Here is a 72,089-nt window from a genome sequence, read left to right on the forward strand (position 1 = left end):
AACTGAGTCATAGAAAAACTAATTAAATTATGTATAATCACATGCTAGTTAGTGACAGAACCAAAGGTAGAATCCAGGTTTCTTAGTTTTTAGTCTAGCAGTCTTCCTACTGTACTACAACAGACCAAACCTATTCTTGTATTAATAATTTTATAAGTAGAAGCTATTGATTGTTTTGTTCCTACAATATTCCCTTTATTTATTTTCACTGCATTCCTCATTTTGTCTTTATTACACTTTATGTTACAAATAATAGAAGTGGAGTAAAAGTGTAAACAGACATAAAGCCAAGGTTAGCATCTAGGTATTACTTCCCAAGCTCGTCTTTCTGCTATACAATGGTAATAGTGGGAATATGTTTATAGTTAGTAAAGATATGGTATAGTTAGTGCTACATTAGTATGCTGAATTTTATCATGACCAGCATTTTTTCTTACTACATCAGCTACATCAAAGTGCTATTTGAAAAGAGCAACAAGTGAACAGCTTTATCAACTTAAATTCATTCTTAGCAATGCGTACATGTTTTTATGAGTACAAGCAAGTTTCTGCTTGCTAATAACTCTTGCTTCACGAAAAAGAGAGGGTATACAGGAGATAAGAGGGATGCACATAGTGGGCTTTATTTTGTTGTGCTTCTTATTGTTTTGTGTTTCAGACAAAGTACAGTAGTAAAGAGTATTTACCATGTACTCTTATGACTAACTCATGACCAAGTCTTTTGCCAGCCTTTGTGGACATGTGTTTGCAGAGCTACCATCTTAACTTACAAAACTAAAGTAAGCAATGCTTATAAGTTGCTTCAGTGTTCTTTTTAAATTTAGGCACATTTTCCTCTTCAAATGATATGAGTGACATCTTCAAAGCTAATTTTGGCTCCTCAAATTACAAAAAAAAAAAAAAAAAGCTGAGTATACAGTAAGCACAAAATTTACATTTATATGCAGACATGAGAAAAGCAAGAGAATATGCTGTGAAAGGTGAATATTTCAGAAATACTGGGAGCATGCATATTTCAAAGTAAGTTATGCTGATAACCTGTCAATCTTGGAACATAGATCATCTGCAACTAAAGCACCTCACCTGAGTCATGTTTATTTTATAGAAAAAGGGATTCTTTTCTTAGTTTACTAGTCCTCTTTTATTGCTTTTACTACAAAGTGTTCCACAAGAAAAATAACATTGATGGCCAGACAACAGCATTTCATAAGTGTCTCTGGCATTAATCAATGTGTTTGAATCCAAGGAGCTATTATTTTAGCCACATTTAAATCCTGATTGCATTTTATTCTACTCTGAAATGCTCACAATGTGATCTTTATTAGGATGTATTTTAAGCTTTCACATGCTGGCATGGCCATTATTTGTATCCTGCACTGCGAGCAGTAAATCATGTGGAAGATGCCTAGATGCAGGGTTCCAGGCTCCAAAATTTGCCTTCTTTCTGTTTTCGTTTTGTTCTTAGTGTTTTTCAAGGACCGGAAGGGGATGTAGAATATAACTATCGCTGGGAACGAAGTGCATTTACTAGAGAATTTCAGATCCATACCATCTTCAAAGAAATTTAAAGACGTCTGTCCAGTTCCTCTAGTACCTTCACTCTCGTGAGTGAACATAAAATAGATTGCATGTGTCCAGAACTCTGCATACTTACTTCCAGTGCTCTGGGGTGCGGAAGCAAGTGCTAAAGACCCTGATTTCCTGAAGCTTCTCTTCTACCACCTGCACATTTGTGTCTCTGCTCTGGAAGCTCTTCTAACTCACTTCAGAAAGGGCTTCAAGGCCCCACACATATTACATTTCCCTTAGCAGTGGGAAGCCCTAACATAAGAAGCTGTTTATAATGAGTTTTGCAGTCATTGTGAGTTGGATTAAGTTTGGCCCCCCCTACACCTGACTTCTCATAACATGCATTCTTTTATTAGGCCTGGCCATTCAGGGCATATCTGTGTCACATTTTATAGGAACAGTTTCACATAATGTGAAAATCATGGGATTCTGAAACAGTAGAGTCAAGTTTGACTCTCAGCTTCCACATTACAAGCTTATGACCTAAGGTAGTGATTCTTAACAGGAGATAATTTTATAACCTGTCCTCAAATGCCCAGAATGTTTGGCAATGGGTAGAGACATTTTTTGGTTTTCACAGCTGGTAAGTGTAACTAGCATCTACTTTGTAAAGACTATGTATGATATTAAACATCCTATAGTGCACAAGATAGCTCCTTGAAAACAGAATTATCTGGGCCAAAATGTCAATAATGCCACACATAATAATGTCACACACCCTGATATAAGGCAAATTACTTAGCCTTTTTAAGCTTTCTCACATTTAAGATGGGAACAATACAGTCAACTCTCAGTTATTTGGTTCAAACTGACTATTTAGGCATTAACTTTGATTAGGGTTCAGGATCTAGGATGCATACATAAGAGGGAGGGAGACTGCTAATTTTGCCTTGAGGAGTGGAAGAGGCAAACAGCCCTGTGGTTGAAGCAGGGCTGGAAGCAGTGCACCACACCTCCTCTTGCTAGGCCTCTCCAACCTTTACCAGTCCCCAGTTTAATCAGATATATTTAAGTCTGGTTTAATGTCAGAGAACAAGAGAGTACACAGTTTCCTAGTAACTTGAGTTAGTTGCTGAGTCCTTCGGGAGATAGAGTCCCTCCTTCTCTTTGTATTTCCCATTAGTAACTAACAGAATTTCAGACCACATAAGAAGGAACCCCTGGAGAAGGAACTGGCAACCCACTCCAGTACTCTTGCCTGGAGAATCCCATGGACAGAGCAGCCTAGACGGTTAGACTCCATGGGGTCAAAAAGAGTCGGACACGACTGAGTGAACAGCACAAGAAGGAATACCATGAAAGTGCATCACAGAAGACAATTTTCTTCCAGTTGGTCCTTTCAGCATCTCACACAGCATAGCAGGCCACTAGCTATTCTGAAATGGAATGCACCCAATAAGTAAGCACACAGGACATTCACTGGAGAAGGAAATGGCAACCCACTCCAGTATTCTTGCCTGGAGAATCCCAGGGACAGAGGAGCCTGGTGGGCTGCCGTCTCTGGGATCGCACAGAGTCGGACACGACTGAAGCGACTTAGCAGCAGCAGCAGCAGGGCATTTATAATAACTAACACTTACAGAGTACTACATGCAAGCCACTATACCACCTAAGTGCTTTACTTTCAGTTCAGTCGCTCAGTCGTGTTGACTCTTTGCGACTCCATGGACTGAAGTGCTCCAGGCTTCCCTGTGCATCACCAACTCCCAGAGCTTACTCAGACTCATTGATGCTATCCAACCACCTCATCCTCTGTCATCCCCTTCTCCTCCTGCCTTCAATCTTTCTTAGCATCAGGGTCTTTATAAATGAGTCAGCTCTTCACATCAGGTGGCCAAAGTTTTGGAGTTTCAGCTTTAGCATCAGTCCTTCCAATGAACATTCAGGACTGATTTCCTTTAGGATGGACTGCTTGGATCTCCTTGCAGTCCAAGGGACTCTGAGGAGTCTTCTCCAACACCACAGTTCAAAAGCATCAATTCTTCAGCGCTCAGCTTTCTTTGTGGTCCAACTCTCACATCCATACATGACTATTGGAAAAACTATAGCTATGACTAGATGGACCTTTGTTAGCAAAGTAATGTCTCTGCTTTTTAATATGCTGTCTAGGTTGGTCATAACTTTTCTTCCAAGGAGCAGCCGTCTTTTAATTTCATGGTTGCAGTCACCATCTGCAGTGATTTTGGAGCCCCCCAAATAAAGTCTGTTACTATTTCCATTGTTTCCTCATTTATTTTTTACTTTCTTTTCCTCACTCATTTTAATCCTCACATGAACCCTAGTGAGGTAGCTACTAATATCTTATTTTTACGGATGAGCAAATTTGGGCACTGAGAAGCTAGATAACTTATCCAAGTTGACACTGCTAACCAAGTGGAAGGGTCAAGGTTCAAACCCAGGGTATCTGGCTCCAAAGTTTCTAGTCTATGCTATTAACCGCCATACAAATCTGAGTCTCAAATAAGGAATACAGAAGGGACTCGGAGGACAACAATTTGTATTGCAAAGAAATCTTGCTTGAAAGGCAACTGAAGTTTTGAAGAATTGGGTGGAAAGCAAAAGGCAGTTCAAATACATAAAAGCAAATCAGATTTTAAAGTGGAAGTGAATGCAGCATAGTGGAGTGTATACAGGCTCTGAAGTCAGAAAGACTTTGGGGCCTAAATTCAGGCTTCTTAGATAAAGGAACTTAGTGACCTTAGGTAGATTACTATAGTCTCTGATTCTCACTTCTTTTTGAAGGCCAAATTAAGCAAATTTGTAAAATATCTTCAACAGTGGCTGGTACATAATCGTCTCTTAATAAATGTCCAGTTGCATCCTGCCTCCAACATTCTGTTCACATCTCTCATTCTCCAAACGAGGCTGAACAGATAAATATTCTCCTTGGAATAACCTAATCTATAAAGAACCGTATCCTAGATCACACAGAGGAGATGGTGGCCTAGACAATATGGAGGACAATACATCCTTACTGTGCTTAGACTAGGAATATATATCTCTGCTACATTTGAGTATATATCTCCCTACTTCAAGACTAAGGATGATATAGTAAACCTACCATCATAAGAGAAATTTAGTGTCACTGAATTTTAAAAATTTAATAGATTAGACAAGCTTAGAAAACCCAGCAAAGAAGAGTAAATACTATATTGTGAAATATTTCTTTGGCATTATATACACATATATGCAGTATGATGATATATATGTATATATACTTATGTGCACACATTTTAACATATATTCATATACCCACACTCACACACACATATATATAATAGATATTGATGTAAAATGTCTATCTTCTGTGGTTAAAAAAATTGAAAAGGACTACATTAGAGTTTGGGATTTGGCTTCTGTTTCTGACAGGATGTGTTTACAATGTGCCATTCATAATCTCTCACAGCAAGTCTTCCTTGTGATCAGGGCAACAGGAATTGTAAGGTGATCAGCTAATATTGAGGTATACGGCAATCTGTGACCATAAAAATACAATGTGTTTCATTAAAAAGGATCATAGAATTATTTCTTGGTATCCTACTTGTCTATCAGAGTACTCTGAATAGAGTAAGTAGTCAATAAATGATGTTTGACTTGATTTCATAAGGTAATACAATTAACAGGTAAAGTGCCACCTTGATGCTTTCAGAACCACATCCTAGAGCAGCCACAGAAAAAGCTTCTGTTTTGCAAAAAAAAAAAAAATCCACTTCACTTTAATTTTAATTTTCTCTTCTGGAAGGGTAAATAATTGGTAGACCAAGGATACACCCCAGAGAATTCACTAATCAAATTATTAAACAGGCCAGAGACCAGAGAACTTCTTTGGCATATCGTTGATCTCCTTTTAGGTTAACAGTATTCCATTTTAGGTCAACGTTGTTTTGTTAAATTTCATCCTTGTTTTAATAATTTGATTAGTGAATTCTCTGAAAATATGAATGGCATATCTAGCAAATTGGTAGATGTCACAAATCTGCACGGAGGAGAAAATGCTTTTGTTGGTAAAAATCAGAATCACTTTGGATTATCACAGGTTTGGAAAATGACAGGTGGAATCTAACAAGATGAAAATTATAGAGATAAGTATAAGGTCCTGGATTTGGATTTAAAAAAAAAAAACAACTCTACAAATACAAAATGGAAAGACATGACTCAGCAACAATATATATTAATAAAATATAGTAAAGCTTTGGACATTTTAGTTAAAAAATAACACAAAATGAGTTAGCCTTCAAAAATTGGGTTATAATTTAGGTTATATTAATACAGCACATTATTTTAAAGATGGAAGTCAATAATCTTCTTCAGATCACACCTGAGTATGATGTTCAATTCTGTGAGCCACAATTTAAGAATCTGCTCATATGAAAGCAGTCAAACTGATGAAAGAATTCAAAGCCATTTTATATGATGAACAGGTAAAGGAATTATAATGTTTAATCTGAAAAAGATAAGTCAACAGAAAGATACTAGATTTACTTCTGTAAACTCCCCCAAAAAAGAAATTGGAACTGTTGAGAGAAAGTTGCCACATGTCAGCTTTCATCTTGGTATAAGGAAAAACCTTGCTTTCTCTAGAGGTTATAAATTCCTGGGTAGGATGTGGGAGTAAACTATTCACTTGGACACCTGGAAGCCAAATGACCACTTTGAGGAAAGTTGCAAATAGGACTGGAAAGTTCTGATGTCCAATGATCTTTAATGTCCTTTCCAACTTCCAAAGTAAATACTTTTAAAAATAAATATATATGCTATACATCCTTTTATGGACTTAGGGTCAGCCTTAACAGTAATTTTAAAAGACTATTAAAACTCCGTAAGTTTGCAAATCCTCATATTAAATCTTTTACATGGCATATATATGCTGACAATGGTTTGGCATAAAACAAATTTGAAACTTGTAGTAGAAACGTGTATTTTAAAGGAAAAAGAAAAATAAACTCCATGATCAACTTCAAGTATTTAGATGAAAATTCATATATCTCTCTGCTGACTAACAGATTAAAGGAAAGAAAATCTCACCTGAATATTTTCAAAATATCTGTGTAGTTGTACTAACACATATGAAAATAAAACTAAGGGTATAGCAGATTTCTTTTCACTTTTACTTTAGAATTGAATAAATGGAACCTGAATCCCCAGTTGCAGACTCATTTGCTGGGAGCAAATTTGAGTTTGCTACAGAAATTCAGACATTCTATTCCTTTGGTAACTGGTAAAAAGCACAATCACTTTGAATACTGACCATTTTGACAAACCAGTTTTTTTCATTGAAAAAAAAAAAAAAAAAAGCCCCTTAGGATCATTCCTAATAAGATAATAGTCTTTAAGCTACTCAATCATTAAAATAACAAACAATATGTTAATCACCAAAAAACTGGATCACCAGAGCATTGCTGAATTTCTATCATTTGTTTACAAATTCCCTTGAACAAGCTTTCTTTTAAGTTGTTTTGGCAGGCCACTTCTCAAAACAGTTTTAAAAAGCACGTCAAGTCGATGTATGGCAAAAACCATCACAATACTGTAAAGTAATTAGCCTCCAATTAAAATAAATAAATGAATTAAAAGAAAAAAAAAAGAAAATGACTGGTTCCAATAATCACGTCATTGATGCTATTAATCACTGTTCCATTCCTAACCATGTTTATCACTGCTTCTGGGAAAGCAGCTATATGGCCACTAGGCAGTAAGGTATCCTGTAATATATCATAGCATAGTTTGGCATACCTAAGCATGTCATAATATGTGATCATCATGAAACTTGGGTACTTAAAATATTAGGTGATCAAAACATAAATTGTAATCACACGAGTGTATATATTTATACATAAATGATTTCCAGGAATGATGTGTGTTGTGCAGTTCAAAGCCACAGCTATAAATATCAAAAGTCAACAGAAAATGGTAACAATAAATGAACACAAATACTCTAATATATATAGTTCTCTTTACTGGGTACATCTCATGCATGTTTCCACTTATTTTCTTAAAGGTAAAAACAAAAGTAGTCCTACAACATCATGTGTTGTCTCTCATTCTGTAGATGATAAACACATTTTCAAATATTCCTTCAGTCCCTTTCTCATATTATTATTAGACACTATTAATTTTATCTTGCCTTTTTAATGTCTCACAGAACATTACAAGTGCAAACAATAGGGATCAAAAGAAAACTGAATGTTATGTGCATTTGTTAAATGCCACAGCAAACAGTCATTTGTTTATCTGGTCACCTTTTCTCTGGCCAGGAGAAGTTATGACTTTAAGCTTCACAAAAAATACTCTCTCATATGAGATCACACACACACACAATTATAAAGTATTTTAATCAAACATATTCAACATGTAAAATCAAACTGCAGGCAGAAGAAAAGGTGAGTTCCTCCACTCTAAAAACGGATACTATACCTTTCTTTTAAAAGTGAGAAATATAACAAAGATCATGTTGTGAATATGTTTTCCAGAAAACAATGTTTTTCTTTTCATATTATCTTAGCTTCAAAATAGTTTTATAAAGCACTCAATTTTTCCTAGGGACAGAATGTAATTATATATGAATTATTCTTTGCTAGTGTTTTAGCTGGTCATGTAACTCATTATTACGAGGAAATCAAATCAATATGTTCACTTTGCTTTTCTTATAAAAGCACAGGTATGTCCAATTTGAATCATTGCCAAGTTGTCTTTTTTTTTTTTTTCAGAGAAACCTCAGAGCATATCCTTCACTTTCAGTGTTATGACAAATCTTCTTACTTATAACAAATCAGGGAAAAAATGGCTTTTCTTTAGTTGAAACTTACTTCTACATGTCTAAATATGGAACTATCCAGGGGCATGACAAACTCCATTAAAAATAGGTGAAGGTCTCAGACACACGTAAGACTTTTATGCATATGGTTTTAAAAAATAATCTTATTATTTCAAAGTTCCGTTGTTCTGTATCTCTCATAAGAGGTTAAGAGAGATTTCTATATTTTAACAATAAATTTTTAATTCATTCTAAGTCTTTTAATTATTTTCCAATGAAACCTATGACCCATTTATTCTGTAATAAAAGACAGTGTTGGGATATATGGTTCATGAATGCAGAATATAACTTGCTTTCAATGAAAATAAGCTTAAGAACCCAATGCACATATCAAGATTAGTATGAGGCCTTCATAAATGTGGAGAGTTTTATCTTTTAATTTTTCAAATAGTTTCATAAAATTTTAATTTTGATTATATATAAAACATGCTCATTGTAAAACTCAAAAAGAACATTTCAAAGGTCTTGAAATCCTTCCACCAGAGATCACAACATTTAATATTTCACTCATATTCTCTTCCTATTTCTGTATACCACATACATGCATATTTTAATGAAAATATAGCAGATGAGAAAGAAACTAAATAAAGTAAGAACAGTAAGCTTGCCGGAAGTCCAAGTGGTTTTAAACACGAAAATACTGTGAGTTTGTATCAGTACTTGGGGTAGGCAGCTTCTGACATAGTCCCTTGATCCCTGTCTCTCAGAGTCCACAATCTTATGTGATCCCCTCCCCTCCACTGTGGGCTGGACCTTATGACTGGTTTCTAACAAATGGAATACACCATAAGTGATGAGATGTCCCTTCTGTAACTAGGTTACAAAACACTGTGACTTCCATCTTTTAATTTCCCTCACTCTCTCTTGTTTTTGCTCTTTTCGAGAGGTTGCTCTGATGAATCAAGCTGAAGAGGTCCATATCACAAAGAACTGAGGATGGCCTCCAGCCAACCACCAGCAAGGAACTGAGGCCCTCACTCCAATAATACTTGAAGATAACTGAATTCTGCTGCATTAGTTTCTTACTGCTGCTATAACAAATTATCACCAACTTAGCAATTTAAGATAACAAGAATTTATCATCTTACAGTTCTGGAAATCAGAAGTTTGAATTGAATCTCACCGAGCTAACCTCAAGGCATCAGTAGTAGTGCATTCCCTTCTGGAGGTTCTAGAGAAGAATCCATTCCCTTGCCTATTCCAGTTTCTAGAGGCTAATTGAAATCAAGCAGAATCCTGTGGGACCCTCCCAAGTACAAAAGCCTTTCCTATTTTTAGGAAAAAGGTTTCTGCCTCCAAGAGCTTTCTTGAGTTCCAAAGGACAGATTAACTAATTAGAGGAGTGAGGGAATGCAGAAATAAAAGAAAGGCAGTCAAAACATGATGGTGCAGCGATGTAGCAAAGTCCTGGTTTCTCTTCAAGGGATATACATAACAATCTGGTACACATCTCTGAGTTCTTCTACAGGAATTAAGGCCCTCACCCAGGGCCTCATTAATTATTAATGAGAGAAATTAATTATTTCTCTCACTAATAAGAAAGTTTAAAATTACACATTTCCATCTGCTTGTATTTTATTTGGTAACTATTCAGAGAGACTGCCTTTTTAATACTATTCAGTTAGGTTTCATTGTTACTTCTGAGTAAGGAAAAAAATCATACAAATTATTTTATAAACTGAAGTACTGTTTTAAGTGCATTTTCATATATTATTTCATTTAATCCTCGTAACATTCTTATTCAATAGGTATTATTATTCCCATTTTCTAGATGGGAAAACTGAGGCACAGATAAGGAACTTGCTTAATATCACACAGCTAACAAGTGGAAAGGCTGAGATTCAAATCTAGTTTACACACTAGAAAAGAGTTCCAAGAGCTTTAAGAATTTTAATTGGTCTTAAATTCACATATCTAGGTAGAAAAAACTATATTTAGGATTCTTATGGGTTGAATTGTATCCCCTAAAATTTCACAGGATGAAGTACTAGACTCCAGTACCTCAAAATAGGTACTGACCTTGGAAATAGGATCACTGCATATGTTATTAAAGATGAGGTCATTAGGGTGGGCCCTAATACAATATGATTGGTATCTTTATAAAAAGCAGAAACATGTACACAGAAACAGAGATATACGTAGATGAAAGACGATTTGAAGAGGAACTGGTAGAAAATGGCCATTCATAAGCTAAGGAGAGAGGTCTGGAACAGATGCCTCCTGTTCACCCCTCATAGTCCAACTCTGCTGACACCTTGATTTTGAACTTCTAGCCTCCAGAACTATAAAAATCCAAGTTGCTTTTTGAAGACCACACCAAAACAACAGGGAGAAGGAAATGGCAACCCACTCCAGTATTCTTGCCTGGAGAATCCCAGGGACAGAGGAGCCTGGTGGGCTGCCGTCTATGGGGTCACACAGAGTCGGACACGACTGAAGTGACTTAGCAGCAGCAGCAACAGCCAAAACAACAGATATGAGCTTTGCAATATTAGAAAAATTCTACTGAGCCATGCTTCCTTTTACAAGTTCAGAAAAACTAATTTCACTTTAAAATGAGTAACAGAAAATGAGGGAAGTAAAATCCCAAACAAAGTTATTAAAAGAGAGAATACAGAGCAGAATGACATCTCTCTTCTCCATGTGCGTCTATCCTGGAAGGGAGCTTGGGCTGCGAGTTCTGCGAATTCATGACATCTAGATGCTTCAACCCCATCAACCTTACCAAGTATCACTTGCACCCATTTTTAGTTCCACTTGCTTTTCTCAAATTGGTCCACTGTGTTTTCTAGTAAATACCTGTAGAGCATTTTGGTTCACAGAGTATTTTAAGGTCTTCCTACTTTCTGGTCTGTGAAATGAGCCATTATTTCTCTATGCTCATTCCTTCACAGATTGCTCAGGTCTTGTAGCTGTAACTTGCCCCCAGCCTCTTCTATATAGGGCTCATGGGAATACCTTATCACATAATTTTTTTTGCAGATGTTGTTCACAGATTAATATTAAAATATTAATATGAATATATCACATGCACAGCTCACTCACCCATTCTGGCATCAGCGGTGATTCCCCTGCTCAACCTTCGGGGCTCCTGGGAACAGGCGCCACACAGTCACTCTGACTGGGGGAGTGGAGGGAGGGTGAGGCATATATGAGGATGGGGTTTGCTTGATAAATGGTGCAAGCCAAACTCTTTGTGGACGAGTTCAGAACTGGAGGCTTCCGGCACCCGCCACTGACCAGTGTTTCTCATCCTAGGGCTCCCCTGCCAGTCCCAGAACTCCCGAGATCCCGTGAGATCCCTCGAGACTTGGTTTCCTCTGGGGCGTGAGGTAGCGGTGGCTGCGCTATTAGATTACTTCCGCGGTCTTCTGGGCCACTTCACGTGATCAGTGCATCTAGCTCACTCTCTCCCTACCCCTCCCTCTGTATTCACATTTACACCTCCACACTCACCCGAAGCCACAAAGTGTATCCTGCACGCTCCAACTGCACCCTGTCTTTGCCTTCCTGGGAAACCCCACACTCCACGCGCTTGGACCAGGGTCTGGCCCTCGGCCCTGGCTGCAGGCGTCCCCTATGCTGTTGAAAAAAGAATGTTTCTAGATGGAGGGGCTTGGGTAAAGGGGCCAGCTTCCCCATCGCAGGATGCTCGCAGTTGGGCTGATTCCGAGAGAGCAGGGCCCTGTTCTTTGGCAGAGGGACTCCAAGTACAGGCAGCGATGGTCTTCTGGGACGAATTCTAGACATCTGGCTACTTCTGGGAGGAACAACTGGCCACAGCCACGTGCAGTGGAATGGGTGGGCTCGGGTTGTTTTGGTCTCAGACCTTGGGGCCCCACATCACTTCCCCAGGAGAAGACTTAACGCCCCTTGCATGTGCCGTTCACTGCCCCGTTCTGGCCTCAGGCAGTCCCATCCCTGAATCCCTCTAAGCCAGAGGTCTCTCTCAGACACCTGGCCACAGGCCCTGAGCCAAGGTGGAGCTGCACTGTGGCTCTGAATAGGAGGAAAGACATTGGAGAGGACTGGGGTTTGCTTAACAGGTGGCATGAACCAGACTCCTTCGGAGTCTGGAACAAGGGGCCTCCAACACTGGGGCACACAGGTGTAAAAGAAAAAAAATTAATATGTTAATTTAAAATAAGGCTATAAAATTTCAATTATGCAAGATAGAAAAATTCTAGAAACCTGCTTATACTTAACAATTAGACCTCATGTTGGTTTTTTAAAACCACAATAAAAAGGACTATAAAAGATGTACTGCTGCTGCTAAGTCGCTTCAGTCGTGTCCGACTCTGTGCGACCCCATAGACGGCAGACCACCAGGCTCCCCGTCCCTGGGATTCTCCAGGCAAGAATTCTGGAGTGGGTTGCCATTTCCTCCTCCAATGCATGAAAGTGAAAAGTCAAAGTGAAGTCGCTCAGTCGTGTCCGACTTGTAGCGACCCCATGGACTGCAGCCCACCAGGCTCCTCCTTCCATGGGATTTTCCAGGCAAGAGTACTGGAGTGGGGTGCCATTGCCTTCTCCGATAAAAGGTGTACAGTTGCATGTAAAGAATGTTTTAAAAAAATTGATCATGCCAATATAAGTGTGTATATATACAGATATGGAATTAAACACATAAAAATATAAACCGTGGTACCTCTAGTGGTGAAACTCTGGTTGAATTTTTTTTCTAATTTTCCTAAAGTGAAATTAAGCTACATTTATAGCTATTTTTATATTGCTGTGTTTATAATCAGACATGTACTCAGGAAATTGATCTCTTTTGTTTCAGACCTCCTTGGTTCTCTCTTACATTTCTGAAATCAAAGAGGACAACTAGCCCCATAAGAAGACAGAATGCCTGTCCGGGATTAGACATCTCCTTTATCTGAAGCATGGTTGCATCCCAGGAATCATTTCTTACCACTTTCATCATTCCAGTTCCTTGTCTTTACAAGGTAGAATTCTCTCATTCCTAAGGGATCTTAAGAAATGCTGAGCCTTTTGCTCCTGTCCATTCTGATACTGAAGCTGCTGCCACCTCTTATCTACCACAGGGACTTTTTCTGTAACCCACGCCTGCTGATAGGCTGTGCTAGTAGCAGATGCTCTCACAGGAAGTGCTCTTATTTGAGGCACTTATTTTGATTCTGCTTTTACTAGTGGGAATGAAAGGGGTTAAATGATAGATGGCATACTAACTGTGGAAATAGAAATAGGCATTTGAAGATGCTGCTCCTGTGTAGGGTCCAGTAGCAGGTATGAGATGATAGAATGGTGAGGAGGTGGTGTGAAGAATATTGTTATGATCCTTCACTTTCTCCACACAGATTGCATCTTCTCTTGCTCTGAAGCTTCCACAGCATCTAAAAGGCCTCTTTCCATCTCCTCTATACCCTCCTGCTCAGAGAAATACCCATATCCCTCCTCCAGCATCACCACCTTCATAAGTGCCTGTAAGGGAGCAGTACCAGGCCCACCCCTATCATCAATAATGGCAGTGGCTGCTGCCAGGCCTGATTCTTTCTTCTTTTCCTCCACCACCATTTGTACTCTTCCTCTATTGCACCAACACTGAATTTATATCCAGCAGGAAAAATACCAGCACATGCCCACCTTTCCAAGTGTACAGGGGACATTAGGACCCACAAAATATCATACTATCTTCTCCCCTCCCTCTTAAATAATTTTGTTTATTCACCCTCATAACCCTCTTCTTTTCCTACATTCCTATCCCTAGCCAAGGCTCTTACCATTAGTCATCTCTGAGAAAGGAGAGTTCTCATATGACAGGGTCATTTTTCTCTTCTAACCCCTCATCTCACCATACTCGTTCCAAGAAGATATTCAGATCTTGGCACCTCTTATCCCAGCCAGCCTGTATCTGGTTTTCTATAATCCACTGCATTTGGACCAAATTATGATATGAAAGGAATGGCCTAGAGAAAGAATACTGCTTTATAATGCCTACGTACTCCTTACTCCATACCAGGACCCCAGGGAGAAAGCAGAGCCCCAGAAGGAAATGGTGATTGTAGAGAGACTATGGTACATGTAGAGAGACTAGGGCATCAGGGCTTTCAGCACTGGCAGACACCTTCAACCCCCATTGGCTATAGAGAAGCAGAAATGCCCACCCTCAAGAGACCATGTGGACTTGGACAGGGAGAGTACCAGGGACAGTAACAATGGACTGAAGGCCCCCATAGAAGGCCCTCCCCCTCCCATTCTTGGTAACTCACAGGAAGAAGAGGGGCCCTTCAATAGTGAATGACATTTAACTTTCAGTCTTCTCAGTGGGATGGAGGGAAGCTTCAGATTTAAATGGTAACTTCTGGGGACTACCTGGAGGTCCAGTGGTTAGGACTCAGTGCTTTCACTGCCATGGGCCTGGGTTCATTCCCTGGTTGCAGAACTAAGTTCCTACAAGCCTCATGGCTCAACCAAAAAAAAATTAATTTAAAATAATTAAATCAACTGCTACTTCTGAGCAAACCTGTCCCCGAGGTACACACTACACAGAAGACACAGCAATAAGTGAACACTCTTTATTACTAGTTAGAAACAGAAAACTTCTGACAGAGCCTGAGCCTGGTGAGCTGGAATCTCCTGGGAGAACTCCAGGATACCTCTTGTTCAGACTGGAGGCTGATCTGACTTCCAGCCCCTGGGCTCCACCCTGGCTCCCCCTGGCTTGCAGCAGCTGCTTCAGGGGAGCAGAGCGCCTGCAGAGAACACACAAAGTGGAAGAGAAGGGCCCAAGGGCACTCTCAAGAGTACTTGTCCCAGTCCAGTTCTACTTTTAATCCAATTAGCCCTCCCAAGAGAAGCACCATCCATAGCACGATGTCTGTCCTTAGAACACATTTTGTTCTTCATCCACTGGCTGGAAAGGGGCTTGGGATGGTGGCTGCCTGAAGCTGTGTTGCCAGCACTCCCCGAAGCACTTCTTTAAGGCAGTCACTCAGTGGTCTTTCAGGCAACCAGGGAACTAGCTGTCCCTCTCGAGGGAGGAAATCAGGAGAGTATCAGAAAAGTCCTGCCTGAACTTTCCTGCTCTTTGCCACTACTCATTTGTGACATCTGGGACCAACGAGATGAACAGTTGGGAAATCAAGTCCATCCACAAAAATCTCTTTGATCTTGCCCCTGGAACTACAAAAATATCTGGATGCTATTTCAACTGGGTTTACCCAAAGGCCACACAACATGCAAAATAAAGTCACCTCTAATCTATAATGTATCTCAAATTATGCTGTCCCCTGTCATCTAACCAAACTCACCAAAAAGATTTGTGTACACTAGATAATACAATATAATTCTACCTCCTATCATATACTAGACAATCAATAACTAGTTGTTTAATTAAATGAAATCTATCAAATTTGCTATCATCTATAGAATTTAACACTGCAAACCCACCCCCTAGCACTTCTGAAATAATTCCATATCAACAGAGAAATTAAATCATAACAAAATTATTTTGTATCCCTTTTCCCTCTAATAAGTCCCAAAGTATCTCTTCTTCCCTGACTTCTTAGCTTCAGCCAGCCGGGAGGGTCTCACTGAGGTGCAGGTCAGTCAGAAATGAAGTGTGATTTCTTCAGGATCTTGGAAGATCTTCTAAATGGGATAGGTTCAGATTCTTCAGCAACAGGCAAATTCCATGGGGCTCAGAGACAAAAATGAGCCCCTACCTATAAAACTTAAATACAAGAAGCAAACATGAACACTGCAGTAGTTTACAAAAGAACAATAGCATTTTCAAGGAAAAACAGTACTCCTAAAATTCAATGTAGCATATAACTCTAAAAGCATATGGCTATTCTGAGGCAAAGACAGGAAAAGGTAGCATTTTCAGGAAAAGGTGGTTAATAAGAAAACAGAAATTAGTGAAAAAAAAAATTCTTCATGACTTCGGTGCCTCCAGGGTATCAGCCAATTAGCATCAGCCATCCAGAATCCAGCACCTACAAACTTAAAAGGAATTAGAAGTCCTCTATTTTAAACACGTAATACTCAAAGTAGTCTTTGTTAAAATAAGTGTACAAATAAGGATATAATTATGTGTGTGCATGCATGTGTGTATATATTTGTATGTGTGCTCAGATGATAAAAAGTGCTTAATTTGGGTAATAAAATAATGGATTGTTTTATTTAATTTTTGAATTATGAATATTTCAAATATTATGAATTTTTAATATATGAATATTCAAATAAATTTGAATTTATTTAAATTTTGAATTATGAAATTAAATTTCATAATTTTGATTTTCAAATTTTCTGTGAAGTAAATGAGTTACTTTTTGATCAAAAGAGGAGAGGTTGTTAGGAAATTGGTTTTTCCTTGGAGTGTTTCCATTCTTACTTACCTTCCTGAAATCAGTGAGCTTGTCCTGGATCCAGGCCTCCACTCTCAAATGCCCTGCACACATTCTTGCATTTATAGCAGGACTTGCGCCATGGAAAATTCACTGCTTTACAGCGCAGGCACTCCCAACAATTTTGATTGGGATGTATAGTAGGTTTCTGCTGATGCTGGGTATCTGAGGAATTTTTCTCTTTTGGTTGCTTGGCATTTTGCTCCTGTTTCCTGGAGCTTTTTCTCACAATATAACATTTGCTGTACCATGAGGGACATGTCCCCTGGGGCCTCTCTGGACCTTCTTGTTTGGGGAACTTGCTGCTGCTCATGGAGTACTTCTCCTGGGGCATCACTGGACATTCCTTCTGGCTGTGGCTCCTGCTGTCTCCATGGGGCGCTGTCCCCTGGGAACAAACAGGGCCTCCTTCTTGGCTGTGGTTCCTACTGTCTCCCTGGGGCACTGTCCCCTGGGGACACACAGCACCTTCCTCTCGGCTCTGGCTTCTGCTGTCGCACAGGGAGGACATCCCCTGGGGACACACAGCACCTTTCTCTCGGCTGTGGCTTCTGCTGCCCCCCAGGGAGAACATCCCCTGGGGACACACAGCATCTTCTTCTTGGCTGTGACTTCTGCTGGCCCCCACAGAGGACATCCCCTGGGGACACACAGCACCTTCCTCTTGGCTCTGGCTTCTGCTGCCCCCCACAGAGGACATCCCCTGGGGACACACAGCACCTTCCTCTAGGCTCTGGCTTCTGCTGTCCTGCAGGGAGGACATCTCCTGGGGACACACAGCACCTTCCTCTCGGCTGTGGCTTCTGCGGCCCCCCACAGAGGACATCCCCTGGGGACACACAGCACCTTCCTCTTGGCTCTGGCTTCTGCTGCCCCCCACAGAGGACATCTGGGGACACACAGCACCTTCCGCTAGGCTCTGGCTTCTGCTGTCCTGCAGGGAGGACATCTCCTGGGGACACACAGCACCTTCCTCTTGGCTGTGGCTTCTGCGGCCCCCCACAGAGGACATCCCCTGGGGACACACAGCACCTTCCTCTTGGCTCTGGCTTCTGCAGCCCCCCACAGAGGACATCTCCTGGGGACACACAGCACCTTCCTCTTGGCTCTGACTTCTGCTGTCCCGCAGGGAGGACATCTCCTGGGGACACACAGCACCTTCCTCTTGGCTCTGGCTTCTGCAGCCCCCCACAGAGGACATCTCCTGGGGACACACAGCACCTTCCTCTTGGCTCTGACTTCTGCTGTCCCGCAGGGAGGACATCCCCTGGGGACACACAGCACCTTCCTCTTGGCTGTGGCTTCTGCTGTCCCGCAGGGAGGACATCCCCTGGGGACACACAGCACCTTCCTCTCGGCTGTGGCTTCTGCAGGCCTCCTGTGCATATTCCCCCTGGAGGTTCTCAGAATATTCCTCCTGGGCATAGAAACTCGGGTCATATGGTGGGGCCATCTCTTCCTGGGCCCCCACTGCAGCCCACTGACCAAGTGGGTATATCCCCAGAGGAGGCACCTGGGGTGCAACTGCTACTGGCACTGCTGCTGCCATGACTGCTCCCTCTTCCATAACTGCTACAGGCGGTAAAGGTGTCACATATGGGTATCCCGATGGGAATGACTCATGGCATGGGAATGGATGTGGCACCAGCATTGGTGGAAGGGGTTGCACTGCCTGGGCAAAGGAGCTCTGAGGTCCGGGGACATAAACCACAGCTGCTGGGGCTGCCATCTGACTCTCTGAATGTGGCATACCCTGTGCTCCCAGAGCCACCATCTTGCCGTGCTCCGGTACATTCAGGGGCCATGCTGTAGCCCCAAGCTGCTCAGCTCCAGGCCCAGGCAGCATTTCATGTGCCACAGGTGCTAACTGGGCCGCTCTCTCAAACTGGAGCAGTCGCCCACGCAACATATCTCGCTCGTACATCACCTGCTTCAGGGCGAACAATGCGTTTCCATGTGCTGCCGCCTCCTCACGCTCCTCATGGAGGCGCTTCAGCTCATTGGCCAGGGCCCAGGAAGCTGCCTTATGCTCCCTGACCTGCTGCTGGAGCTGCCTGATATGGTGCGCCTGCTGCTCCCGCTGCCTTGCGCCCACACGCACGCTCAATGCCAGTGCGCTCCAGGCACAGGCCCTCTTAATGGCGTGCGGCACCCGTGGGTCAGCAACCACGATTTGCAGCTGATCCTCTACCTCGTTCCAGGGTCGCGAGCGTAAGGCCATGTAAAAATCGGGGCCACCCCCGTTCTCGAGGACCTCGTTGTTGATGAACCGGATTACATCGACGTGGCGAAAGCCACTGGCATTGTCCCCAAAGTCCACAGCCATGGCTGCTGAGGCCTAGTCAACCAACCACCTCACTGAGGAAGACGCTGCCTTCCGACAGTCGCGGCAGCTAAAAGCTGCAGCTGCTACCAAGTCCGCCCTTCACTTCCCAGCTCAGTCCTGGCCTCCTCACCCGCCTTTTTTGTCCCTCACACGGTCCCGCTTTCCTCACCGAGAGTAGAACACGTCCACTCACCACCATGCCAACCGCCAAAGTGCAGAGAACGTGATTCGTCACAGGCGTGCTGAGTCACACGCACGCAAGGCTGCTAGACCTGCCACCCAGCTAGAGCCCCCTCTACAGGATGAGCGGACCAGAAGCTGCACTGGGTGCCGCAATGAGACCAGACGTGGCAGAGGGGAGGGGGGAGCTGGTGCAGGCAGCAGGATGCAAGCACGCTGCGGCAGCGGGCTCTGTGGATCCCTTCCAGATGCTAATAGTTGCCAATCATGCACCTAGGGCAGAGAAGGCAATGGCACCCCACTCCAGTACTCTTGCCTGGAAAATCCCATGGACAGAGGAGCCTGGTGGGCTGCAGTCCATGGGGTCGTGAAGAGTCGGACACAACTGAGGGACTTCACTTTCACTTTTCACTTTCATGCATTGGAGAAGGAAATGGCAACCCACTCCAGTGTTCTTGCCTGGAGAATCCTAGGGACAGGGGAGCCTGGTAGGCTGCTGTCTATGGGGTTGCACAGAGTTGGACACGACTGAAGTGACTTAGCAGCAACAGCAGCAGCAGCAGCATGCACCTAGGGGCTGCAACCACACACATACACACATGCACACACATATACTCTCTCAATCCTGTTGTAAAAGGAAGGATGAATCAATGGAGATCAGAGAACTTGAGTGGGGGGGGTGGATTTGGGGGGTAAGGAGTTGAGGTTAAGGAGACTGGGGCTTCAAGACCCCTAGTTTAGGAGTGCAAACTTGGGGTCTATCAAAACCCCAAAAAGGAGTTGGACAGTGTTGGGAGAGACTTGAGAGAGAAAGTTGTGCTTGCACTACTGATGTGAAGAAAGTGATGAGGTTGCATGGTGGGGAAGCAGTGGAAACCAGGTAAATATGCCACTTTGGCATATTTATTAGTTTGAATTAAATTTACTTAAGAAACAGCCAGTGTAAGGACACCCTGACCCTCATCCCCCTAAAATCAGGAAGTAAATATCCCATATGAAAGGTACCCTCCCTATACAAGATGCTGTAAGGCATCCTGATTACCAGTTTCAACCTAAAACAAAAACAAAAACAAAAACAAACAGGTAAATAATTCAGTCAGCAAAATTGAGTTTATTTTGGAAAACCAGAAGAATTAAATTCAGTACATATAAAGTGTGGCAAACTGTAAGCAACTCCAATGAACAAAGAAGAGGAGTGATCTTTAAAGAGGAAAGGAGGAAGTTTGGAGGGACTGTTCTGAATTAAAGTTTTTGAATGGGAGCAAGAGTTTAGGGTTGTGGCAGCTTCTCATTGGCAGAGTTATGGCAGTTTCCCATTGGCTGTGTGTTGCTGTGCAAAGAGAAAATCTTCCTTATAATTGCTGGGGTGTGTAAAGTAAACTTCTTCCTGCTGGAATATGTAAAATAAGATGTAAGAATGGTACGTTTCCTTTTTTGATTTTTACATTTCCCCCTTTTGATCAAAATCTTTCCTTGAAAGTATTGCTGATCAAGAGTCAGTTTTTCTATATTTGGTGATTTTGTTCCTCAGAGCCAGGAAGGACCTTTCCTGATCATTGTCATGTGCCATGTCAGAGGGAAAGTATACACATTAGAAACTGTTGAGGTCACATTTGAGTAAGAAGGAAGGATAGGAAGAACTCTTAAGCATTTTCCACCTAAATTCTTTATTTTATCAAAGTCATAAGTGTTAGAGATTATCTTGAAGCATTAATCTAGCATCACTTTATTGTACATCATTTCTAAAAGAATTTAACAAGCAATAGCTACAAAACTTACAAATAATTATACAAAGTAGAATTGAAAGTAATATGAAAAATTCAGTTTGTATGATGGTTCTAAATCACGACCTTAGACTTGAAGGTAGCCAACTGAACAAATAAGAGGATCATGTCAGATTAAATTTATTGCAACCAGTGTGCTTATTCTCTGATTTTGTGTAATCAAGTTTTGACCTCTTCAGAGAGACTTATCCATGTGCAACATCTCACAAATGCCTCATTGTTCAACAAGTAGGTTATAAAGGGCTATGTAAATGTCTAGAACTACTTTAGCCACTAAGTCAAGTGATTGTTGTTTGGCTGCTACTACTTTGGCTGCAGAATTGGCTAGCTTTCCTAATGTTAGGGAGATATTTCTGATAATGCAATCAATGGCACTTACTCTGATGCAAGGTAGAAAGTCTCACCCTATGGAGACAAACCTGAAGTCATGTATGTATCCTGGAAGCTCCTATTTAATATAGATATGGAGGCTTAATGGGGTGTACTAGTGAGAGGTTTCTGGCTTGTTATTGATATTAACAGGGACAGTTAAATATAATGATAAGTATTAACCTCCGATTTGTCAGCTATCTAAATATTCATATGTCCATGGGAAATGTCATCCACCACAGACAAAGATGAAGCCAGATGGAGCACAAGCAACTCCAGCTGAGGTCTGGAAATGGATAAATCCATTAGCTTAAAGTTTCTGATTTAAAATCTGATCCCTTTTCAAACTAGGGATCAGACTAATTGGGATGACATTCTTTGAAATACCATTTCATGCCAAAAATAACATTTCTAAAAGCCTTGCAAACAAGAGTAAGCTCATTTGTATTTCCCTTGAGTGCAGGAGACCATATTTGGATGAGGAAAATAACATGGAAAGTGAAGAACATATGATCAGCAAAAGTAGAGTGTTTAGTTACAGTGGTATGGTTATGATTGGCGAAAGATTGAGATAAGGTATGGGAACATTCAGTCATAACAACTTAACCTGATAGGTAACATCTGTAGGCTTGTGGATAAAATCAGCCTTGGCATTTGGGATTACAGAGAAAATGGTTACAGACAAGACCAACAGGTCTCCTACATGGTTTCCAACATGGTTATCCAACATAGAGTTTCTGGTGACATATCCATCAGAAAAGTTTACCCCTTTTTCAATAGAGTGGGAAATGTGGATAAGAGCATTGTCTTTCTAAGAAGGAAATGGAAAATAAAGTGAGAAATTACAGCCATCTGGTCTAGTCATCTCAGGAAAACTGTCTCGTTCACCTGTTGTCTGCTTCAGTTCCTGGAAACCTTTGTTTTCAAGTCACTAGTTAGTGTATAGGTCTAGTCAGGGTTTGGTGCTTTCTTTATACGACACATGAATCCAAGAGTCTATCTATAATTTGGAGTTTGGCAGCACAAGAGTTGGTTAATATTACCTTATTAGGACCTTTCCCATGGGGTTGAAGAGAGTCATTCTAGAGATGTCTTTTCCAAAAAACAAAATCTCCAGGCTGCAAAGTATGGTGTTTGAGGTCTTCATCTCTCAGGATCATGCTGTGAAAATATTGCTGTACTGAAGCATGACTATTTTCAATGGATGTAATCAGAACTTTTCAATATTGAAGTATATCTCCTTTTATTAATTGTAGAGCTACATGCCTGAGGTGCCCAGCAATTATGAGTTCCAAAGGGATGGATCTGAGATTTAGAAGGACCAACAAGCAAAGCTTTTGGCGAAGGTACTTGGAGGGTCTCCACAAATTTTGCCAAATGAGTTTTTTTCTTTTAGTTTTTATTATTTATTTTTGGCTGTGCTGGGTCTTTGATGCTGCATGCAGGCTTTCTCTAGTTGTGGTAAGCTACTCTTCGTTGCTATGCACAGGCTTCTGACTGCTTCTCATTGTAGTGGCTTCTCTTACTGTAGAGCACTGACTCTAGGCATGGTCTCAGTAGTTGTAACACATGGACTTAGTTGCCCCAAGCTATGTAGAATCTTCCCATACCAAGGATCAAATCTGTATCCCCTGCATTGGCAGGTGGGTTCTTAACCACTGGACCACCAGGGAAGTCTGCCAATTGTGTTTTGATAGTGCTGTTAGTTCATTCAACTAGTCCTAAAGACTGAGCATGATAAGCATAATGAAAATGCTGTAGATCTAGGCAAACAGCACAAATATAGTATTTGGCCAGTAAAATGGGTTCCCCAGTCATGATGGAGCTCAAGAAGTTACCCAGGTAGGGATAATCTTTTCTATTAATATTGTAGATACTGAAGAGGCAGTAGCTTATCTACATCGAAAAACTTTGACCCAGTGGGAAAACGTACGAACCATGACTAAAACATATTTATATCCATGAGATGGAGAAAGCTGAATATAATCCATTTGCCAAACCTTGAATAGTCCATTGGGCAAGTTAAAGTGCATGCCAACTATCAGTATAAAGTCTGCAAATTTACCCTTGGCTAGAGTACAACCTGAGTAAGAACATATAATTCAGCCTGGTGGACTGAGGTAACCAAAGGCAAAGATGCTGTCTCAATGACTTCAAAAGGAGTTGCAGTTGTGTACCTAGCCCAGTATTTACATTTTTCATCCTTTAAATAAGAACCATCAGTAAACTATGAAAATTCAGCATTGGTTAGGGGATTTTTCTATAAATCTTTGCAAAGGGTCAAAAGATGATCTGTTAGAGTCGAACAATCATGAGGAGTATCACCCACAGATGAGGGAAGAAGGGTAATACAGTTAAAGTTATTAGGTGAAAAAGAGTTATATAAGGAGCAGTTAGCAAGAGGATTTTCTAGGAAGTGAGACAACTGGCCTAAAGGTGTTGAGTGTGATAAGAATTTAGGAAGACTTCTGCATGGACTACACAGATAGTTTGAAAAGATTTGATGATTATTTCTTTGGTGGCCTTAACTAAAAAGACAGGAACAGGAATGGCTCTGAGGCAAGGAGGGTATTCTTATGCCATAGGGTCTAGCTGCTGACTTTAGTACCCAGCAAGACAAGGATGATCCCCATTTCCAAGAGTGTTTCCCTCCTCATATGTGAAGAAGAACAAGGAAAAATGATAATCATGTATCCAAGAGTAGGGGGATTTATCAGTTTTTCCTTTAACATTTTAAAAGCTAGGTCACTCTGATCTTCACAGGTAACAAGATCAGGTTTCATGTTCCTCAGTAAGGCATATAGAGCTTGGGCCATGAGATAAAAGTTTGGAATCAAGTTCTGACTATTGCCAGCCAACCCGAGAAAACCTTGTAGCTGGTGTTTGATTTGGGGTTGGAGGAAATTCAGAATGCCATGAAACCCATCTGGATCTAGGTACACCCTTTGTTCTGAGATCAGATGCCCCAAATAGTAAACTTTAGTTTGAATAAGCTGCAGTTTCTCCATAGAAACTTTATGTCCCTTTGAGTATAAAAGCTTTAACAGGTGGATGCTCTTAAATATCTTCCCGTGAGGAGACCTGGGAAGTGAAACAGAGAAGCAAGTCATCTACATATTGTAATAAAGTAGAGCCTCCAGGAAATTTTATATCATCTAAATCAACTTTTAATTTTTTTAAGAAATAGGAAGAACTTTTGGTAAAACCATGGGGTTTTACTGTCCAGGTATATTATTGTACTTCCCAAATAAAGGCAAAGAGAAATTGACTAGCTTTATCTACTGGGATGCTAAAGAAAGCACTACATAAGTCAATTGCAATTAAAATTTTGCATTAAGTGGGGATGGAGGCTAATAAAATATGGGGATTGGGAACAATAGAGTAATGAGGGATAAAATATTATTTGTGGCTCAGAGGTCTTGGTCAAATCTCCATCCTCAGCCACTGAGTTTCTTTACAGGTAAAATAGGGGTGTTACAGGGACTAGTGCAGGAGATAAGGAGGCCCTGGGCCAAACGGTTTTCTATTATCAGCTTAATGCCCTGGAGGTCCTCTTTACTTATAGGGTATTGATCAATTCTTGGAGAGGCTTTAAGGGATCTACTTCAATCTTGATAGGAGGTGTACCATGGATTCTGGTGATATCTGTTGAAGATTTCATCCATAAGGAGAGTGATAGTTGATCCAATAGGAACAAATTATTAGTATCCTTACACTTAGCTCTAATGCTGTCAGAGACAGAACAAATAAAATACATTGAAGGGTCATTTGATTTATTTAGTTGGCTATTTTGGTTGCTGTTATCAAATTCTAGAACTATTTCTCCCTTTTGGGAGAGAGAAATTCCAGCATGTTATTTTATGAAGAAATCTCAGCCCAATAAATGAATGGGGTGGAGGAACTAAGGAGGAAAGGACAGGTATCTTTTAGAGGTCTTAAACAAAAGGAGATAGGTTTAGAAATAGAAACCTGTTGAGTTTAATTTGTAGCCCACATTATTTTATCCAAGTATTCCAAGGCAAGGACAATTTAATAACAGTGAGGTTGAATACCAAGAGCGTACCTCCAGTGTCAATAAGTACAGAGAGACGTTTATTCCCAATCTGGAGAGTGGTTTTGCAAAGTTGGCTAAGGGGAAGGACTGGGGGAAAACCCTGTAATTCCTCAGAGTCCCATCATTAGAGATTAGAAGGGCATTGGAAAGGCTGGTTAGAGGGCTAAAGGCAGCTGGAGTGCTCAAGCTCATAAGTCTTTGTTCCAATTTCCTGGATTTTTGTAATAACAGCAGAGATAAGGAGGATTTTTATTTTGCTTAAGAGCTTCCACTTCTTGGAGTTGAAAATTGAAGACTTTTGTAGTCTTCTTCTTCATTGGATCATCTAGGGTGCAGGTCAGCTAGTTTGCTAAATTAACTAAATCTGAGGTGGACATAGTTTCCCATTCCATTCTAGTCTTTTTAACCAGAAGAGAAAGATTCCAGTTCAGTTGATTAATGAACACAAAGTTAAAGGCTACCCAAGTGCCGTTGCCTCCTTAGCACAGTAGGCAGCACATCAGTCTCACAATGCCTACCCAAGTGTATTCAACGTTCAAAAGAAGAGTTTTCTTTAAAGACAATTTGGAATACTCTACAGCAATCATACATGGGTTCTTTGGACTTCTAGGTACAAGCTTGAATTTTATTCCCATCAACTGGTTTTGGAAAAACCCTAGAAATTGCCAACTGTAGTTGCTGGTGATTCCCCAATCCTCATGGTATAGCACAACAGCAGGGATTACTTTGTCCCCAGGATATAACTCTAAAGACTTCCAAGGGTTATCCCGATTAGTTTTTATCCAGTGTTGGGTCTGAACTTCATCAGCAAGCATATGAACTAGCTGATATAAGTCTACAGCAAATCTGTGAGGATTCTGTTATTTGGGGGAAGTCTTTGACTATGGCTTATAGTTCAGCTTTAATCCAGAGGAGATAAGAAAGTAGGGGTTTAGAATTTAGATCCCCAGAGGGTCTGATGTTAAGAGGTTCAGGGGAAGAGGAATCAGAGAGAGGTTGGGAGAAAAAAAGAAGTTCAATGGGAGGATTGTAATGAGGAAACAGAGAGTATAGAGGTGGCAGAATGATACAGAAGGGTAAGAGGAAGATGGCAACAGAGACAAAGAGGAAAAGGAAGGGCAAGAGTGAACATTTTAGGAATCAGTGAACTAAAATGGATGGGAATGGGCAAATTTAATTGTTTTCTTCCAATTGTTTGTTCTCCTCAGTTTATTTAGAAATGGTATTTTATAAAGAGGCAATTTTAGAGTCTTGAATGTGTTTGAAATCTTCCAGGTACCTATTAAAATAACATTGCATTCAGTCTGTTTAATTTTAGAGCCATAGTCTTCTAACAGTTCTGAGAAAAAACAAGTTTGGGGAGGTCTAAAATTCCCCATAATGGCCATTGGAGTTTTAAATTATCTTCGCTCAAGTTGATCCATTTAGTTTAAAATGTGCATGAGGAAGGACCACAGTTTTTAACATAAAACCAGACAGACTCCCAGAAGGAGGACCCTCCTGAGAGATTTTTTATAGGCTTAGGATCACATACTTTAAAACCAGAGATTAAGAAAACAAGTCAGTACTCACCAAAAGGGCAATGGCACCACACACACACACACACACACACACACACACACACCAGCAGATCTCAAAAAAAGTTACAGAGTTCAGTCAAAAGGAAAGAGATCAAATCTAAGAGACTTGCCAGACCAGAAAGAAGAAGACAACTCATAGAAGTTAAGAGCACAAGGGGCTCAAGTGGGTTCAGCATAGTTTTCCAGGTGTACTGCATACTGTTCCAGTTCTTCAAGGGTCATCACCTTCTATTTTTCTGACACCAAGTAATACTAACCTTTAAAACAAAAAGTTAAGTGGTTTAACTGGTGAAATCAAGTTTATTTAAGAGTGGCAACAGAATTGTAATTCCGGACATGCAAGCTATGGCAAACCATGAACTGCAGCACGTCAGGCTTCCCTCTTCATCACCAACTCCCGCAGCTTGCTCAAACTCATGTCCACCAAGTCCGTGATGCTATCTAACAGTCTCATCCTCTGTCGTTCCCTCCTCCTCCTGCCTTCAATCTTTCCCAACATCAGGGTCTTTTCCAATTAGTCAGTTCTTCACATCAGGTGGCCAAAGTATTGGAGTTGCAGCTTCAGCATCAATCCTTCCAATGAATATTCAGGACTGATTTCCTTTAGGATGGACTGGTTGGATCTCCTTACAGTCCAAAGGACTCTCAAGAGTCTCCTTCAACACCACAGTTCAAAAGTACCATGAGGGGCACTGGAATTATTAAAGAGTAATGGGAAGCCAGACCAAGATGCTCTGGGAAAATAGACCCAGATATAGAGAACAGACTTGTGGACAGAGTGGGGGACAGAGAGCGTGGGATGAATAGAGAGAGTAGCAGTGAAATGTATACATTAACATATGTAAAATAGATAGCCAGTGGGAATTTGCTGTATGATGCAGGGAGCTCAGCCCAGTCCTCTATGACAACCTGGAGGGATAGGATGGAGGTGGGAGGAAGTTTCAAGAGGGCAGGGACATATGTATGCCTGTGGCTGATTCATGTTGATGTATAGCAGAAACCAACACAATATTGTAAAGCAATTATCCTCCAATTAGAAATAAATAAGATTGCTGGGAGAAATATCAATAACCTCAGATATGCAGCTGACACCACCCTTATGGCAGAAAGTGAAGAGGAACTAAAAGCCTCTTGATGAAAGTGAAAGTGGAGAGTGAAAAAGTTGGCTTAAAGCTCAACATTCAGAAAATGAAGATCATGGCATCCGGTCCCATCACTTCATGGGAAATAGATGGGGAAACAGTGGAAAGTGTCAGACTTTATTTTTTTGGACTCCAAAATCACTGCTGATGGTGACTGCAGCCATGAAATTAAAAAACGCTTACTCCTTGGAAGGAAAGTTATGTCCAATCTAGATAGCATATTGAAAATCGGAGACATCACTTTGCCAACAAAGGTCCGTCTAGTCAAGGCTATGGTTTTTCCTGTGGTCATGTATGGATGTGAGAGTTGGACTGTGAAGAAGGCTGAGCACCAAAGAATTGATGCTTTTGAACTGTGGTGTTGGAGAAGACTCTTGAGAGTCCCTTGGACTGCAAGGAGATCCAGCCAATCCATTCTGAAGGAGATCAGCCCTGGGATTTCTTTGGAGGGAATGATGCTGAAGCTGAAACTCCAGTACTTTGGCCACCTCATGCGAAGAGTTGACTCATTGGAAAAGACTCTGATGCTGGGAGGGATTGGGGGCAGGAGGAGAAGGGGGCAACAGAGGATGAGATGGCTGGATGGCATCACTGACTCGATGGACGTGAGTCTGAGTGAATTCCGGGAGTTGGTGATGGACAAGGAAGCCTGGCGTGCTGAGATTCATGGGGTTGGGAAGAGTCAGACACGACTGAGCGACTGAACTGAACTGAGAAATAAATTAATTTTTTTTAAAAAAGAAATAGGAAGCCACACTGAGATAAGTAACCTGATTCAATGAAGAAGAGGGAAGAACATTTCAAATTTTAGCATTAAGCACTCTAATGAATGATCAGACAGTGTTTGTGAGCAAGTACGGTAAAAGTGAATCACAGTGAATATGTGGAGAAGGCAATGGCACCCCACTCCAGTACTCTTGCCTGGAAAATCCCATGGACGGAGGAGCCTGGTAGGCTGCAGTCCATGGGGTCGCTAAGAGTCAGATACAACTGAGTGACTTCACTTTCATGTATTGGAGACAGAAATGGCAACCACTCCAGTGCTGTTGCCTGGAGAATCCCAGGGACGGGGAAGCCTAGTGGACTGCTCTCTATGGGGTCGCACAGAGTCGGACACGATTGAAGCGACTTAGCAGCAGCAGTGAATATGTTGCCTCTAAAATATTTCTAAGGGCTTCTGGAGGCACCACAAGCTATGTAGAGGGGTTTTCCATTCTGGATTGTGTGGAAGGGAGTTATCTTTGCTTAGCTCCTTCTCTTATACTTCTTAGTTGCCATTCTCTCCTCAAGTCTCCTGCATTATTTCCCACCTTACTTGTTCTCACAGAAGAATTTTCTCTCCTCAATCTTATTTTTTAAAAGATTTATTTATTTATTTATGGCTGTGCTGGGTCTTCATTGCTGTGTGGCTTTTTTCTCTAATTGTAGCGAGTGAGGGCTACACTTCATTGCAGTATACGAGCTTCTCATTGCAGCAGCTTCTCTCGTTGCGGAGCACAGACTCAGTGGGCATGTGGGCTTGGTAGTTGTGGCTCCTGGCCTCTAGAGCACACGAACAGTAGTTATGGCACACAGGCTTAGTTGCTCCGCAGCATGTGGGATCTTCCTGAATCAAGAATTGAACCCATGTCCCTTGCATTACAAGGTGGATTCTCAACCACTGGACCATCAAGGAAGCCTCTGTCCTCAGTTTTATACCTACATCCTTCCCCTGTGATTTGGATCTTGGCCTCTTCCATCTCCTCAGGAAGCTAAATCCACTTATAATCTCTCCACTCTCCTATATTTCAGCCTCTTCTTCTCTATTAGCTCTTCCCCATCATGGTATAAGCATGTCCAAGCTTCTTCTATCCTGTAAAATGTTCTTATATACATTTCCTGTACTTTAATTTATACCCATAAAACTACAGAAAATATTCTAAGGGGAACACATGTGGCCCTCTCCCCTCTGTTAATCAAGTTGCTTATAACTTTTCTGTAGCCTTTAAGTCTATTGACCACTTCCTTTTGATATTCAATCTTCCCTTTTTTTTTGGTGACATCAAACTCTACTGATCTGTTTCCTGTTTTTCTGGCTACTCCTTCTTAGTTTCCTTTTGCTGTCTGCTATGCTTCCATTCAGCCCTTAAATACTGATGTCTCTCCAAGTTTGGTTCTTAGACCCTTATTTATTTTAGGCACCCTTCTTCTAAACAGACTTTCTGTGTCATCATATCTATTCTCTTGTTCTTAACTGCCATCATTAATTGCTAAAGGCTCCAAAACTTTATATCCAGTTCTGCTCTGTTTCCCAAACTTGAGATTTATCTAATCAACTAACTAGAAACCTTTTCTTAGATCCTCGATGGGCACCTTATTTTCTACAAGTTCTCAATTCATCAACACTATGTTGGACAAATGGCTTGCCAAATTTCTTACCATTTTTGAGGATCCACTTCCTCAAAGAGTTGTTGCAAAGATGCAATAAAAACACACACATATACAAGCTAATTTTCACTTTCATCATATCCTTATTAAATAAGTCTTCATGCAGAAGGTAGGACTTTATCTGGAATTTGAAAAATGGGTAGACTTTAGATGAGAATAGTGAGGGAGAAAATGAAACTGAAACTGACAAAAGATGTGTGTTTGTTATTTACCAATCAGCTGCTTGGCCAAGATTTGCACTAGGTCATCCTGTTCTCACATATTCAGTTGAACTACTTTGCTCAATTCATACAACTGCCTCTTGTATTTTTGTTCCGCTATGTTTTTAGAAGCTGACATCTGGTCTCCCACCTAGCTGCCTTCAACATTGCAGCTATTTCCATGGATGCTCTTTGCTATAGCTACACACCTGACACCACCAAGGAGGTACCATGTGTGTAATGGCATTGGTGGTATTTCCAGGATCTATGTAGCCTTCTGGGTGCTGAGGCATCATCTGCCTCTGATCAGAAACAAAACATATTCTGTATATGAAAGTAGAAAATAAAGTGGTTGGAGGGTAGAAATAAGAAAATTGGAATATAAAGAAAAAGTGAAAACACATATTAAGAGGATATAATTATGAGGGTAAATGATTTTATATACAATAATAATCATATCTTTTCAGGTCAGTAATAGACAAATGAAAATAAAATGAAAAACCCAGGTATGACCCTGAAATATTAAGAAGCTACATTCAGTGTGTGTATCTACTTTTCTATGTAGATAACCAGATAACAGTTTTCCCTGAAAATGAAAACATTTTCATGCTTGGACCTGTTCAAATTGCCAAGTATTGAATAGATATTATAAGTAAGAGCATTGTTTTGCTAGCTATATAAAAAAGCATTCAGGCATAATGAGCAATTATCAATATTACCAGATCTAATTTCCAAATTGGCACTAATCATTGTTGCTATTATGTGAAGATAGAAATGATTCCATTTAAACTAAAACTAAAGTTGTTCACTGATAATCTTTTCAATAGTATTTTGCATATTATATTATAAACAATAATGATGATGCTAATAAAAATTTTCTCTGCTGGGCTTTTTATATAGTAATAAATAATAGTTAGCTTTTTAGTACTTACCATGTGCTAGGTGCTGTGCATAGTTTGTAAGCTTTATTTTATGAAATCATCACAACTATGTGCATCAAGTAACAGTATTACCTTCATTTTTTAAATAAGGAAATTGGGGCTTAAGAAAGCTAAATAATTTTTACAAGGACCCATAGCTAGTGTATGGTAAAGCTAGAACTAATATGGTGATTGGTGTGAGTACAAAACCCATGTTCCTAAAATTACACTTTACTGCCTGCCAGGACACATTTCCCCAGAATGCTGAGACCCAAACTAATAAAGTCAATACATGATAGATGTGATAATACATGTGCAAAAGTCATACTAAAAGAAAATCTTTCAATCCAAAAGCAAAAACAAATCTTGCCTATAACCTATTAGGTAGCCTAAACACATTTTAAAAATGAATCAAATGAAGAGGAATGACAATTTGAAACATAGGAAAGCAGGAGTCAGAGGGTGCAAATTGAAATTGCCATTAAAACCCATACAGTGTTCTAACCAATGGATGGTAATATTCTGGTCCTCTGCTCAGATCTGTCTCTATACTGGAGACAGAGGCATCAGGCTATAGAATTCCATGACAAAATTCTATGAAAATCTTCCAACCTATTCCAGTTGTTCTCAGTACAGGTTCATCTATTGTTTCCTAATAATATTTGGACTTCAGTTTAACTTAAAGATATGGAAGGAACACCCTCATCATCAACTTAAGTGTTGCAGTTTGCTTGAGAGTTATGCTTATAGCTGTAAACAAATAAATCAGCACTCAATTTTAAACACTGATCCCTTTTGAATTAAGCTAATATAAGCTAGTCTGTGATCAATTGGAAATGTTTGGGCACCTGATCAAATTGAGCATCTGATCTACAGAGGTGAGAAGCATACCCTGGATACGGTATCCGCACAAAGATATATCCATCCCAGGTAACAACTTTATGTCATGATTCATGCAGCCACAGGTTCACCTACTTGACTTAGACTAATCAAGATAATCATTATAATTTTAGAGAGAATCAGATATATAGTGCCATTTATAATGTTTCATTGTCTGAAAGGCCTACAAATAGTTAAAATTACAAATCATAGCATTTGTTTAAAAACAAACTTTGGTTATATGCTAGAATAACTACCAGTATTCCACAAAAGCAATACTCCTTTCTGATGTTCTACTTTGAGTACTGACCCTCCATAACTAATAAGAATTAGCAATTAACTTTAAATGGCTGTAATAGAATACTATTGCTTTTGATCCAACAATTTAGGATATCAATGTTAATATTTCTAGTGGCAAGCTTAGTGTGTTTTACTTTCCAGGTGAGTTATTTCCTACTCTACCCCTGTGGTCTTGCTTCTGTTGTTTTCCTCTCAATAGTCTTTGTTAGAGAGCTAAAAATATTACATTACCCTTCTGAGACTGCATTCTAAGTTGGCAGGAAAATTAGGATGCAGTCATGTGTTCCTATCCCTGCTCTTACAGTGTGTCAATAGACTAAATAAACCCATGAGTTATCATCCATTTGGTATCAATTCAGACAACACTACAAATGGTCCTTTGGTAAGTGTTATGATAAAAACATAAGAAATGACTTATGTTTATGCATGTCACAGTTTAACGATGCTACTGCAAGCAACCTTTCTTTTATTAATAAATACCGTGGATCTTCAAATCACGAAATCATCTAGAAAAAATTAAGAGTTTTTTTTCAATCTGTATCATACCTTGGAAGTTAGAAACTCCAGTGTTCTTCTACCTGATCTATGTAAAAGAAATGAAGGTAACATCCAGTTACCTGGTAAATGAAGGTAACTCTAAGTATTACCCTCTAAGTTTTCGACTCAATCCTCGATTTCCTGTGCTCTGGATTCTATACTCACTATCATAGCTGATGTTGCAAAACTTCTTAATTGTAAGCTCCACAAAAGATTTTTTAACCCTTACTTTTCTGGGCCTCTCTACCATATTTTGGTAACAATAATCATTCTCTATTTCCTGAAATCCTTCACTCTTGATCCCCAGGACCCCAAACGCCTTCAGTTAATTTAGTATATCTTTAACCATTCTTTTTCTTTTGTGGCTTCCTATTCTTGCATTTTCTCAGTAAATACTGATGTTTCCCAGAGTCCCTATAATTCTTCTCATCTTCTCACTTTATACATTTCTTCAGATGATCAAATTCAACACAAGTTCTTAAATATTACCTACATACACAGAACTCCTACATCTATATTTCTAGTCTATACCATTCATTCAGGCTTAAGACTTGTACTAAATTGTATACTAAATGTTTTATAGAAACTGTAATACCACAACTGAAATCATCTCTAAATCCCATTTCACATCCTCTCCTCCCTCTGTATTTATTTGGTATGTATTATCATTATCTACTCAGTCACCAAAACTAGACATTTTAAAGCCATCTATACTCCCCCCTCTCCTTCCTTCCTCCTTTATCCAATTGGTGGTTATATCCTCCTTAGTATTCCTTGAGTTTGTCATCACCTTAATATCCATACTACCATTTGTTTTTGTTGTTTAGTCACTAAGTCACGTCTGACTCTTTTGCAACCCCATGGAGTATAGCCCACCAGGCTTCTCTGTCCATGAGATTTCCCAGACAAGAATACTGGAGTGGGTTGCCATTTCCTTCTCCAGGGCATCTTCCTGACCAAGGGATCGAACTTGCCTCTCTTGTTTGGCAGGCAGATTCTTTACCATTGAGACATTACCCAAAGCAACTGTCATCATTTGCCTAGACTAGTACAACATCTTCCTAACTGTTCTCCCAACCTGTTACACATTCCCCTTTAAATTTATCTTCTAAAAATTTTCCAGGCCAGTGAGGATGAGATGGTTGGATGGCATCACCGACTCAATGGACATGAGTTTGGGTAAACTCTGGAGTTGGTGATGGACAGGGAGGCCTAGCATGCTGCGGTTCATGGGATCGCAAAGAGTCAGACATGACTGAGTGACTGAACTGAACTGAACTATGTTTAAAAGGGGCTTTCCTGTGGCTCAGAAGGTAAAGAATCTGCGTGCAATGTGGGAGACCTGGGTTTGATCTCTGGGTCAGGAAGATCCCCTGGAGAAGGGAATGGCAACTCACTTCAGTATTCTTGCCTGGAGAATTCCATGGACAGAGGAGACTGGTGGGCTACAAAGAGTCGGACACAACTGAGCGAGTAACATACATATATACACCATGTTTAAACATAATTATATGCTCATATTTCCTATACAATAATGCCCAAATTCCTTATATGTTGTTTAAGCTCTTCATGATTATCCCTATTGGCCTTGCCAGTCTCATTTTTCATCCATTCCCCTACCAAATGCTTCATTCAAGCAATGTTGAACTGCTTATAGTCTCTTACACAGGCCTTCCTGTTTTTCTCTCTCTCTCTTTCTTTCTCTTTTTACTTTTATTTTTTGGACCAAGTCCAAAAGGCATTTGCAAACCTGGTTTCTGGCCAGGTATCAAACTCCTGCCCCCTGCAGTGAAAGTGCAGAGTCCTAACCACTGGACCACTGGGAATTCCCCCTGGCTCTTTCTCTTATATTTCCCTTGTTTCTGCTGTCTTCTCTGCCTAGTTCCAAATACTCTTCACCTGGCTAACTTCTAATCATATTTTAATACTCAAAATAAGTATCACCTTGTCCATAAAGCATTTCCTAAAATCCCCACATCAGGCTTTTATGTACTGCTGCTGCTGCTGCTAAGTTGCTTCAGTCATGTCCAACTCTGTGCGACCCCATAGACGGCAGCCCACCAGGCTCCTCTGTCCATGGGATCCTCCAGGCAAGAACACTGGAGTGGGTTGCCATTTCCTCCTCCAATGCATGAAAGTGAAAAGTCAAAGTGAAGTCACTCAGTCGTGTCCAACTCTTAGCGACCCCATGGACTGCAGCCCACCAGGCTCCTCCGTCCATGGGATTTTCCAGGCAAGAGTACTGGAGTGGGGTGCCATTGCCTTCTCCAATCCTATGAATTATTCTATTTTATTCATTTTCATGTCGCCAGCATCTAGTACATGACTTTTTACACAATGCATAACTATAGAATGAAGGAATTCCAAAGGGCAAGCCCTAGTTGTTAAATATGGAGATACAATAAACAGTTCTAAACTCATCTTTTCCCTTACAGTGTCTAACCTTCAGCTTCTGTCTTATCAGACTAAAGCAGCTACTTTTCAACATTATTTAATACTCATAGTCGACTCTTGAAGCTTTGTTCCTCAATCATCCCAATTAATTATATTTAGAATTTCCCCAGTTCAAGCACATCTTCTAGATATGGGGATAAATTTTTAATTTTTTAAACAAAGTGTTGTATTTTTTATGTTTGACTTCCACCACGGTTATACTTTTTATATTCTTGACCTTTTGGCTACAGTAGCATGCTAAATTGGTGTCTTCAGGACATTCATGCATTCAGCAAATAGTTAATGTGTCTTTTTTTTTTTTTGGCTAGGAGCTGATGATTCAGCACAACAGACAATAATAACTAAAACCAAAGTCTGTACTCTCATGGAACTTGCATCTTGTTTTGGGGTTGGGAGAAATTGACATAGACAACAAACAAATAAGCAATAAATGAAATATGAATGGCAAGTGCTATAAAGAAAATAAAACAGGTGAATGTGACAGTGTCCTTGGATGCGTGAGTGGCTACCTTAGACAGATTCTCAGCTCCATTCTATAGAAGTAACTGATAAACTGGGAATCCATTAGCTATGAGTATAATTTGGATTGGGCTTCCTTGATGGCTCAGATGGTAGTCTGCCTGCAATGCAGGAGCTACAGGAGACTCGGGTTTGATCCCTGGGTTGGAAAAGATCTCCTGGAGGAGGGCATGCCAATCCATTCAAGTTTTCATGCCTGGAGAATCCCATGGACAGAGGAGCCTGGTGGGCTACAGCCTATAGGCTTGCAACGAGTCAGACACGTCTGAAATGACAGCACAGCACTAGACATAATTTGGATTATTACCCTCGTGCTGTGTACCATCGGAACTTTCACACACCACTTTCCTGCCCTCTCTCTTTTAAAAGTCATGAATGACACATCTAATTCATTTCAGTCAGAGAAATGTTAAAAAGTGGTCTTTCAGAGTCCCTGATTGAATTCTGTAATTTTCACATTACAGAAAGTTAGCATGATCTCACAGAGAATGCCTTTTCCTTGTTTTACAACCTCCAACTTAGCATTTCACTAACCTAAAAGATTATGATGTTAACTGACAACTTGACAGATGTACTATGGACTCACTCTTCCACAGAGTTTTATTTAACACACATTTGGAAACAGCATATTATAAATTCACGAAAAATAAGATTGAATCATAGCATGTATACCTGTGAGACATCGCAGTTTCCACTTGTCTATCTAGAGAAGTATACGCCTAGCACCAGTGTGTCTTTGTAGCTCTCTTCTGTTCATGTTGTCGGTAACTCCCTTTGAAGTGATAAAACTTTTGTTTCTTTGTGAAAAATACCCCCAAATAGCCAATGGCTGGTGTTGGTGATAGAAATGAAGAAAAAGAGAAAATGAGAAGCTCTAAAAGACTGATGGATCTGAGCCAGCAAAGTAGAACTTTTATGTGGGAAATTACAATGATTATAGTGGTATTTGCAATATTGAGAATTTCCAAAAGTCTCTTGATATGTCCTTTGTTAACACTGAGTCTGCAGAAGTATTTTCTAAAATTGCCTTATCATAAGAATCACCTGGAAAATCCCATGGACGGAGGAGCCTGGTGGGCTGCAGTCCATGGGGTCGCTAGGAGTCGGACCTGACTGAGCGGCTTCACTTTCATTTTTCACTTTCACGCATTGGAGAAGGAAATGGCAACCCACTCCAGCGCTCTTGCATGGAGAATCCCAGGGACGGCAGAGCCTGGTGGGCTGCTGTCTATGGGGTCGCACAGAGTCGGACACGACTGAAGCGACTTAGCAGCAGCAGCAGCAGCAAAATCACCTGGGTTGCATTATATTAGGCCCCTCCTCCTGATTATCATTCAGGAGGTAAGTTGAGGGCAAGGAATCTGTATTTTTAACAATCGTACCAGATAAATATAATGATCTGACAGGACTGGGAAACACTGATCTATATTACTTTCCTCATAGGATAAAGATTGCATGAAAACAGAAAAAGTTTTCACAAATATAAGTACTTGATAAATGTTTTTATCCCTTTCCCTTTCTTCCTATTTTTATGGCCCCTTTACAAAAATGTGATATTCAAGAATGTTTGTATATCTCATTTCTGGAGCTCTGCTTCTGATGTGAAAGGAGAATCAAGTACTTGCATATTATTGTGGTCTTCTCCCAGAATTTTGCCATATCATCTTAATACTTTACTCACCCAAGTGCCATATTACCTATCATGACAAACATTCCTGTTAGCTGAATTCTATTTAAGTGTTTTGTTTAGGCCATTCAACAGTGTTATTGTATATTTATTATGTTTTCCATTTAAGTGGCCTTCAAGTCTCAATATTTTTCTTAGAGTAATGATAATTTTAGCCAATTTGTTATCCCTTAGAAAGAATAGCTTGGTATTACTATAACAATATTTTAATCAAAACAATCATAGAACTAATCGGGGCAGAAGTAAAGCTGGAATAAAATGTGTTAATTATCAGTCCAATACTCTTTCCACCACACTACACTATCTCTCAGCATACATTAATGTAAACAATTATAAATGCTTGTTTCAGAACAATAAATAAATTGCTAGCCATTATTTATTCTGCTGCTGCTGCTAAGTCGATTCAGTCTTGTCTGACTCTGTGCTACCCCAGAGACCGCAGCCCACCAGGCTCCCCCATCCCTGGGATTCTCCAGGCAAGAACACTGGAGTGGGTTGCCATTTCCTTCTCCGATGCAGGAAAGTGAAAAGTGAAAGTGAAGTCGCTCAGTCGTGTCCGACTCCTAGTGACCCCATGGACTGCAGCCCACCAGGCCCCTCCATCCATGGGATTTTCCAGACAAGAGTACTGGAGTGGGGTGCCATTGCCTTCTCACATCTTTATTGTGCTGAATCTATAAACCATTTGTACTCAAACTGAATAATATTTAGAGTAAATGTTAATTTAATTCTTAAATTATCAAATAGAATTAGCAGTGTTGTTATTCATTTCTAAACTTTTTACCCTTTTACATAGCAGAACTAGATATGTCAGGTTTACCTGTGAGAGGGAAAAACATTCTAAAATGCATTCATTTCTGTTGACCTGAGTTTCTCAGGAACAATATAATTAGGGAAACTAGCAGTAACACATAGATTTTTATATATGGTACATCACCAAGTTTATGGGCTATTGGTAAGTTATCTTTGCACTTCCTGCATATTATTACTTTCCCACACATATGTACTATTTTCTCAAACTAGATGACCAGCTCCTTAAGAGCAGAAATTGCATGGTAAATGCTTGTTTTTAATCCAGAACCTAGTAAATTGTCATTAAGTGCATGCTATTTCATTGATCACCTTCTCAGAATATTATAAGGCACCAATGGACATGCTGCAAGACTCTAACTGGTCTAATTCCTAAAACTGGGTGAGTGACTAAACCATAACTCACGCAAACTGGCAGCCCTCAAGTTGAGTCTAATCTGCATCTAATAATTGTCACTAAATTTTTTAAACAAGCAACTTCAATAGTCTCACATCCACACATTTCTGACATTTGCTATCTGCCTATCATGTCAGTCACTAATGCCATCCTCTTCATGAAAATTTCTAGAGATAAAGAATTTAAATATATAAATCATCAGCCAGATGATCAAGAAAGTTTGCTCGGTAACCAACTGAAACTTCCCCTCTCTTATCATTTTTTTTTTTCTTTTTCCACTTCATAGTAATCAGACACTAGACAAAAATCTTTCACATTGTAAATCTTATATGGGAAGACTGGTGACCAAGTCATCCCTTAGCCATCCATTCTCCAGAAGTATGCCTAATTCACTTCACTAATCTCCATAAATCCATTTTCTGTATCTTTCATTCTATCTCCCTGCCTCTAATCTTGCCCTTTTTAATCCCTACCACCGCCAATGATTTGAACTACATGTAAACAGAATCATGTTAATTCCCTACCTTAAACCCTTGCCCAGCTCCCCATTGACACTGAGAATCCAACTTCTATCAAATTCTTTCACACAAACTCTAGTTACTTCCTGTTTTTACGTTCTATTCTCCAGAAACTCTATTCTTGTGTTTTCCCACTGTTCAAGATGTCCTCCCTATATATGATATCCTCCCAAGCTGTTTCCACCACTTTCTTATTCATCCTTTAAGGTTCCAGGTTTCCACTGTTATTCTCATTCTCCGTTGATTTCCACAGTGAGGTGTGCATTCTTGAGAGAGTACAAAAGATGATGCTTTGGAGTATGGAAAATATTAGAATGCTTAATATTAGGATACGCATATATATTCTAACCTCATCTTTCTAATATTGACATTTTGGTGGGATCTGTAATAAATGTATTTATAAAATATACACATATTCAGCTAAACTGATATACCCATATATTCCACGATACACATGCACAGAAGCCAAACTTTTATTGATGAAATACATTGCCAATAAAATTTGGAATGTATTGTTTTTCTCTTTTCACTTTTCATGATTTCTCTAAATGACAATATTCACTTCTGTAGCATCAGTTAACATATAAATACAGATGACTCTAAATTTCGAGCCCAAACTACCCTCCTGAACTTCACATTTAAAGTTCCAACCAGTTTGTTCTGGAGTTATCTCAAAGTCTATCTAAGTTTGAACCAATTATTTGTTCCTCTTTATTTCTGATGCTGAAGCTGAAGCTCCAGTATTTTGGCCACCTAATTTGAAGAACCAACTCATTGGAAAAGACCCTGATGCTGGGAAAGATTGAGGGCAGGAGGAGGAGAAGGGAGCAACAGGAGATGAGATGGTTGGATGGCATCACCGACTCAATGGATATGAGTTTGAGCAAACTCCAGGGGATAAGTGAAGGACAGGGAAACCTGGCGTGCTGCAGTCCATGGGGTCACAGTCAGACACAACTGAGCGACTGAACAGCAATTTCCTCAAACTGTTTTTCCACAAAGGTTTCCTACTTTTGTTAAATACAGTTTTCTAAAATAGAATGCTGTCTATTTCCCAGAAGCCTTTTTCACGCTTTATTTCTTTCAAATACATTTCTTATTCTATATGCCTATAGTCATGTCTTTATTTGATGCCCTCAGATGATTACAACTGAAATGTTGCAAATCTCCTAATAATAGTTTCCCTACCTCCTGTTTCATTTCCCTTCAATTCTTTCTTCAGTCTACTATCTGTCAAAGGATTCATATAAATTGCAAATGAGACTATGGCACTTTTCTGGGCTTCCCAGGTGGTCTGGTGGTTAAGACTCCACACTTCCACTGCAGTGGGTATGGGTGCCCTCCCTGATCACGGAAGTAGGATCCCACATGGTATATGGATGGTAAAAAAAAAAAAGAAAGATATTATGTCACTTTTCCTTTTTAAAACTTTGTCAGTCACCACCAATGTCAGGATATAATGCATGATCTCTTACCATAGCCTGGTAGACACAGAAGGGCCTTAATGTTGTCCAGAGTCATTTTCTGAACCTCCCACAAAATACAGACAGTGACTTGCCGTTTTCCAAGTGCACCATGCTCTTATTGCTCAGTGCTCTGGCAAGACTCAATTCAAATGGTCAATTCAATTCAAATCCAAATTCCTCCTCTAGGCATCCTTCGCTGATAACAATTTGTTCCAAGATTGATTATGTCCATCTGTTGTTCACAAAAAAATAGCTATTTAATCATTAATTAATGGTTAATCTTGTTGATCTCAAAGAGTAGATAATCTGCCTGTAATGTGGGAGACTCTGGTTCGATCCCTGGCTTGGGAAGATCCCCTGGAGAAGGAAATGGCAACCCATTCCAGTATTCTTGCCTGGAGAATCCCATGGACAGAGGAATTTATCAGGCTACAATCCATGGGGTTGCAAAGAGTCGGACACAAGTGAACAATTAACACTTTCACTTTCTTGTTAATCTTGTTGATCTTCTTAGGTGCTTCCAAACTCCAAATGCACAGTTTTATTGTGTGTGGAGTGTGAGTTTTTGTTGTTGTTCAGTCACTAAGGTGTCTCTGACTCTTTGTGACTCCATGGACTGTATCGTGCCAGGCTTCCCTGTCCTTCACTATCTCCTGAAGTTTGCTCAAACTCATGTCCATTATGTGGGTAATGCCATCCAACCATTTCATCGTCTGTCATCCCCTTCTCCTCCTGCATTCAATCTCTCCCAGCATTAGGTTCTTTTCCAATGAGTTGGCTCTTTGCATCAGGTGGCCAAAATATTGGAGCATCAGCTTTAGCATCACTCTTTCCAATGAATATTCAGGGTTGACTTCCTTCAGGATTGACTGGTTTGATCTCCTTGCAGTCCAAGGGACTCTCTAGAGTCTTCTCCAGCATCACTCCAGTTGAAAAGCATCAGTTGTTTGGCGCTCATCCTTCTTTATGGACCAACTCTCACATCCATACATGAGTACTGGAAAAACCATGGCTTTGACTAGGACCTTTGTCAGCAAAGTAATGTCTCCACTTTTTAACCCACTATCTAGGTTTGTCATAGCCTTCCTTCCAAAGAACAAGTGTCTTTTAATTTCATGGCTGCAGTCATTGTCCACAGTGATTTTGGAGTCCAAGAAAATAAAATCTGTCACTGTTTCTACTTTCTCCCCACCTATTTGCCATGAAGTGATATTTTTGAATGAATGAATGGTCTCAAGCTATTTTCTGAAAAATCTCCAAGTTATCCATGTATCATTAGACATTCAAAGGAAAAAGTTTATAAGATCTGAACTAGTTCAGAAAAATGATGGAAAGATTATTTACTTCCTTTTGTGTAAATAGATTCTGTGAGATTTAGAGCTATAAGGAAACAAAAGCAATCTATTAGACTCACTTTAATTTTACTGGTTCAGGATACTAAGGTTCTGTATTTACATACTTGTCTAAGGTATGTAGGTAATAAGCAGCAGAGCTGGAAATGAAAACAACCTCTTCTGTCTCTCTTTTCAGTGTGTTTTTTCTCCCAACAAGAGAAGTTCTTAACCCTTTTTGTGCCATAGTCCTCTTTGACAATCTGGTGAAGTTTATGAGCCTCCTCTCAAAATAATACTTTTAAATAAATGAAATGCACAGGATCACAAAGAAACTAAATATACTGAAATAAAACTATCAAACTACTTAAAAATTTCTATATAGTAAAATAAATGTTCATTAAAGCATTGTAAGTAACAAGATCTATTGGCAGGTTTAACAGCTTTCCTAACTGTGAAGTCATGATGAACATGAGTGATATTTTGAGATATCTACAAAAACCATATGTGATTTCCATTGATGAAAAAGTCACATGCACAGCTAATATGATTGTTTTTTTTTTTTTTAACCTACATTGATAATTGAAGAAAATTTTAGATTTAAGTAGCACACGGTAGTGGAAATAAAAAAATAATAATTTCCCCATAAAAATTCACTAGATACTTTAACCTACACAGGTAATAAAATTGTATAAAAGTAGACACATACACACACGCATGCATGCACATGCACACGACTATAAGACTGAGGAAATCTGAATAGGGTCAGTAGATTGTATAAATGTTGATATCCTGGCTATGATATTGTCCTATAGCTTTGTAAGATATTATCATTGGGAGAAATTGGATAAAGGGTACACAGGCCCTCTCTGTATCTTAAAATTGCATGTGAATCTATACCTTAATAAAAATTCCAGTTAAAAAATCCATACTCTAGGTTAAGAATCTATGAGGGAGCAAAATTTGCTACCCCACAATATTTGGCATATTAATTATTTTAAGCTGGTTATTTTCTATGAAACAGCAGACAAAGGAAAAGCTCTGAAAACCAAGTAGGAGTTACCTCTTTGTAAGAAATATTTACATTTATAAGGGAAACCTCCATTTGTAAGAGTGTTTCCCTCCCTGTACCAGGAAGAGGAGGATAAATAAATCTCTAGAAACTCATCAATGAAGTGAAGGCAATGACTTAGATCTGTTAACAACTTTACCCTTATTTTCTGTGATGTTCCTAGTAACCTCTCATAATCAACTCTTACCATCCTCAATATCCTCTTTTTCTTTAACTAAGTATGGTATTTAAGTGAGGGCTTAAGTCATTTTGTACTCAGTTTTCCTGGGTCTCTCTCATGTATACATGTTATTAAACTTTTGTTTAATTTTCTCCTGTTAATCTGTCTCATGTCAATTTAATTCTTAGACCAGTCATAAGAACCTAGAAGGGTAAAGGAAAATTTCTTCCTCCCCAACAAACACTCCTAATATCAAAATCTTGATGTAGTGTTTTCCAAAGTGTTCTTGAAGATGTGTTCCAAGGCATTTGAAAGGTACTGAGAAGTCAGAAATATTTTTTAAAAAAGCTCTAACTCAGACTTGTCCAAGACTACTTGCCCCCCAAAGCCTTATTTTTGTGGACTACTTACTAGTGTCTCAAACAGACTTGCATTCTGGACTCCACTTTGAAAGTGCTGCCTTGTTCATCACAGGATCATGTCAGCTCTTATCTGAAGAGCCCAAGAAAAGCATTTAAGAAAGCATTGGAATAAGGATATTGCATCAGACTGTTACCACTTTGCTTTCATCATTGTTTTTGAGCAACACGGTTTGCTTTGGGGTGATGTCTGGTTAGAATGATAAGGCAACCAGGTGGAAGGGCTATGTGGGTGAACTGTAATACTTTCACACTCATTATTTTCCTTTGCAATTCAGTGAGCTGTTCTGAATTGAAAATAAATCTGTCAACAACCAAAGCAAAAGAAAAAATAAAAATGTTCTGAGGAAAAGAAGAATCAATTTAAGGGAACATAGCGCTATATATATATATATATATATATATATATATTTATATATGTAGGGAGATATACACTCACAAAGGTCACCATGAGATATGTACAGAAAACTCTTCACAAATTTATGCACATAAACTCACGTTTAAAGAAATTTAGGCATTTACCTGCTCTTTGGAATATTCTTAGAGAAGGAACTTCTAGGTTGAGTTTTGTTCAGCATTATCACCCTTTTTGAATCTTTCATTTTCAAGATTTCTGAGGCAATACTACTGATTGTAAGTTGCATTCAACTTACTGTACTACAGTGTGGTGAAAAGAGCTTGGAAACATGTAAGGGGGATTCCAGTCACAACTATGCTACTCATTATGTGACCGTAAACAAGTCATTTTACCTCCCTTGGACTTCTATATGTGGTTTGCTGCCTATATTTATACTGAAAGAGAGTAAAGTTTAGGCCAACTGCTCTCAAAGGAATCTTCAGTTCAGTTGAGTCACTCAGTCATGTCCAACTGTTTGCGACCCCATGAATCGCAGCACGCCAGGCCTCCCTGTCCATCACCAACTCCCGGAGTTCACTCAGACTCACGTCCATCGAGTCAGTGATGCCATCCAGCCATCTCATCCTCTGTCGTCCCCTTCTCCTCCTGCCCCCAATCCCTCCCAGCATCAGAGTCCTTTCCAATGAGTCAACTCTTCGCATGAGGTGGCCAAAGTACTGGAGTTTCAGCTTTAGCATCATTCCTTCCAAAGAAATCCCAGGGCTGATCTCCTTCAGAATGGACTGGTTGGATCTCCTTGCAGGCCAAGGGACTCTCAAGAGTCTTCTCCAACACCACAGTTCAAAAGCATCAATTCTTCGGCGCTCAGCCTTCTTCACAGTCCAATTCTCACATCCATACATGACCACAGGAAAAACCATAGCCTTGACTAGACGAACCTTTGTTGGCAAAGTAATGTCTCTGCTTTTGAATATGCTATCTAGGTTGGTCATAACTTTCCTTCCAAGGAGTAAGCGTCTTTTAATTTCATGGCTGCAGTCACCATCTGCAGTGATTTTGGGGCCTCAAAAAATAAAGTCTGACACTGTTTCCACTGTTTCCCCATCTATTTCCCATGAAGTGATGGGACCAGATGCCATGATCTTCGTTTTCTGAATGTTGAGCTTTAAGCCAACTTTTTCACTCTCCACTTTCACTTTCATCAAGAGGCTTTTTAGCTCCTCTTCACTTTCTGCCGTAAGGGTGGGGTCATCTGCATATCTGAGGTTATTGATATTTCTCCCGGCAATCTTGATTCCAGCTTTTGTTTCTTCCGGTTCAGCATTTCTCATGATGTACTCTGCATATAAGTTAAATAAGCAGGGTGACAATATACAGCCTTGACGTACTCCTTTTCCTATTTGGAACCAGTCTTTTTTTTTTTTTTTGGAACCAGTCTGTTGTTCCATGTCCAGTTCTAACTGTTGCTTCCTGACCTGCATACAGATTTCTCAAGAGGCAGGTCAGGTGGTCTGGTATTCCCAACTCTTTCAGAATTTTTCACAGTTTTTGTGATCCACACAGTCAAAGGCTTTGGCATAGTCAATCAAGCAGAAATAGATGTTTTTCTGGAACTCTATTGCTTTTTCCATGATCCAGTCAATGTTGGCAATTTGATCTCTGGTTCCTCTGCCTTTTCTAAAACCAGCTTGAACATCTGGAAGTTCACGGTTCATGTATTGCTGAAGCCTGGCTTGGAGATTTTTGAGCATTACTTTACTAGCATGTGAGATGAGTGCAATTGTGCAGTAGTTTGAGCATTCATTGGCATTGCCTTCCTTTGGGATTGGAATGAAAACTGACCTTTTCCAGTCCTGTGGCCACTGCTGAGTTTTCCAAATTTGCTGGCATATTGAGTGCAGCACTTTCACAGCATCATCTTTCAGGATTTGACATAGCTCAACTGGAATTCCATCACCTCCACTAGCTTTGTTCGTAGTGATGCTTTCTAAGGCCCACTTGACTTCACATTCCAGAATGTCTGGCTCTAGGTCAGTGATCACACCATCGTGATTATCTGGGTCATAAAAATTTTTTTGTACAGTTCTTCTGTGTATTCTTGCCACCTCTTCTTAATATCTTCTGCTTCTGTTACATCCAAGGAGTGGTGGCTGCACTGGCACAGGAGGGCCTAGAGGAGCTATCCCACGTTGAAGGTCAGGAAGGGCGGCGGTGAGGAGATACCCCACGCCCAAGGTAAGGAGCAGCAGCTGCACTTTGCTGGAGCAGCTGTGAAGAGATACCCCACGCCCAAGGTAAGAGAAACCCAAGTAAGATGGTAGGTGTTGCAAGAGGGCATCAGAGAGCAGACACAGTGAAACCATACTCACAAAGGAATCTTAGTTATACAGAATTGTATAGCTAAAGGAATTGTTATCCTTGAGTTGCTCAAACTGAAAGTATAACTGCTAGCATTTAATAGCTTTTTTGTATGTTTTACTTATTTATTTGGATCTTCACTAAAACCCTAAGGGTAACTATTACTATTATCCATGTTTTATGGATGAAAAAAACTGAGGCACAGAGAGGCCAAGTAACTTGCCCAGTTATACAGCTAATGAATGGAAAAGCAGGGATTTGAACCTAGGTAGTCTGACCTCAGAAACTCTGAGATTAACTGAGTTGTTGAAGTGGGGCAGAATTTGCCACCCTCAAAAATACCTCTTTTGTATAAGGGGTATTTGACACAAAGGGAAATCTCCATTTGTAACTGTATCTCCCTCTCTGTAACAGGATGACAGGGATGACTAAATCTCTAGAAACTCTTATCAATGGAGAAGACAAAGACCTAAATCTGCATAACAATGATACTCTTGTTACTGTGCTTTTCCTGATAGCCTCCCATAACTGGTTCCCCTACACTCAACATCTTCTTTTGTCTTTAGCTGGAATTGATATTTAAGTGACTTGGGTCATTGGTATTTCCCATATGTACAGGAAGTTTACATGGTAATAAACTTAAGTTTATTTTTCTCCTGTTAATCTGTTTTTACAGAGGTAGGGGTTGGGGTATGAACCAAGAACATAGAAGGGTAGAAGAAAAAAATTTTTTTTCTCTCCTACAGTATAAAAGAAACTGAAGAAATAAATACTCCTTCTCATTAGAACTGATTCAAATGTATTCTTTTTAATGGCTGAGTAATACTCCATTGTGTGTATGTACCACAGCTTTCTTATCCATTCATCTGCTGATGGGCATCTAGGTTGCTTCCATGTCCTGGCTATTACAAACAGTGCTGCGATGAACATTGGGGTACACGTGTCTCTTTCCCTTCTGGTTTCCTCAGTGTGTATGCCCAGCAGTGGGATTGCTGGATCATAAGGCAGTTCTATTTCCAGTTTTTTAAGGAATTTCCACACTGTTCTCCATAGTGGCTGTACTAGTTTGCATTCCCACCAACAGTGTAAGAGGGTTCCCTTTTCTCCACACCCTCTCCAGCATTTATTGCTTGTAGACTTTTGGATCGCAGCCATTCTGACTGGCGTGAAATGGTACCTCATAGTGGTTTTGATTTGCATTTCTCTGATAATGAGTGATGTTGAGCATCTTTTCATGTGTTTGTTGGCCATCTGTATGTCTTCTTTGGAGAAATGTCTATTTAGTTCTTTGGTCCATTTTTTGATTTGGTCATTTATTTTTCTGGAGTTGAGCTGTAGGAATTGCTTGTATATTTTTGAGATTAGTTGTTTGTCAGTTGCTTCATTTGCTATTATTTTCTCCCATTCTGAAGGCTGTTCTAATGACATGGATGAAACTGGAACCTATTATACAGAGTGAAGTAAGCCAGAAAGAAAAACACCAATACAGTATACTAACGCATATATATGGAATTTAGAAAGATGGTAACAATAACCCTGTGTATGAGACAGCAAAAGAGACACTGATGTATAGATCAGTCTCATGGATTCTGTGGGAGAGGAGAGGGTAGGGAGATATGGGAGAATGGCATTGAAACATGTATAATATCATGTATGAAACGAGTCGCCAGTCCAGGTTCGATGCACGATACTGGATGCTTGGGGCTGGTGCACTGGGACGACCCAGAGGGAGGGTATGGGGAGGGAGGAGGGAGGGTATGGGGAGGGAGAAGGGAGGAGGGTTCAGGATGGGGAACACAGGTATACCTGTGGTGGATTCATTTCAATATTTGGCAAAACTAATACAATATTGTAAAGTTTAAAAATAAAATAAAATTTAAAAAAAAAAAGAAAGAAATACTCCTGCAAAGAGAGAAGATGCAAACCAAAAAAAAAAGAAAAAGAAAGAAAACAGAACACTCTAACAGATCAATTTCAGTAGTTGCATATTCCATATGTATGTCAAGAACTTGAGTGGTATTACACAGATAGAACAATGTGAAGCACTTAGGAAGCTGTTTTGCTGTTTGAAAGCTATCCAGTAAAAGAAAGACACTAGTAAAGAATAAAGCTTAAGTGGCCTTAAATCCTTATTCCCTGGCCTGCACTTAAGAAAATAGATCAATGTGTTGTTACAACAGCTTATGGATAAAATGTTTTCCTTTTTATGTATTATGTTTGCAACATATAAAGTGTGTGTTCTCCATAGATAAAGAATGCCAGCCTGTATGTACATAAGAAATCTTAATCGTTTCCAATTTATCAATGAACAGTTGTATTAACAAAGAATTTAGTTGGCCTTTGTCCTCAGTTCCTAGGAAATAACTTCTAAATTCTTGGAATTTCCTGAATGATAAAAGTGTCTTTGTTATTCATGGTAGGTGCTGATTGTTTATGCTAATGAGGAGATACTTGGGTTTCTATATAAGCTAGCTAAAATGACTTAGGGTAGGAGAGCTGGCCATGCCAGAAAGACCAATTTATATGATTAGATATTTAAGGCTTTAAGCCATGTGACCTTCAAAGAGGAGAGAGGAGCTAGAGATTAAGTTGCATTACATGGCTAGAGAGTCAGTCAATCACATCTATTTAATGAAACTCCTTTAAAATATCTAGACACTGAGGCTCAGGTGAATTTCCCGGGTTAACAATGCTTTGTGCATATTGCTACACATTGATGTGCCAGGAAGATGACACATTCTGACTCAATGGGAAAAGTCACTGGAAGTCTCCACTTGATACCCTCCTGGATCTTGCCACATACATCTCTTCCTTTGACTTATCTTTTGTTTGTTTTGTTTTTTGGTGTGAACCATTTTTAAAGTCTTTATTGAATTTGTTAACAAATATTGCTTCTGTTGTCCGTGTTCTGGCTTTTTTGGCCATGAAGCACATGGGATTACAGCTCTGTGACCAGGGATTGAACCTGCATCCCCTGCATTGGAAGGCAAAGTCTTAACCACTGGACTGCAAGGGAAGTCCTCTGATTGATATTGATTTCTATTCTTTTTACTATTATAAAACTGTAATCCTAAGAATAGCACTTTCCTGAGTTTTATGAGTCATTCTAGTGAATTATTGAACCTAATGGGGTAGTGGGAAATCTTGATTTTATAGCCAGTAGATCAGAAATGTGCATGTTTTGAGACCACTCTTCATCCAGGCTGGTGGCTGATGTCTGAGGTAAAGACAGTCTAGGGAGGATTGTGCCTTTAACCTGTGTTTGGTCTAGATCCACATGGCTTTCCAGTAATCCAGTAAGAATGAAACAGAAAGGAAGGGAGCAGGGCAAAATCTTTAAAGGAATGACATAGCCATAGAACATGTCATAAACTGATTAGAACCAAGTAAGTCCAGGATGGCAGATAAGCTGACTTCCTCTAGAACTTGAGCTCATTGTAACACATCAGCAAGCTAAATGACACACCCACAGGTGCCATGACAGTTCCAAAGCCTACCATAAAGGTCAAAGTGGGTAGTGGCCCAATTCCTGGAAATGCCCACCCCTTCCTCAAAATAGTTATAATACTCCTCCCACTCATTAGCCTATGAAATTACCCACCCCTATAGAAACTGACAACCCCATACCCTGGTGTTCTCTTGCTTTTTGAGATGGCCCACACTCTGTGGAGTGTGTTTCTCTCTAAATAAATCCACTTCTTACCTATCACTTTGTCCATCACTGAATTCTTTCTGCAATGAGATATCAAGAACCTGAGCTTCATTAAGTCCTCAAATCAGATATGATCTGAGTTAAAAGACTGTGAGTTCAAGTCCCAATCTGAGATAGACAGTGTCAAGAACTGGCTTAAAGTATAATAACAGAAATATTTGATAGAATTGACCACTGCAGATTTCCATAATATATCAGGCTTATACAAGCAACTCTTCAAATACATTTTTATAAATTTTTTCAACACCATAAATCATAATAGCGTTGCCAAAATTACTTTTCTAGTCAGTCATTAAAGCAAACTAATTATGTATGGAATCATATATTTCAATGTACAAAACTGAATTTCCTGGTGTAAAACAAAACACTCAGTTTCTTTTTTTTTTTTCACTAAAATTAAAGCTTTTTTTTACCAAGATATTCTACATCACACTAAACAGACTGATTATATTCATTAGTTTTATGTCAGCACTAGAAAGGTAATTTTCAAACAAAACTTTTTTCCTCACTGAGTCCAAACTTTAATCTTATATCTGTGTTCTTCAAACTGAGCTTACAGTGACATCAACATGGTTGGGAAAAACTTAATATGTAATATGCAGATAATAGTGTTGAGTTTTCAGTAACACGACAGTTCTACAACTATGTCCAGTGAGACTGAAAACTTGTTTTCAGAACAAAAGAAAGCCATTTTCTTTGCCAACTATATTAGATTTCCTATATCAAGTTTAAAGAAAGCACATGCCATTAAGTAGAGGAAGGCTAGGGTTAAATAAGGAACCTAGTAAATAAGGAATTAATTGAACTCACCCCCAACATTTAGAGGGTGGGTCGATTTGTTTAATGTTTCTGAAGGAAGCTAAGACTATCCAATATGATTTTTTAACAAAGTAAAGGACTACTGACCATTAGTGCTTATGATAAAGAGCAGTTTTATATCCAGTGCTTCATTCATCTTTTCAATAAATTGTTACGGTTATCCCCCACTTTTCAAAAGTTCATTTCATGCCACTTCTATTTTCACTAACATTTGTTTTCACTAACAGAAAGAAATTCTTATAGGATTTTTACTTTTATGGGGAAAAAAAAGCAAAAATAGGATGTTGGTGTTTGTTTTGCAGTGAGTCCTTACAGAAGCAGTGAGCACCCCAAACAGTGAGAACAGAAGCTCTTTTCCCATGAACTACACTCAGCATCTCAGCATCAAGCCACCATAGCTTTGAAATGGGTCTGAGTATCTGTGCTTGATCTCAATTTATTTTGTGCATCTGTTAGCAAGATGTGTCTTAAGGTAATTCCTTCTTCACTTTTTGCCATTTTAACTTATGAAAAATTTCATAGGAATGCTCTAGACATCACTTTGCTGACAAAGATCTGTATAGTCAAAGCAATGGTTTTTCTAATAGTCATGTATGGATATGAGAGTTGGAGAATAAAGAAGGCTAAGCACTGAAGAATTGATGCTTTTGAATTGAGATGCTGGAGAAGACTCTTAAGAATCCCTTGCATAGCAGGGAGATCAAACCAGACAATCCTAAAGGAAATCAACCCTGAGTATTCACTGGAAGAAGCTAAACTCCAATACTTTGGCCACCTGATATGAATAGCCAACTCATTGGAAAAGATCCTGATACTGGGAAAGACTGAAGGCAGGAAGAGAAGGGGGCAACAGAGGATGTGATAGTTGGATGGTATCACCAACTCAATGGGAATGAGTTGACTCCAGGAGATAGTGAAGTACAGGGAAGTTTGGCATGCTGCAGTCCATGGGATCGCAAAGAGTCAGACACAATTTAGTGACTGAACAACAACTTTTGGATAGAGGGTGAAACCTGTATTGACTACTTGTTATGCTAGACACCAGCACTATGTTAGGCACCAAAAAAAAAAAAAACAGAGATGAGAAAAACTCACTTCCTGTCCTAAGGAACTCTTGTCTAATGGGAGAAACAACCAAGGAAGCAATGTGATAAATTCTATAAAAGTGATATCCAGTGTTCTGTGGGAGAAGAGACAAAGGAGCACTTACCTCAACCACGAAGTATCAGAAAATTTCATGGAGGAGATGGACTCCTTAGGTCAAGCCTTCAAGCTGTTGTTTGAAAACAAGTCAAGGCAAAGACAGGCAGTTGTCGGTGTAGAATAAAGACATGGAGACAGAATGACCACTCATCCTGTTTTTCTCAGAACTGAGGAGTTTCCTAAGACATAGGACTTATAATGCTAGAAGGAAAGTCCCAGGCAAACCAGGATAATTTTGTCAAATTTCAAGGAAATTGTATGCGTTTAGTGAGTCAGGACCAGCATTTTTAAAAAGAATGCATCTCACATAGTAAGATTCATTATATTTTTATAACATTTTTGTTTCAGAATGAGGTGTGAGTGGGTGGATGTGCATGTGTATAAGTAAAATCCTAGGAGACAACTTTTTTCATGTCTTTTTTCCCACACTTAAGTACTTTTGCGCACCTATTCAGAGAATAAACAGGGCCCTTGTTTTCCCAAGTGAGCACATCTTGTAAGACAGGCTTTACGTGGAAAACTAGCCCTGATTTCATAATGAGTCCCACACTTGATTTAATGTTCTGCTATCACCATCATGAAATCCTTAATAGTGTTGGGCATGGACAGAGGAAATATGCATGGCACCAGCGTACATACCAAAAGCTAAGGCTCAGGAGAACAATGAGCACTGTACTTGGTTGTCTGAAACCTATTTGCTACCTTAGGGCAGTCTGGGGCTCTGCGCACCCTAAGGAATGACTGGGGCCAAGATTCAGACCCATATAGGCAACTACAGTGATGGCAGCAGCAGTAGAATTAGCTGCTGTGGTAGCAGTGGCTGTGGCCTGGGGTAAAGGAGGGATTCCTCCTGTGGGCAACGTTGAGAACTGCAGTGGAGGGTCAGCTTGCCTGTCCATCCTGGCTTCCCACCCCAGCATCTGCACAAATATTAACTCCCTGAGCAGGAGCTTCCACATCTCAGGAACAGGCAGTAAATGTTTTCCAACAATTTTTACAAAGTAAAAGCATATACATGGACATTGCGATAAAACAGATCAAAGAATTATTAGAATTCTTTTAAGAATTTAGAATTTCTGGATTTGAAAATTGCAGCAACATTATAAAGCAAATATCTATGGGCATAGAAATTAAATTTAAAGAACACTATTTTCCTTTTTTTTAACTTAATTTATTTATTTTTGACTGTGCTGGGTCTTTGCTGCTGTGCGAGCTTTCTCTGGTCCTGACGAATAGGAGCTACTCTCTAGTTGTGGTGTGTGGACTTCTTATTGAAGTGTCTTTTCTTGTTGTGCAACACGGGCTCTAGGGTACACAGGCTTCAGTAGCTGTGGCTCCTGGGCTCTAGAGCACAGAGACAGCAGTTGTGGTACACGGGCCACGTTGCTCTGAGGTATGTGAGACCTTCCTGGATCAGGGATGGAACCCATGTCTCCTGCATTGGCAGGTAAATTCTTTACCACTGAGCCACCTTAAGAATATTCATTTCATTTTTATTAGAGTTTCACATGAATCAATTACTAGAGAATAAAATTTTTAAATTAATTTTCCTTATAATTGAAGATAAAGTACTAGAATGTATAAGCAGGTATTTTGAGTTATGAACATACTTTCAGTTTCTTCTACAACTTTAACTTGCCTGGAAAATCCTATGGACAGAGGAGCCTGGCTGGCTACTGTCCATGGAGTTGAAAGAGTTGGACAAAACTTAGTAACTAAACCATCACCACTACAAGCTTAAGTTACAGAACACGTCTGAGGATATATTAAAATGCCATTATATGAATTCACATTTAAAATTAAATTCAGACCTACATGAAACTGATTTGTATGAAGAGTTAAGTCTTTTTAGAAACAGTGTTCTGAAAAAACATCAGCTTTAGATGTACTCAATTTTTTTTAATTTATTTATTTTAATTGGAGGTTAATTACTTTACAATATTGTATTGTTTTTGCCATACATCAACATGAATTCACCACTAATTTCTCAGAAATAGTCTCAATGTTGTCATGGCCTCTAAAATACTCTTAACAGTTGCATCACCAGAAAGATCTTTATCAAACAAAAATTATCAATAATTATTTGCAATCTTGCATTTACCAAGAGCAACTGATATTACTTTCAGTTTAAGCAATTGAAAATGAAATGGCTAAGAAACAGAGAACCAATTACTTCTCACCATAGGGGAGAGGAGTGGGAGAAAGGGAAAAATATGTGAAAGGGATTTGTACTAGGTATAAAATAAATACATTACAAACTGGTAATGTACAATGCAGGGAACACAGTTAATATTTTATAATAACAAAGGTATGAGGCATATTATATAAAATAGCAAATTACTATGTTATCACCTGAAACTAATAAGTTCATTGAACCTCAATTTTTAAAAAAAGGAAAAGGAAATAAAGTGGCTAAAAGTACACACTTTTTAAATTTTATTTTTAATTAGAGGATAATTACTTTACAATATTGTAATGGTTTCTGCCATATACAGCATGAATCGACCATAGGCATACATATGTCCCCACCCTCTTGAACCCCCTTCCCACCTCCCTCCCCATCCCACCCTTCTGGGTTGTCACAGAGCACCGGGTTTGTGTTCCTTGTATTATACAGCAAACTCCCACAGATAGTACTAATGATCTTACTCGCAGGGAAGCAAAGGCGATGCAGACATAGAGAACAGACATTTGGATACACTGGGGGAAGGATAGGGTAGGATGATTTGAAAGACTAGCATTGAAACATATACATTACCATATGTAAAAAGTACACATTTTTATGGCCTAGTAAATTTACAGAATTTACAGAACATTGAGCCAGAAAAAGCCTTTGATGGATCAAGATATCACATTATTAAAGTATTATGATTTATTTTAAAAAGTCTTCCTCAGCGATCAGTGCAAAGAAATAGAGGAAAACAATAGAATGGGAAAGACTAGAGATCTCTTCAAGAAAATTAGAGATACCAAAGGAACATTTCATGCAAAGATGGCACAATAAAGGACAGAAAAGGTATGGACCTAACAGAAGCAGAAGATATTAAGAAGAGGTGGAAAGAATACACAGAAGAACTATACAAAAAAGATCTTCATGATCACGATGGTGTGATCATGCACCTATAGCCGAACATTCTGGACTGCAAAGTCAATTGGGCCTTAGGAACCATTACTATGAACAAAGCTAGTGGAGGTGATGGAATTCCAGTTGAGCTATTTCAAATCCTTAAAGCTGATGCTATTAAAGAGCTGCACTCAAAATGCCAGCACATTTGGAAAATTCAGCAGTGGCTACAGGACTGGACAAGGTCAGTTTTCATTCCATTCCCAATGAAAGGTGATGCTGAAGAATATTCAAACTACCGTATAATTGCATTCATTTCACATGTTGGCAAGGTTATACTCAAAATCCTTCAAACTTGGTTTCAGCAGGACATGAACTGAGAACTTTCAGATGTACAAGCTGGGTTTAGAAAGGACAGAAGACCCAGAGACTGAATTGCCAAAATTTGTTGGATAATGGAGAAAGCAAGGGAATTTCAGAAAAACATCTACTTCTGCTTCATTGACTATGCTGATTGCTTCATTGACTAGCCTTTGACTGTGTGGATCACAACAAACTGAAAAATTCTTAAAGAGATGGGAATATCAGACCATCTTACCTGCCTCCTGAGAAACCTGTACGCAGGTCAGGAAGCAACAGTTAGAACACTGTGTGGAACAACTGACTGGTTCAAAATTGGGCAAGGAGTATGACAAGGCTGTATATTGTCACTCTGCTTATTTAACTTCTATGCAGAGTATATCATGTGAAATGCCAAGCTGGATGAACTACAACCTGGGATCAAGGTTGATAGGACAAATATCAACAACTTCAGATATGTAGATGATACCACTCTAATGGCAGAAAGTGAAGAGGAACTAAAAAGCCTCTTGATGAGGGTAAAAGAAGAGACTGACAAAGCTGTCTTGAAACTCAACATTCAAAAAGCTAAGATCGTGTTATCTGGCCCCATCACTTCATGGAAAATAGAAGAGGAAAAAGTGTAAGTGGTGGCAGATTTTATTTTCTTGGGCTCCAAAGTCACTATGGATGGTGACTACAGCCACAAAATTAAAAGGCACTTCTCCTTGGAAGAAAAATTATGACAAACCTAGACAGTGTATTAAAGAGCAAAAACATCATTTTGCCGACAAAGGTCTGTATAGTCAAAGTTATGGTTTTTCCAGTAGTCATATATGGATGTGACAGTTGGACCATAAAGAAGGCTGGGTGCAGACAAATTGATGCTATCAAATTACGATGCTGGAGAAGACTCTTGAACGTCCCTTGGACTGCAAGGAGATCAAATCAGTCAATCCTAAAGGAAGTCAATCCTGAATATTCATTGGAAGGACTGATGCTGAAGCTAATGCTCCAATACTTTGACCACCTGATGTGAAAAGCCGACTTACTGGAAAAGCCCCTGATGCTGGGAAAGATTGAAGGCAGAAGGACAAAGGGGTGACAGAGGATGAGATGGTTGGATGGCATCACTAAGTCAATGGACATGAGTTTGAGCAAACTGTAGGAGATAGTGAAGGTCAGAGGAGCCTGTCATGCTGCTGTCCATGGGTTGCAAAAAGTCAGACAAGACTGAGCAACTGAACAACAACAACAAGAGAAATAGAGAGAATCTAAGACATTCTTCACCCTTGTGGCAGAAAGTGAAGAGGACTAAAGAGCCTCTTGATGAAAGTGAAAGAGGAGAGTGAAAAGGTTGGCTTAAAGCTCAACATTCAGAAAATGAAGATCATGGCATCTGGTCCCATCACTTCACGGGAAATAGATGGGGAAACAGTGGAAACAGTGTCAGACTTTGTTTTTTGGGGCTCCAAAGTCACTGCAGATGGTGACTGCAGGCATGAAATTAAAAGACGCTTACTCCTTGGAAGGAAAGTTATGTCCAATCTAGATAGCATATTGAAAATCGGAGACATCACTTTGCCAACAAAGGTCCGTCTAGTCAAGGCTATGGTTTTTCCTGTGGTCATGTATGGATGTGAGAGTTGGACTGTGAAGAAAGCTGAGCACCGAAGAACTGATGATTTTGAACTGTGGTGTTGGAGAAGACTCTTCAGAGTCCCTTGGACTGCAAGGAGATCCAACCAGTCCATTCTAAAGGAGATCAGTTCTGGGTGTTCTCTGGAAGGACTGATGCTGAAGCTGAAACTCCAGTACTTTGGCCACCTCATGTGAAGAGTTGACTCATTGGAAAAGACTCTGATGCTGGGAGGGGTTAGGGGCAGGAGGAGAAGGGGACGACAGAGGATGAGATGGCTGGATGGCATCACTGATTTGATGGATGTGAGTTTGAGTGAACTCCGGGAGTTGGTGACGGACAGGGAGGCCTGGCGTGCTGCAATTCATGGGGTTGCAAAGAGCGACTGAACTGAACTGAAGACATTCTACATGGGTTTCTGGGTTGTTGTTGTTTTTTTTTTTTTTTGAATCTCAGTTCTCCAACCAGGGGTCAAACCTGAGTCATGGCAGTGAAAGCCTGAATTCTAACCACTAGATCACAAAGGAACTCCTTTGTATTTTTAGTAGATAAGGCATTAAGCAAATAAAACTATGATATTGTAGTAATTATTATCTTTGCTCAGGATATTTTTCCTAGCTCCATTTTTTATAATGAAAATGAGTGAACATGTGACCCAGGCTGAGACCATCATAGAAACCCAGTTGTATGACCTCGGTGATTAGCAATGGGAAGAGTATGCCATCCTTGCATGCAATCAGAGTCCTTCTTCAGGATTTTTCAGACGTGTGTATCCTAACTCTAGTAAGGATATCAAAGAACTATAAAGGTATGATTCTAGGACACAACTATAAGGATATGACTCTAGGGGTAACATAGGCTATTTTTTCCACCAAGTGGAGAAGCCTGAGAAGAAGAAGCTAATACAATGGTACCCCCTCCCTTATCTGTGGTTATGCCTTCTGCAGTTTCAGTTACCCAAGGTCAAGCATGGTCCAAAAATATTAAATAGAAAATTTCAGAAATAAACCATTCATAAGTTTTAAATTGTGCACAATTCTGAGTAGCATGTTGAAGTCTCAGACTATCCTGTTCCATTCCACTTGGGACATGAATCATCCCCTTGTCCAGCACATCATGCCCATATCATGCCCAGCTACACTCAGTAGCTGTCTTGGTTATCAGATCAACTGTCCAGGTATCTCAGTGCCTAAGTGTATGTAGGGTTTGGTACTTTTTGTGGTGGAGGCATCCACTGGGGAGTCTTAGAACCCTCATGGATAAAGGGGGACTACTCTACTCTCCAGTTCCAGTTGGAGAAAGAAGCAGGAGAAAAAGAAAAACTGATAGAAAAAGAAATTCATGGCACCGAGACCTTACTTGACATACCTGAGATTCCTAGAGTTACCCTGCCCTTGCAGCTTATTTTTTCTTTCTTCTTTCTTGATTCAGAGTGCTACGCTACCCTATGCACTTTCAATACACTCGTTTTTCCCCCTTAGGTTAGTTGGAGTTGAATTTCTATTTCTCGCAACCAAAATAAATCAGACTATTAGATAGATGACAGCAACTTTTTATGAACAAATTCTAATGCTAACTTTTGTATAGTTGACCCTTGAACAATGCTAGTTGGAATTGCACAGATCCACTTATACATGAATTTTTTTCAATAGTAACTCCTACAGTACAATAGAATCAAAGGTTTAGTTGAATCTAGGGAGATATATATATATGATCAACTATAAATTATACACAGATTTTTTACTTCCTGAAGGGTCAGTGCCCCTAAAATTGACATTGTTCAAGGGTCGATTGTGTTTTATAAGGTGTAAAATATATACAGTATCTCATTTGACCTTCACATCAATTCTGTGAACAAGGTATGAGTATGAGTGGTAGCTGCTCAGTTGTGTCCAACTCTTTGTAACTCCATGGCCTATAGCCCGCCAGGCTCCTTTGTCCATGGAATTCTCCAGACAATAATACTGGAGTGTGTTGCCATTTCCTTCTCCAGGGGATCTTCCTGACCCAAGGATCTAATTCAAGTCTCTTGCATTGCAGGCAGATTCTTTACCATCTAAGCCACCAGGGAAGCCTGAACAAGGTAGGATAAGTATTATTATGGTTTGTCTTCTATGCATTAGATGGCAAGTTTCATAAGTTAAAAATCTGATCTATATGTTTTTAAAATTGTGTAATTAGCTAGCAACGAACTATATTTCAGAAATTATAAACCGAGGTTCAGGAGATATGACTGACCCACTGACAAATATAAGTGTCTCATCAGAAACTGGTTCCCCTTTATGTTCTATATTTTGTTTTTTATGATAGGCCTTGTGGTTGGCATTGGAGATACAAAGGTAACTAAGATGCTCTCAAAGAATTCAGAGTCTAGTGCAATGGTTCACAAAGATACACTCCTGTATTCTGATATATCCCATTCCATCCTGTTGAAATGACTGGTCTGGTGGTAGGTTTTTATTAACTATCCTTATATAAGGGTCTCAAAGTGCACATTTTTAATATATTTCATCATATTTTAATTTTTTATCAAATGATAAAATAATTTCCTGGATAACCTTCCCCCCTTCATGGGACATCTGACATATCCAATGTAGCACTAAAACCTGGAAGATAGTGGACACTTAATTAGCCAACTGTACTGTTGCACTCCTCACCCTCATCCCCAGTAATCTTACTCAGAACTGGTATTTTAGGGTAGTTAAGAAATTGGGATCTTGGGATAAAAAGAACTTGGTCAAGTCTCAGTTCTGTCACTTATGAGCTCTTCTGTTACTAGAAAGTATCATAATCTTTTTGTGCTTTACTTTCCTTATCTGGAGTATGGGGATGGATTTGGTGTGAGGACTAAATGTACTACTGCAATATAAAGCACTTGACCTATATTTTGCAATGTAATGTGTTTTAAATGTAGCTGTTTTTCCTAATTCTCAGTTAAAATAAAGTGTAAGAAGTACTGGCAGGTGATTAAATAATCAGAACAGCATGATCAATAGTAAATAAAATGCATGTGCAATGCTATAATGGTATTATGATGGTATAATTTCATAATTAAATAAGAAAGGCCTATAAAACTTTCTATGAATTTACTACTAAATATCTCTACCTTTACTTTGACATTGCTTTTGATACCACAACCACATTATTTGCAAGCAACTAGTTTATGAAACTTGCATGGTTCATAGATTATCAAAGTTAAAATGCATTACAAAGTAAGTTGTTAGTTGTATAGTTAAGCTTGACAAGACACACCCATTGCAATCTCCTTTTTCCCTCATTTACTTCCCTTTTGAGGAGAGTACTATCCAAACTTCTTTTGGGTACTAATATTAAGTCTGAATGTGAATTTATATGTATTCAAGAGATTAATTTGACTATTTGTTAATTTGTATTAATTATCTTACCTTTTTTCTGGTCTAATTTTCAAGAGATTTAAAAAGCAAAGTAGCATGCACTGATTAAAATTCTAAATTGACAAAGGCTATTAATTTGGGAAGCATGAATTTTATGCAAAATATGGTATCACACAAAGACTTATTTATTTCAGTGTAGGATGACCCAGTATGGCTATCAAGACACATGCAGATCAGATACCAGCATCATCCATATAAGTTTTCTTTGGGGAAAAATAAAGAGCTGTCTTCAGATGCTGCTATTTTAGGCTCTCTTAAAAAACACTTTGAATAGTTGCTCCATTCTAGTGAATCTATTTAATGTCAACAACTTCTATGTGTACTTTAGCTTGCTAACAATTTCTTTTGTTCTTTAACATTTCCTTAGTATAAATCAGGGGTCTACAAACTGTAGAGATGGGCCAAATGCAGCCTGCAATCCAGTTTTGTAAATAAAGGTTTTTGGAACACATCCACCCAGGCCCAATTGGTTATGTCTTGGCTGCTTCCCTGGCTTTACCATAACAGAGCTGTTTGTTTGCAAGAGGGTCATTTGCAGAAAAGTTTTGCCACCCTCTCATCTAAATTATGGCTTCTCTGATGGCTCAGTGGGTAAAAGATGTGCCTGCAATGCAGGAGACACAGGAGACACAGGTTTGATCCCTGGATCAGGAAAAGCCCCTGGAGAAGGAAATGGCAACCCATTCCAGTATTCTTGCCTGGAGAATTCCATGGACAGAGGAGCCTGACAGGCTAGAGTCCATGGGGTAGCAAAGAATTCAACATGGCTGAGGGACTGAGCAAGCAATTCTAAATTATTCAAACCTTTACGTCTTTCTCTATTATCTTGAATCTGCCCCAATTCACCATAAACTTCACCAAGTCAAATTTGTAAACGGTGATAATATATTTTCATTTTTTCTCAAATTTCTTCAGAGTTTGAGTAGATCTGTTGGTCACATCTAATAATCATATATTCACTCTGTGCTTAACTGCTGAGTGTTCTTAAACTTCCTATAAACAATTTTAGCAGTTTCCTTTTAATCCTTATTATTCTAAACTTTTGATACATGACACTTATGACTCCCCCCACCAGGAAAGAAGCCCTCTCTCATTTCTTGGCTCTGATATATGATAAAATCCATTTCTCCTAACTTTTCTGTAGTTGTCTCTAGTTCATCTTCTTCTTATGCTGTCTGTGAATGTTGTCCTTGGACATATTCTAGTTTCATGCTCTGTATATTTATTAAAAACTGATTTATTCTCATTACTTTAACTCTCACATCTATGACTGCTGACTTCAAAAAAGATCACCAACAAAAATTTGTTGATCAAATGTTACTAAATAGAAGTTTGTGTGCCTAATGCAGATTGAGGCCAAACAAACTGAAATCTGAGTTTGGAGCAGAGAAAGGTGTACTGCAGAGCCAAGCAAGGAGAACAGATGGCTTACACTCAAAAACTCAAAACACTCCAATGATTTTCATGGAGTAAAGGCTACAGGGTGTGTGATTTTTCTTCTGATTGGTTGGTAGTAAGGTAACAGGGCTGTGCTCCAGGAATCTCTTACTCAGCCTGAAGTTACCCTCCTCTACCTGGGTGGGGGGCGGGGGTCTTAGTTCCTGCAGAAGAACTCAAAAATATGGTTATGTATATGTCTTCCATTTCTTATTTGCAGGAAAGATGCTTCAGCCACCAAGACCTTCATGAATACCAAAGTGAAGATTCAAACAGTTGCTAATCAGGGAAGCTAGGGAATGCAGAAAACAAAGGAGGAATAGTTAAGAAACAATAGTGTATTGGCAAAACTAATACAATTATGTAAAGTTTAAAAATTAAATAAAATTTAAAAAAAAAAAGAAACAATAGTGCAGCAGGGGGCAGGGTCATGGCATCCTATACCATCGCTTCAAGGCAAATAGATGGGGAAACAATGGAAACAGTGACACACTTTATTTTGTTGGGCTCCAAAATCACTGCAGATGGTGACTGCAGCCATGAAATTAAAAGATGTTTGCTCCTTGGAAGAAAAGCTATAATCAACCTAGAAAGCATATTAAAAAGCAGAGACATTACTTTGCCAACAAAGGTCCGTCCAGTCATAGCTATGGTCTTTCCAGCAGTCATGTATGGATGTGAGAGTTGGACTGTGAAGAAGGCTGAGCACCGAACTACTGATGCTTTTGAACTGTGGTGTTGGAGAAGACTCTTGAGAGTCCCTTGGACTGCAAGGAGATCCAACCAGTCCATCCTAAAGGAAATCAGTCCTGAATGTTCATTGGAAGGACTGATGCTGAAGCTGAAGCTCCAGTACTTTGGCCACCTGATGCAAAGAAATGATTCACTGGAAAAGATCCTGATGCTGGGAAAGATTGAAGGTAGGAGGACAAGGGGACAACAGAGGATGATATGGTTGGATGGCATCATCAACCAACCACATGAGTTTGAGCAAGCTTCAGGAGTTGGTGATGGATATAGAAGCCTGGTGTGCAGCAGTCCGTGGGATCACAAAAAGTCAGATAAGACTGAGTGACTGGACTGAACTGTACTGAACTGACATCCCTTCCAGAAGAACCAGGATCCTGCCCCTTGCTGCACTATTTTCTTGATTGCTCCTACTTTGTTTTCTGCATTCCCTAGGTTCCCAGTTTGAATCTGCACTTTGGTATTCAGGAAGCTGAAATGGAGGACACAGAAAGGATTTTGTGCCCAGGAGGGCCCCATAGGGTCCTGCTTGGTTTCACAAACAAGGCTTAATGTATTACTTGTTTTGGTTAGGAAAGATATCAACTTAATAGTGTATTAGAAAAGGAAAGTCAAAGGCATATATTTATAAAGGTTAGGTGTTTGGTTTAAGGAACCTCTTTCAATGCAGGGGTCTGATTGGAATGGGACAACATTTCTGATATAAATTCTTAGATTGGGGAATATAGCAAGGCAAGAGTTTTGAAGTATGTCTTGTTGAGTAACCATTTGATGAGTGAGCAATTTGTCCATATGAGAATGGTGATATTTATCCTGACTCATAACCACTTGCTTTGAGAAGGGCAGCTAATTAAACCAGCTTATTATTCTAATAAATAACTTTTCAGAAAATTCCTGAAACAAACAATAAAGCTACTTACAATTTTATTTTCCTAGGCAAAAATTTGCTGGAATAGTAATGTTAATATTGACAACTTTAGTTCTTGTTCCTATTAAGCAGTATGCTTACAGGAAGTTTGTTCTCACTTCTTTTTTTAATTTATTTATAAAAGTTATTTATATATTTTTAAATGAAATATCTAGGACTTTATTAGATGACTTCAGATACTGTTCTAAGATTTCCACATGAGTTTTTTTTACAGTTCTACAGTTTTCATGATCCCCTGGAGAAGGAAATGGCAACCCACTCCAGTATTTCTGCCTGGAAAATTCCATGGACAGAGGAGCCTGGTGGGCTACAGTCCATGGGGTTGCAAAGAGTTGCATATGATTGAATGACTTCACCTCACAGTTTTCATATATCTCCTGATATTCTCTGTCTTTTATTTATTTTATTTTAAACTTTTTGTTTTGTATTGGGGTACAGCTGATTAACAGCGTTGTGATAGTTTCAGGTAAACAGTGAAAGGACTCAGTCACACATACACATGTATCCATTCTTCCCCAAACTCCCCTCCCATCTAGGCTGCCACAAAACATTGAGCAGAGTTCCATGTGCTGTACAGTAAGTCCTTATAGTTATCCATTTTAAACAGCAGTATGTACATACCTATTCCAAACTCCCTAACTATCCCTGCCTCCCATTTTTCTCCACCGCAACCCTTTTGTAAGGAACATTTATATTTATAAAGGAAATCTCCCTCTCTGCAATAGGAAGAGGAACATGACTAAATCTTTAGAAACTCCTGGAGAAGGGAATGACCTAAATTTTCGAAACTACCATATCCTCCTTTACTGTGCTTTTCCTGGTCACCTCCCATAACTGCAAACTAAAATGGACTGGAATGGGTGAATCTAACTCAGATGACCATTATATCTACTACTGTGGGCAAGAATCCCATAGAAGAAATGGATTAGCCATCATAGTCAACAAAAGAGTCCAAAATGCAGTACTTGGATGCAATCTCAAAAACAACAGAATGATCTCTGTTCATTTCCAAGGCAAACCATTCAATATCACAATAATCCAAGTCTAGGCCACAACCAGTAATGCTGAAGAAGCCCAAGTTGAACAGTTCTATGAAAACCTACAAGACTTTCTAGAACTAACACCCCAAAAAGATGCCTTTTTCATTATAGGTGACTGGAATGCAAAAGTAGTAAGTCAAGAAATCTGGATTAACAGGCAAATTTGGCCTTGGAGTACAGAATGAAGCAGGGCAAAGGCTAATAGAGTTTGGTCAAGAGAACACACTAGTCATAGCAAACACCCTCTTCCAACAACATAAAAGAAGACTCTACACATGGACATCACCAGATGGTCAATACTAAAATCAGATTGATTATATTTTTTGTAGCCAAAGATGAAGAAACCTTATAGATTCAGCAAAACCAATATCAGGAGCTGACTGTGGCTAAGATCATGAGCACCTTATTGCAAAATTTAGACTTAAATTGAAGAAAGTAGGGGAAACCACTAGATCATTCAGGTATGACCTAAATCATATCACTTACAATTATATAGTGGAAGTGACAAATAGATTCAAGGGATTACATATGATAGACAGAGTGCCTGAAGAACCAGGGACAAAGGTTTGTGAAAATGTACAGGAGGCAGTGATCAAGACCATCCCAGAGAAAAAGAACTGCAAAAAGGCAAAATGGTTGTCTGAGGAAGCCTTACAAATAGCTGTGAAAAGAAGGGAAGCGAAATGCAAAGGAGAAAAGGAAAGATATACCCATTTGAATGCAGAGGTCCAAAGAATAACAAGGAGAGATAAGAAAGCCTTCCTCAGTGATCAGTGCAAAGAAATAGAGGAAAACAATAGAATGGGAAAGATTAGAAATCTCTTCAAGAAAATAGAGATACCAAGGGAACATTTCATGCAAACCTGGGCACAATAAAGGACAGAAATGGTACGCACCTAACAGAAGCAGAAGATATTAAGAAGAGGTGGCAGGAATACACAGAAGAACTTTACAAAAAAGATCTTCATGACCCAGATAATCACGATGGTATGATTGCTCAACTAGAGCCAGACATTCTGGACTGCAAAGTCAAGTGGGCCTTAGTAAGCATCACTACAAACAAAGCTAGTGGGGGTGATGGAATTCCAGTTGAGCTATTTCAAATCCTAAAAGATGATGCTATGAAAGTGCTGCACTCAATATGCCATCAAATTTGGAAAATGCAGTAGTGGTCACAGGACTGGAAAAGGTCAGTTTCCATTCCAATCCCAAAGAAAAGCAATGCCAAAGAATGCGCCAACTACCATACAATTGCACTCATCTCACACACTAGCAAACTAATGCTCAAAATTCTCCAAGCCAGGCTTCAACAATACGTGAACCATGAGCTTCAAGATGTTCAAGCTGGATTTAGAAAAGGCAGAGGAATGAGAGATCAAATTGCCAACATCCGTTGGATCATTGAAAAAGCAAGCGAGTTCCAGAAAAACATCTATTTCTGCTTTACTGACTATGCGAAAGACTTTGACTGTGTGGATCACAACAAACTGTGGAAAATTCTTCAAGAGATGGGAATCCCAGACCACCTGACCTGCCTCTTGACAAATCTGTATGCAGGTCAAGAAGCAACAGTTATAACTGGACATGGAACAACACACTTATTCCAAATCGGGAAAGGAGTATGTAAAGACTGTATATTGCCACCCTGCTTATTTAACTTATAAGCAGAGTACATCATGAGAAACGCTTGGCTGGATGAAGCACAAGCTGGAATCAAGAATGGCAGGAGAAATATCAATAACCTCAGATGTGCAGATGACACCACCATTACGAACGAAGGCGAAGAAGAACTAAGGAGCCTCTTGATAAAAGTGAAAGAGGAGAGTGAAAAACTTGGCTTAAAGCTCAACATTCAGAAAACTAAAATCTTGGCATCTGGTCCCATCACTTCATGGCAAATAGATGGGGAAACAATGGAAACAGCAACAAACTTTATTTCTGGGAGCTCCAAAATCACAGCAGATGGTGACTGCAGCCATGAAATTAAAAGACACTTACTCCTTGGAAGAAAAGTTATGACCAACCTAGACAGCATATTACAAAGCAGAGACATTGCTCTGTCAACAAGGGTCCGTCTAGTCAAAGCTATTGTTTTTCCAGTAGTCATGGATGGATGTGAGAGTTGGACTATAAAGAAAGCTGAGTGCCAAAGAACTGATGCTTTTGAACTGTGGAGTTGGAGAAGACTCTTGAGAGTCCCTTGGACTGCAAGGAGATCAATCCATCCTAAAGGAAATCATTCCTGAATATTCATTGGAAGGACTGATGCTGAAGCTGAAACTCCAATACTGTGGCCACCTGATGTGAAGAACTGACTCATTTGAAAAGACCCTGATGCTGTGAAAGATTGAAGGAAGGAAGAGAAGGGGATGACAGAGGATGAGATGGTTGGATGCATCACCGACTCAATGGACACGAGTCTGAGTAAGCTCCAGGGGTTGGTGATCAATCGGGAAGCCTGGCATGCTGCAGTCCATAGGGTGCAAAAAGTCAAACAGGACAGAGCAACTGAACTGAACTGAACTCCCATAACTGACTCCCCACGCCCAACATCTTCTTCTGTCTGTAGCTAGAGATGGTATTAAGAATGATAGTTAGGCCATTTCCAGGAGCTTCCTGGGCATCTCCTATGTATTCAGAAGGAATGCATGCTATTAAACTTTGGTTTTGGTGATGGACAGGGAGGCCTGGCATGCTGCAGTCCATCGGGTCACAAAGAGTTGGACATGACTGAGTGACTGAACTGAACTGAAACGTTGGTTTGATTTTCTCCCCCTGTTAATCTATCTTTTATTATGGGTAGTGGGGAGGGAGTGTCTCAGCCAAAAACCTAGAAGTATAGAAGGAAATTTTCCTCCTCTATAGCTCCCAGTATTCACCTAGTCACCATGTGCTACCTGTTTACTTTATGAATTTCTTTGACGAAATCTGCAAAAATTGATGAGACTGGCCTAATGAGGCAGTAGTTGAACAGTCACATGGCATGAGACTAGAAGATGGCCAAGGAGAACACTCACAGAGAGTAAGAAGAAAAATGGGAGAAATATTACTGTGTCTCAGAGCCAACAAATGAGAGGGGACTTCTTTTTGAATCAGTTCAGTTCAGTCACTCAGTCGTGTCTGACTCTTTGCGACCACATGGACCACAGCACGTCAGGTCTCCCAGTCCATCACCAACTCCCAGAGTTTACTCAAACTTAATGTCCATTGAGTCACTGATGTCATCCAACCATCTCATGCTCTGTGGTCCCCTTCTCCCTCCTTCAATCTTTCACAGCATCAGGGTCTTTTGTTCTGTGATGACCCTGTGATGTTCTTAACATCAGGTGGCCACAGTATTGGAGTTTCAGCTTCAGCATCAGTCCTTCCAATGAATATTCAGGACTGATTTCCTTTAGGATGGACTGGTTGGATCTCCTTGCAGTCCAAGGGACTCTCAAGAGTCTTCTCCAACTCCACAGTTCAAAAGCATCAATTCTTCTGTGCTCAGTTTTCTTTATAGTCCAACTTTCACATCCATACATGACTACTGGAAAAACCATAGCCTTGACTAGATGGACCTTTGTTGGCAGAGCAATGTATCTGCTTTGTAATATGCTGTCTAGGTTGGTCATAACTTTTCTTCCAAGGAGTAAGCGTCTTTTAATTTCATGGTGGCAGTCACCATCTGCTGTGATTTTGGAGCCCCCCAAAACAAAATGTGTCACTGTTTCCATTGTTTCCCCATCTATTTGCCATGAAGTGATGGGACCAGGTGGCATGATGTTAGTTTTTTGAATGTTGAGCTGTAAGCCAACTTTTTACTCTCCTCTTTCACTTTTATCAAGAAGCTCTTTAGTTCTTTTTCACTTTCTTCCATAAGGGTGGTGTCATCTGCAAATATAGGGTTATTGATATTTCTTCTGCCAATCTTGATTCCAGCTTGTGCTTCATCCGGCCTGGCATTTCACATGATGTACTCTGTATATAAGTTAAATAAGCAGGGTGGCAATACACAGCCTTGACATACTCCTTTCCCAATTTGGAAACAGTCTGTTGTTCCATGCCCGGTTCTAACTGTTGCTTCCTGACCTGCATACATATTTCTCAAGAGGCAGGTCAGGTGGTCTGGTATTCCCATCTCTTTCAGAATTTTCCACAGTTTGTGCTGATCCATACAGTCAAAGGCTTTGGCATACTCAATAAGCCAGAACTAGAAGTTTTTCTGGAACTCTCTTGCTTTTTTGATAATCTAACAGATGTTGGCAATTTGATCTCTGGTTCCTCTGCCTTTTCTAAATCCAGCTTGAACATCCGGAATTTCACAGTTCACATACTGTTGAAGCCTGGCTTGGAGATTTTTGAGCGTTACTTTACTAGCTTGTGAGATGAGTGCAATTGTGTGGTAGTTGGTGCGTTCTTTGGCATTGCCTTTCTTTGGGATTGGAATGAAAACTGACCTTTCCCAGTCCTGTGGCCACTGCTGAGTTTTCCAAATTTGCTGGCATATTGAATGCAGCACTTTCACAGCATCTTCTTTCAGGATTTGAAATAGCTCAACGGGAATTCCATCACCTCCACTAGCTTTGTTCGCAAAGATGCTTCCTTAGGCCCGCTTGACTTCACATTCCAGGACGTCTGGCTCTAGGTGAGTGATCTTACCATCGTGATTATCTGGGTCATGAAGATCTTTTTTGTAAAGTTCTTCTGTGTATTCCTGCCACCTCTTCTTAATATCTTCTGCTTCTGTTAGGTCCATACCATTTCTGTCCTTTATTGTGCCCATCTTTGCATGAAATGTTTCCTTGGTATCTCTAATTTTATTGAAGAGATTTCTAGTCTTTCCCATTCTATTGTTTTCCTCTATTTCTTTGCACTGATCACTGAGGAAGGCTTTCTTATCTCTCCTTGCTATTCTTTGGAACTCTGCATTCAAATAGATATATCTTTGTGAATGGAGTGATCATAATTGTCATGTGTGAGGTTAGGATAATAGGAATTGAAAGAAGAGTGCTAAAGCCCTCTCTGTAAGGGCTATTTCTCCCATAGACTAAGGAATACCTATGGCTGGAGGTAAACTGAAACTTTATAACAAAATGTCTCTGGACTATGAGAGTGAGAGGAACAAAAAGACACTAACTCATCTGCATTTTGTTGTTTATAAGCCTAGCAGTAAAGAGACATTTGTTAGTTGCTTTGACCCTACAGATCTATTCCGTCATCTAGGTAGTTTCCTAGATGACGGAATAGATCTGTAGTTTAAACAATGTTAATAGTTAATCATTAGTTTGAGGTTTAAGATTATACAGCTTCCATAATGGCAATGTGGAAAGAAAAAGTTAAATTGCAAGACAAATGATGGCAGAGAGAGATTCAGATACTATTGGTAAAAATAAAATTTATAATGCTATAAAATGTCTTAATTAACTTCTACAACCATTTAGAAGTTAGGGCTCCGTAAGAATTCAATATCAGTATGCAGTCAGGGTTGAAATAACATTTACCTTAGTGACCAAATACCCTAATCAGGAAAAAAAGCACAAGCATTAATTGAATGGAAACGATGAACCCTCACTACCTTTGGAAAGCAGTCAGGAGTAATGCCAATGTATCGTTGGTCTGTTCTAACCTACCCCAGGGGATGGAACATACAGAAATCAGCAAGCCAACTAAGCTTCCCTCAACAAAGCAATTCCTTCCTTTCATTGACTCCCAACATTCTGGTCATGGATAACTTGATGTTTGGGGAAATGTTGATTCTGGTTCCCCTCTGGCAATCAATTCCCCACTGTGGCAAATGGACCTAAGCTATTTTAGCAATTCTGTGAATGTGAGGTTCTTTTGGTAAATATCAGCAGCCTCCACTGATGAGAAAATAAATGGAGGCTATCTATCTTTAACCCTGAAGCTTACTACCAGGAGAAATAAATTCTCAAACTAAATTCCACCAAAGGTACTATCATTTCCTGGCAACTCATTTATAAGTAAAAGAGGTCTTGTTCTCTGCTGTCAAGTCCACCTTGCATGAAAGGTTCACACTAAAACAAATATATTCTTCCATCCTAAATGGCAGAATGTGGAAACCTTGTAGCCATCAGATCAGATTAGTTGCTCAGTCGTGTCCGACTCTTTGTGACCCCATGAATCGCAGCACGCCAGGCCTCCCTGTCCATCATCAACTCCCGGAGTTCACTCAGACTCATGTCCATCAAGTCAGTGATGCCATCCAGCCATCTCATCCTCTGTCGTCCCCTTCTCCTCCTGCCCCCAATCCCTCCCAGCATCAGAGTCTTTTCCAATGAGTCAGCTCTTCGCATGAGGTGGCCAAAGTACTGGAGTTTCAGCTTTAGCATCATTCCTTCCAAAGAAATCCCAGGGCTGATCTCCTTCAGAATGGACTGGTTGGATCTCCTTGCCGTCCAAGGGACTGGTAACATTTTCAATGAATAGGAGGTGCAGGTTAATAAGCTTCAGACATAAGGCATTGTGCCTAGGACATAGACTTCTGGGCTTTTTGATTTCCAACATCTCATGTTGTTGGGGTCAGTGTGAGGAAAGCACGAGAGACTCCATCTTGAAGCCTGTCATCCATCTTAAAGACAGGATGTGAATAGGACCTGAACCCTGCCCAAGAGTGAGGAAACTTTTGCTAGTAAAAACCAGGTCTCCTGGAGACTTCCTTCCCTACAGATGGCAAATGGAGACTGTAGTTGAGGTCAGGCCCTGTTAGATTAACCATGGAGACATCCCCCTTGATGTATAATCAT

General features: G+C 39.8%; 1 protein-coding gene across 1 annotated transcript; it reads right to left on the reverse strand.

Annotated features, from left to right (window-relative positions):
• Positions 1-16,756: 16,756 nt before the first annotated feature.
• On the reverse strand, positions 16,757-19,081 carry LOC113888200 (putative testis-expressed protein 13C). The gene has a single exon (XM_027535484.1). The coding sequence runs from the start codon at positions 19,079-19,081 to the stop codon at positions 16,757-16,759; it is 2,325 nt and encodes a 774-aa protein (XP_027391285.1).
• Between the last annotated feature and the right edge of the window lie 53,008 nt (positions 19,082-72,089).

The sequence above is a fragment of the Bos indicus x Bos taurus genome, chromosome X, assembly GCF_003369695.1.
Source record: "Bos indicus x Bos taurus breed Angus x Brahman F1 hybrid chromosome X, Bos_hybrid_MaternalHap_v2.0, whole genome shotgun sequence".
Classification (NCBI taxonomy): Eukaryota; Metazoa; Chordata; class Mammalia; order Artiodactyla; family Bovidae; genus Bos; species Bos indicus x Bos taurus.

What these genes read in the sequence shown, in the direction of transcription:
- LOC113888200 (XM_027535484.1), bottom strand. Translation starts at nt 19,081, where the DNA reads ATGGCTGTGGACTTTGGGGACAATGCCAGTGGCTTTCGCCACGTCGAT.